The sequence below is a fragment of the Hypomesus transpacificus genome, chromosome 21 (genome assembly GCF_021917145.1).
Source record: "Hypomesus transpacificus isolate Combined female chromosome 21, fHypTra1, whole genome shotgun sequence".
Classification (NCBI taxonomy): Eukaryota; Metazoa; Chordata; class Actinopteri; order Osmeriformes; family Osmeridae; genus Hypomesus; species Hypomesus transpacificus.
The window spans coordinates 3,938,553-3,991,959 of record NC_061080.1 but is presented as its reverse complement, the minus strand read 5'-3'; the positions used below and the strand labels follow the sequence as shown (position 1 = coordinate 3,991,959).

The 53,407-nt window shown below is 48.8% G+C and overlaps 8 protein-coding genes across 12 annotated transcripts in view; 1 reads left to right on the top strand and 7 right to left on the bottom strand.

Moving 5' to 3' along the window:
- Positions 1 to 437: 437 nt before the first annotated feature.
- Positions 438 to 9,475, bottom strand: LOC124483291 (rho GDP-dissociation inhibitor 1-like). Of its 4 annotated transcripts, none has more exons than XM_047043663.1 (7): positions 9,369 to 9,453; positions 5,709 to 5,805; positions 5,200 to 5,388; positions 4,548 to 4,631; positions 3,156 to 3,232; positions 2,930 to 2,993; positions 438 to 2,706 (listed from the first exon to the last, which is right to left on the bottom strand). In XM_047043663.1, exons 3-7 carry the CDS (start codon positions 5,384 to 5,386, stop codon positions 2,507 to 2,509), a joined length of 612 nt encoding a protein of 203 aa, XP_046899619.1. In that variant the 5' UTR covers positions 5,387 to 5,388; positions 5,709 to 5,805; positions 9,369 to 9,453; the 3' UTR covers positions 438 to 2,506. The 4 variants fall into 4 exon arrangements, with proteins under 4 accessions (XP_046899619.1, XP_046899617.1, XP_046899615.1 ...); XM_047043661.1 differs by having other exon boundaries at positions 5,709 to 5,826; positions 9,369 to 9,452; XM_047043659.1 differs by lacking the exon at positions 5,709 to 5,805 and having other exon boundaries at positions 9,369 to 9,475.
- Positions 9,476 to 10,254: 779 nt separating this feature from the next.
- On the bottom strand, positions 10,255 to 13,242 carry LOC124483336 (THO complex subunit 4-like). The gene is made up of 6 exons (XM_047043741.1): positions 12,893 to 13,242; positions 11,403 to 11,570; positions 11,163 to 11,310; positions 11,015 to 11,081; positions 10,692 to 10,881; positions 10,255 to 10,555 (listed from the first exon to the last, which is right to left on the bottom strand). The coding sequence occupies exons 1-6, from the start codon at positions 13,106 to 13,108 to the stop codon at positions 10,541 to 10,543; spliced, it is 804 nt and encodes a 267-aa protein (XP_046899697.1). The 5' UTR covers positions 13,109 to 13,242; the 3' UTR covers positions 10,255 to 10,540.
- A 269-nt stretch (positions 13,243 to 13,511) lies between these two features.
- On the top strand, positions 13,512 to 14,710 carry anapc11 (APC11 anaphase promoting complex subunit 11 homolog (yeast)). The gene is made up of 3 exons (XM_047043735.1): positions 13,512 to 13,614; positions 13,859 to 13,977; positions 14,380 to 14,710. The coding sequence occupies exons 2-3, from the start codon at positions 13,869 to 13,871 to the stop codon at positions 14,523 to 14,525; spliced, it is 255 nt and encodes an 84-aa protein (XP_046899691.1). The 5' UTR covers positions 13,512 to 13,614; positions 13,859 to 13,868; the 3' UTR covers positions 14,526 to 14,710.
- Positions 14,711 to 15,509: 799 nt separating this feature from the next.
- ppp1r27b (protein phosphatase 1, regulatory subunit 27b) lies at positions 15,510 to 17,983 on the bottom strand. Of its 2 annotated transcripts, XM_047043733.1 has the most exons (4): positions 17,596 to 17,983; positions 17,020 to 17,264; positions 16,543 to 16,693; positions 15,510 to 15,901 (listed from the first exon to the last, which is right to left on the bottom strand). In XM_047043733.1, the coding sequence occupies exons 1-4, from the start codon at positions 17,757 to 17,759 to the stop codon at positions 15,778 to 15,780; spliced, it is 684 nt and encodes a 227-aa protein (XP_046899689.1). In that variant the 5' UTR covers positions 17,760 to 17,983; the 3' UTR covers positions 15,510 to 15,777. The 2 variants fall into 2 exon arrangements, with proteins under 2 accessions (XP_046899689.1, XP_046899690.1); XM_047043734.1 differs by lacking the exon at positions 17,596 to 17,983 and having other exon boundaries at positions 17,020 to 17,558.
- Positions 17,984 to 18,087: 104 nt separating this feature from the next.
- Positions 18,088 to 32,535, bottom strand: p4hb (prolyl 4-hydroxylase, beta polypeptide). Its single transcript, XM_047043732.1, has 11 exons — positions 32,228 to 32,535; positions 30,466 to 30,672; positions 27,443 to 27,576; positions 27,146 to 27,283; positions 25,162 to 25,266; positions 24,795 to 24,920; positions 24,456 to 24,656; positions 23,581 to 23,701; positions 22,324 to 22,505; positions 20,994 to 21,107; positions 18,088 to 19,816 (listed from the first exon to the last, which is right to left on the bottom strand). The coding sequence occupies exons 1-11, from the start codon at positions 32,364 to 32,366 to the stop codon at positions 19,742 to 19,744; spliced, it is 1,542 nt and encodes a 513-aa protein (XP_046899688.1). The 5' UTR covers positions 32,367 to 32,535; the 3' UTR covers positions 18,088 to 19,741.
- A 3,568-nt stretch (positions 32,536 to 36,103) lies between these two features.
- pecam1b (platelet and endothelial cell adhesion molecule 1b) lies at positions 36,104 to 47,652 on the bottom strand. Its single transcript, XM_047043736.1, is given in 17 exon segments — positions 36,104 to 36,350; positions 37,277 to 37,299; positions 38,246 to 38,308; positions 39,032 to 39,121; positions 39,478 to 39,531; positions 41,909 to 41,988; positions 42,161 to 42,191; positions 42,317 to 42,418; positions 43,149 to 43,308; positions 43,310 to 43,428; positions 43,718 to 43,999; positions 44,383 to 44,652; positions 44,855 to 45,133; positions 45,271 to 45,564; positions 45,830 to 46,126; positions 47,289 to 47,312; positions 47,474 to 47,652. Coding segments are annotated over 17 exon segments (2,319 nt in total). The 5' UTR covers positions 47,526 to 47,652; the 3' UTR covers positions 36,104 to 36,251.
- Positions 47,653 to 49,625: 1,973 nt separating this feature from the next.
- rptor (regulatory associated protein of MTOR, complex 1) lies at positions 49,626 to 53,401 on the bottom strand. Its single transcript, XM_047044180.1, has 4 exons — positions 52,312 to 53,401; positions 51,940 to 52,056; positions 51,450 to 51,579; positions 49,626 to 51,053 (listed from the first exon to the last, which is right to left on the bottom strand). Exons 1-4 carry the CDS (start codon positions 52,587 to 52,589, stop codon positions 50,985 to 50,987), a joined length of 594 nt encoding a protein of 197 aa, XP_046900136.1. The 5' UTR covers positions 52,590 to 53,401; the 3' UTR covers positions 49,626 to 50,984.
- The window catches only part of LOC124483720 (endonuclease V-like), a 7,122-nt gene continuing 6,328 nt past the window's right edge, over positions 52,614 to 53,407 (bottom strand). Inside the window, exon 7 of the mRNA XM_047044265.1 lies at positions 52,614 to 52,695. Within this exon, the coding sequence (XP_046900221.1) occupies positions 52,614 to 52,695 (82 nt within the window). The remainder of the gene's footprint in view (positions 52,696 to 53,407) is intronic.

Below are 53,407 nucleotides of genomic sequence, written 5' to 3'. Positions count from 1 at the left end.
CCGAACTACCTGTGAAACTAAGTTACTAAAACACAATAATGGTGACAAACTGTCTACTTGCAGTTTATATGACGACACAAACTTCTTAGCAAAAACACTGCGCTCACACAATGTAAGTGCATGTGCATAAATAACCTACAATAAAGTGGATAGGCCTACTGTGTTGTCTTGATCAACGTTATAGTATTTATACTAACAGATACATTTTTTTGATGAATGTATCCATTTTACCTGCCTGTTATATATGAAGATGTGACCATGGCTGACTACATTAACAGACACAACAAACAGTCTACACAACAAACAGTCTGAACAAAAAGTCTTTACCTGTGATAGTAAATATTACTTTACTGCCTGGAGAAGAAGTTGACCCCCTGATTGTCATTGTATAATTTGCACTCTGCCAGAGATCCTAAACAGACCACACCAGACATTACTTTCATTTCAGGCCAAGTTAAGCAAAATCTTTATTGACCAAGAAGAGCAATCACATATGATCAAATACACAACCCCACCAGCATGCCAGCGTTTTCATAGAAACTGTACAATGTGAAGGAATGTATGGAACAGCATCAAGATCATTCACGACATGGGAAACTCACTTTTACATCCATTTGCTCTGTCTGGTACAGTACAGTTTCACTCGTCAGGTCAGTTCCGTTCACACGGTTTCAGAACCCCTCCCCGTTTGCACACAAACATGATCAATCACGGCTTTTCTGGTGAACGACAACTCCAAATTGTGCAAACTTGACCTTTAGCTTTTTAGTTTGTTGGATGCATCGCCATTAAATAGCCATTTCCTTAAGAGGTGTAGTTGGTTGATGGCTGGCCACCGAGGTTTGAGTCCGAACCCCCCCCCCCCCCCCCCCCCCCCCCCCCCCCCCCACTGACAGAATCTTGCCCGACCTCGACTGTAGCTAAACACCATCAATGTCTCCAGCAGCGGACGGTGTGTCATCCACCAGGCCTGTGACTTCTCTGCTATTAGACACCATGACACGTGACCCCCTGTAGCAGGCTGGGGATCACAACCCAATCTGGATGAGTGGGGGAGCATAGGTTTCCTGCCTCAGCAGACACATGTATAGTACGTTAAGGCAACACAAAATAAATGAAAAGAAGCGTTTTTTGTTGTTGTGTTTTTTACACTTTAAATTCTGCGATAAGGCCTCATGGCTAAGGAAAATATAAGTGCCATGGTTTAATCAATACTGACTAGGGTTTGGTGAAGGAAACGAGAACCAGAGGTAAATATCATCAGCAGATGACTCATTCTACCATTGGTGACTCCTTACAGAAAGTGACTAGTTGGTAACTAGAAAGGGAGGGTTATAACAGGAAGCAGCGTTTAAGTAACCTACAGAGGTTAAAGATTTGGGTGTTTACGCTAGTTGAGGGCTAACGAGGTTGACACCACTACTAGTAGTTAGCCCTTGGTTGAGACTACTTAACGGCCAGCCCTGCTTGATATACTCTGCACACAGCTAGGAGGCATGCAAGCTTAATAACTACTCCAGTCAGAACAAGCCAGGAATTCGTTTTTTTTGTTTTTAGTTCTGTATAAGGCAGCAAAGGGGGTACGGGGGTCTCCCCCCCCCATGGTAAACTGTTGTTTTTGTTTCTCTCCCCCCCCCCCCCCCCCCCCGCCCAACTCCCTTGTTCACTTTGGCCCCAGTCCTCCTGGAGGAGGAGAGGGTGAATACATTTACGGGGGGAGAGAGATGGAGAGACTTTAATTTGATCAACTGTACTATCCGCAAGGCAGGTCTCGGTAAAGGATGTACTTTAAAAACAACAGCAGCAGCAGGCTAGTAGGACAACCAAGGAATGCTAAAAGAGAGAGGGGCTGCCATCAGGGATGGTGGGGCAGAAGGACATAATGACCATAAAAACTGATTCATGTCAACAGCAGTGTGAATTATAGCCACGATTACACGACTATTTAGTAGTACACAATCATATATATATATATATATATATATAAAAAAAAGGCTAACAAAAGTCGATTGTACAGTTGCTGTTCCACATGTACTTACTGGAAGGAAGACAATTTTTGAGGGGTGTAAAGGAAAATGTGTGTGTGTGTGGGGGGGGAGACAAGATTAATCTCTTCGAGCAGCACAAACCATGACAGAGGTGGGAAGATGGGACCTGCACAGCGAGTAGGGAGACAGGGTGCACCATGGGATGGCCGGCTGGTGACAGCTGAACCGAGGTGAACCTTCTGCACCTGGTGAGTGGAAGGCGGAGGGGGGGGGGGGGGGGGGGGGGGGGAGATGGAGGGCTGGACGGACAGAGGGGGACTGCGACTGCTTCCGCTGCCGCAGGAACGGAGGAAGAGAGCCGAGACGAGAGTGTCGAGCGGACAAGAGGGGCAGCGAGGGATGGGATGGAAGGAAACCAGAGGGGATGAACAGACGAGACTTGGGGTGAAATGAGTGGGACGAGGGGGGGGATGAGGGGGGGGGGGGCTGGGGGTTCCCAAAGGCCTCTCTGTCTCCCTTTAGTCCTTCCAGTCCTTCTTGATGTTGAGGTTCCACTCCCAGGAGAGGTGGTCGTGCTTGTCGTCGTCGGTGAACTTGGACTTCATGTTGTAGGTGCCGCGGGCCAGCATGCCCTTGGGGGCCTCCTCCAGCGGGGTCAGGAAGTGGTACTCGTCGGGCCGCGGCCCGTAGCTGCCCACCATGTAGTCGGACTTGTCGACTGAGGAAGGAAGAGGGGGGGAGACGTGCAGCTTTTAGATGTGGGCTGAAACCTTGTTGCTAAGAGACGTCGGATCGGTGGCGTCGTGAAGCGGTTGGACTGAGACGCAGAACAGACATGAGCTAGTCCAGCGACACGAGTTCTGCGTGCCAATTCCTGAATGTTTTGGTTTGTGTTTCAAGTTCCTAAGGGGCTAGTTGACTTGTCAGAAGACGTTACTCACTTTTCACTCCTTTCCTGAAGGTCTGCTGAACATACTTGAGCCCCGAGACGATCTCCTTGTTCACCTGAATACACAGAAGAGGCGTGCCGTTTATTTATAGCATTGAAACGTTATTTAAAAAGAAAGATCTTATGTAATAATTCACGTTTCTTGTTTGTTTCGTCTTTTTTCCCGGGAATAGATCGAGGTACCAACAGGAGGAGAAAATGGAGCTGTGCTCCCATACCTTGAAGCTGATCTTTATTCTGTACTCCACCCCTTCCTTCAGGATAAAGGACTGCTTCTTAAAGGCCTCTAGATCCCCTGTTAACACACAGCACAAACAAAAGGAACCATAAGGTTTGTGCAGAGCACAAAAGGGCAGGCAGTTCAGCTCACCCTCTCTCAAAGCCCTTTCTCTGTCTCACAAACAACCCCCGTCTGTCACCCTCACTCTCTCCCCCGCCCACACCCTCCCTCTCCCTCTCTCTCACTCTCTCACTCTCTCACTCTCTCACTCTCTCACTAGAATACAGCAGCAGCCTGCTCATGACCTTAAGTCTGTCCGTGTGCAGTGACAGATCGTGGGGGTCTTCAACAGCCATGGGGACGACGGCGACAAGGGGGCAGGGCTGAGTGACACCACAGTGGGGGTCATTATCATCACCCAACAATGGCAATGCCTCATTAGGAGGCTTAATTAAGGCTGCATCTCCCTCACTGGCACACAGACAACTTGCTTCATCAAAAATCCCCCAAAATACTCTACTCTTCTCCCATCACAAATAGTAACAATGCACCAAATATCTTCAACCTGAACATCGTCTCAATGCAATCAACACATCGACAATGGGTGTTATTCAATGTTAATCCGACGATTTGTGTCGTTTCAGTCTGCTGGGCTGGGCATGAGTCACACTGACACGGGCACACTGACACGGGACCTAGGGGTCCTACTCTCACTCGTCTCCAGGGTTACAGCCTCTCTACCTGCACCTTGGGAAAGCTGCTTGGGGATGTTGGCATTGACTGCCTTGGCCTGGCTCAATACTGGAGAGAGTCTGGCTTTAAATTGGAACTAGAGGGGTCTTGTTCTAGAACTAGAGGGGTCTTATTCTAGAACTGGATGGGTCTTGTTCTAGAACTAGAGGGGTCTTATTCTAGAACTAGAGTGGTCTTATTCTAGAACTAGAGTGGTCTAATTCTAGAACTAGAGTGGTTTACTGGAACTACAGTTGCTCACCAAGGATGAGTCAGAGGGCCATTTCTCTGACAAGGTCTCCTGCTGCTCAACACAGCCCTCAGGAGTGAAGGCGCAGCATTCTGAGGTCAGCAGGCATACGTCACCTCTAATCCATTTGACTATATACTGTTTGTTTGTTTTTTTCACTGGCCAACCCTTTGTCAAAAGACACTTATATTAGGTACAAGATAATTCTTCAGTTTTTTGTCCAAGTATGTCTTTCATCTGTCTCGCATATACTTTTAAAATACCTTACCTTCTGGATTGAGCATATTATCTTTTTTCTGCGTTCTGACATGATTTCCAGAAATTAATTATCTACGAATCGTAATCTAATCTAACATCTTGTCCTTGATATTGAGTGGTCTCCATGGCTGCTTGTGACTGGCTTCTTACCTTGCAGGTCCAGAGTGAGTGGCGCTGGGGCGGTGTCACAGACCAGGGTCAGCCGGGTCACCTGGACGTTGGGGGCACCAGGGTCTGGGACAGGACCAGACACGGTCAGGTTTCACTCTGCACCAAAACACACAGCGCTCCAGTGCTATCCCACACTGCTTATCCCAAATGATCAGTGTGCTGTGGGAGCCAACAGGGGGTAATCCCCTTCTTTAACTGTACTGCAGGGGTCATTCTGAATGAAGAAACCCACCCTCCTCCCTCCTCCTCCGACCGCAAGACAATCCAGTCTTCTCTGCGATTCTTTTCATGACACAAAGAGAGCAGTCGACAGGCTCAACACAAGTGAAGGGAGTGTGTGAGTGTGTGTGTGTGTGTGTGCTGTAAAAAGCAGCTGTCCTCCGTCAGCCCCAGAGACAGCTGAAATCAGGACATCTAACCATTAACTGGGAGGACTTTTGGCATTAATTAAACATGTGATTAGTCCCAGTCCTACAGCAGCAGGCCTTTCTCACTGCGGAGGGGGGGGGGGGGGGGGCTGCAGACTGGCAGGAAGATGCATGCACACAGGAAAGCACACACACACACTCCCTCCCTCCCCCCACACACACGCACAAACTCCCCCCCCCCACACACACGCCCTCTCCCTCACCGGCCACGGCATGCCCCTCTCCGAGCAGAGCCTCCTTGTACTTGCGGAGGCTCTCGTCGTCCTTGTCCAGCTCCTGGATCTCCTGCAGGGTCTTCTGGGCCGGCGGCTTGTAGTTGACCGACTCCCCCACTTCGTTCTCCGCAGCGATGGCCGCCAGCTGCTCCGGGGTCAGGTCGTCCTCAGCCATGTCTGGAGAGGAGGGTCAGGAAAATGGAGACATTTTGTGTACACCTTTCACCATCCCTTTGGAGGGAAGGTGGGCCACTACTCCTTTCTCAGAGCTAGCTGATCTCCTCCTCGCTGCTATAATTCAGTAAAACAGTTTACAGAAGAAGGAAGAAAAACAGCGGATGGAATCCAACGAGACAAGTATGCAGACAAGTTTGCCTGCCCCCCACCTCCCTACGTAGTCCTACACCAGATTGATGCTCCTGTACAACTATATTTCAATAAGCAGAACAGACCGCATGTGCCAAAAACGATCGCCAAATGGATCTTAAGCCAGTTACCTTGAAGTCCTTGCGTCCTCAGGGTGACTGAAGGAGAGGTGTTGTTGGGGAGGGAACAGATTTTCCTATCAGACTGGAGATGACCTACGTCTGGGTCCTAAAATCAGAGCACGGTTCTCTGAAACCACGTCACAGCCAGAGTCAGCTACACAACCGGCAAATGAGGTCATGGTACACAGTCACATGACACAGAGATCTCTCGCTCTCTAGGCTGGCAGGCGCTTGGACACACACACTTCCTCTTAACCCACATGAGCACGCACACACACACACACACCTTCTTAGACACACACAAACTCAGGTCTAGACATTATTGAGGTCAGAAGAGCATGGGCTGTGTATCAGCATTGGGATCACCACCAGCAGAAGCTCATCTGTCTAAAAAAAGATCAATCACAGAGCTAGTCAGACACTCTTTCTTACCCTCCCTACCCTCCCTGCACCCCCTCCTCTCTCTCTACCTACCCTTTGTCCCTAGCTACTCCTTCTCTCTCCCCCGACACTGGTCCACCTTTGCTTGACTACTAAAACGAGTCTGGTTATATTTACATTTAGTCATTTAGCAGACGCTCTTATCCAGAGCGACTTACAGTAAGTACAGGGACATTACATACACTGACGGGCTGGCTGAATTGCTGATGTCCAAGTAGGACCTCTTTCTGTCCTTTGTTTCCTAGGACTGCGCCCATGTTGATGGGAGCATCTGTACACAGTCCATCAGGCTGTGTGTTCCTCTTGTCCAGCCCTGGCAGATGTGACGGATGGCTCTGACCTCATTCTGTAGCACAGCTAGGGGGTGCGAGAACCAAGACTAACACCGAGGTCCGATTTCCTTTCTGTTCAACACAATGGTATCATTTGTATACAATAAGCAAGTAGGGGGAAAAATAAGGCCTGAGATCTCTCTCACAAGGTGACTCAACCTTGGTGAAGTTGACTTTGGGCGTGTCATTCACGTCTAAAGGGTTATTATTGGGGAAAACGCACTTGGCTCGACACATGATAACTAGAGAGGCTATAACAAAAGCAGGAAGTGGTTGTTTATGCCAGATAGACTCGACATTCCCAGTAAGGTCAGCAGTCCTTTAGTGTCCCAGCCTGCAACATGAACTTGCTTTTGAGAAGCGAAGATCGGTGCGGTTCTAAAACTTTTCCAATCGTAACTGAGAATAAAAGAATAAAAAAAAGGATGCCTCCCATTTTCCATATTGATGATCTGTCTTTATGAACAGCAATGAAAAAGCCTACTATTTACTTGGGAGTTGAGTTGAGCACTCAGCTGGAACCATGGAAACAGTCAAGTGTCTAATACATCCAACTGTCAGCTTTTGAGGGGTGGGGGGGGGAGGGGAACTACAGATTTTGCTCCTTCGTTCGGAGGACAGAAAATGGAGCAGAGTGTATTACTGACGCAGTTGTTCTGTTTGTTTGTAGGAGATGTGTTAGTGCCGAGGTCAAGCTAATCCTTCACTTGTTCCAAAGTTGAGACAGGGAGAGCTCTAGGGGAACAGGTGGAAGTAGGAACCGAAGGGTCCCAGTGAACGCTAAACAAGAGCTGGGCTGCATGAGGTGTGACGTTAATGCGTTTTTACAAGCAGCAGCAGTAACCGTCCTAGGAAGGGACTGTTTGATGCAAGATCGGCATACTTTGTGACCTTAACGGAAAGCAGTTAAACTGCCTGCCACACCAACATGATAACTCAGGGAAGAGTCAGGCCTAGTCTGGACTTCTGCCATGTCATCTGGACTGACGTGTGATGGCACTTTCTTCCTAAGCGGCGTTGACAGTTCAAGCTAAAAAATTTGAACTAGAACTGTCATTTGACTTTAATCTCCGACAAGTCCTTCTAGAGAGGTCTTTGAATCAAGAAGAATCTATGATCTAGTCTTCACAGTAACTTAATGAATTACCGTACACACACACTCTAGCAATGGGTTCTACTGGCAAGTGCTGTTGTTACTTTATCGTGGAACAGGGACTTTGGGAAAAAAGAAAAAGGAGTTTGGCTTCCAGCCACCTCAGGCTACTGAGGGGAGGGTGTTGCTAGTGCTAACCAACATATCTCCCCCCCCCAAATTGACCTGCCTAAACTAGCATCTCAGACAGGAATGCTAAAGAGGAGCAGCTCTGCAGACTGGAACCAGCTCAGGCTCATGCCTGTTGCCTCGCCGCCAACACTGAGCCCCCCCATCTTAGAAACCTGGTCAAATACACATTCAGTTCTCAAGGAGGGATTAGCAAAGAGAACTCAAGGGAAAGGGAAATTGAGTGTGCTAATTCCATTTGCTTCCTCTCAACCTTGGTCAAACGATGGGCTAAGAAGATTTGCCATGCAAAAGCTCACTGCATCTCTCCTCATTTCAATTTTTATAATTGTATATGATGTAATGTGTTCTAAATTCAAGTTTGAACTGAAGTTAAAAGTAAGTGTGTTTTAGCAGGTTTGTTTGACAGGGGAACTTGCATAACTGCCGCCACTTAACCCTGCTCTGTCACTCAAGCTAAACATCCTTCATTCCTTTTCCCTTCTCAAAATGACCTCCTCTTTGTATGTCGAGTAGAGGGGTTGTCATCCTGGGTGGAATTTTCCTTGATTGTGAAAACAAATTATTAAGGGACAAAACCCCATCTAGAATTAAATGTCATGCCTAATTATACTGGTCTATGTGGCGTGGAGACCACCCCGCCCCAGAGTGGAAGCCGTGAAGTTTTGCAACAGGTTTGGAGATTGGCAGGAAATTAATGCTTCAAACTCAGATGCCTAATATTTGCAGATGAAACAAACCGCACAAGATACATAACTATGGTGTGTATACCCAAACTGCTTTGGTGACGACCAGCTTCAAGTACATTAGGAATGTCAACCCAAATCCCAGTTGCTGAATGTTCTTTCTACAAAGCTGTCTTTCAGAAAATGTTCCGTTTCTGATTTCTACCTGAAACTGAACCAAGAAATGAATACAGTATGCTTTTAAATACTACTACCGAGCTATATTAAGTCTAACAAAGAAAACGAGTTTTCTCGGTGGCTTGAAACAGCAGCTGTAGCTAACTTTCTTTGTCTCATGAGTCATGCTGCAGTGAGACAAATATGTTCATTAACAAAAAATAAGCTAATCTAACCATTCATAATCAATTCAAACAAGTCATCCATTGTCCTTTAGAGACTAAAAAGCCCCGTTAAAAAATCACACATCAAAAGATCACAACTGCCAACAATAGCTACTGTAACAAGCTCGCCGTTTAGCACAGCCACCGGCTACACACTGGAGCAAGTCATCATTAATCTAGAAGCTACCATCTATGCACGGGGACAGTTCACCACCGACCAGTTTGAATTGCTTTCTAGTTAATTAGATACATTAATCCTCTTGTACAACTATTTTGCCCACAAGCACAAGGAGATGATTCAGGGTTGTGCTAGCCATACCTGCTGGCTGACACAAGCAGTAGTAGCACCATGCCTTTCTGTAGGGTGGGACATGGCTAGCTAGCCATTCAGCATTACTAGAACAACTCAATACAGCCAGCCGGTCTCTGGCTGGCTCAAATTGAAACGACAACCCGAAATACGAAGAAGCTTGTACAATTATAGACGTTTTCATCGTTTACATTTCTGACGCACAAAGAGTGTTTCTGTGAAGGATGGAGGTCCTTACCGCTTTACAGCAGGTTTTTCGGGTGTAGCTCGAATAAGTGCTTCAGTCACTCTGCACTATGCAAGTATGGCGAACAAGGAACGGTGCCGCCCGCTCGCGCTTCACTCTTCCGGGAACTGACGCGCACGCAAGTCATGTGCATGTGGTGGTGGTGGGCACCCTCCGGTAAAGACGGTTTGATTGTGCATACTTACCTTGCTGGCAGGTTTGAAACCATTGCATTGTAATCAATATTCATATGGCTACAACCGGACTTAAATGAATCTCAATTGTGTGTAAATAACTCGTTCAGTTCACATGCAGCACAAATGGTGACTCTTAATATGGACACTTGCTACCTGAGCAAGTGATTTTATTCACGAAGCGGTTTAGACATTGATTCAACATTAACCGATACTAATGCTCAACTGTGTAGGTTCAGAGAAAAGGTGAAACTTAAATTGCCATACAGTGGAGAAAAATGTTTTAATTTGCCACCAATTGTCCTGTCCAATACTGAACTCCTTCCAACAAGGGGTCTTGTTCGCACATGCACTTCTCTTCAGCTCCAAACATATAGCTGTTTACCATGACCCGACCAGCAGATGTCACTATGGTACATACTAGTAGGGGATGCATTACACTTCATAAAGACGACCCTTTGATGCAATCCTTTGCAACGTTGGGCCCACTATGGATTCCACCCTTCTCTATGGTAACTGAGGAGTAATCTATAGCAAGCCTACTGCCTTCTATTTTACTTAAACATTTCAGCATGGACTGTTACAAACCCTGGACTACGCCAACATCCTAATGACACTGCTCTCCTGTTAAAAAGGGCTCGCCTAAATATGTACACTCTGGACAATAGCAATGATTTGTCTGAACTAAGAATTGCAAAGAACAGTTTGGTTGTAGGTTTATTGCAATTAAACAGTACATGGAGAATCAGGGGAGGGAAGAACCAACAAAAAAAACTCCCTTCAATAACCTACAATTTTACCCAAAATAAAATGGTACAAAAAGTGTTCATAATATTAAAATGGGGGGAAACAAGGTCTGTACATTAAAATGGCTTCAAAGAACAGCAAGTGTAAAACATTTGAGACAAACAACAACTAGTTTCAAATCCAATGATGGCAGATAGGTAGGGCAGGGGCTAGATCTTGACAAGTGTGCATCTTGGAAAAAGTTTAACTGGTTTCCATCTGAGAGAAGAGGAAAAAACAAAGTACACGTATTAGGTCGATAAAAACATTTGGATTGAAGATATAAATTCGTCATATAAATGACGAGGAGAATGTCAACATCAGTTGTCAATTTGTCTTCAAATCAGTTTCTGACCTTTGCATTGTAAGCATCCAACTGAGCGTCCAGCTCTTCAGCAGAGAGCGCTGGTTTGCCACCTCCTCCTCGCCCACCTCTACCCCGGCCTCTGGCCCCTCCGCCACCACGCCCGCCCCCGCCTCCCTGTCTCCTCTCAGAGTTGGGACGTCCAATTCGATCTCTGTTGAATCCGCCGCCCCCTCTAGGACTGAAGAGGTCAGAGAAGTTGGGAGGTGAAGAGAAATAAGAAACGTTTCTCCCCGCCCCCCTCGAGATTGAAACAACCCCAACATGGAAACATTTTCTTGGGTGCCATTTTTCCAAACGCAGGATTCCCTTACCTCTGTGTAGATGGCCGTCTTTGTGTGTCAATTTGTGATGTGACATGTTGAATGCTCATGGGCCTGCCTGAAAGGACAAGGAGTTTAGATTACACTTAGACACGGAATTAAAACAATCCACCGAGTAAAGTGATCCTAAATTCCTTACCATCCAAAGGGACGTTGTTATATTGTTTCATGGCTTTAAGTGCATCTGCCCTTCTCTCAAAGTGGACATCAGCAGTTCCTTGACTGCGACCAGAACGATCATAGTGCACAGCTGCTTTCTTCAGTGTGCCAAACTCAGCAAACAACTCCTGGAAGAGGGTAATGAGAATCATGTCATTAGGGCAGCTAGAACATTCACCCATATAAACCAGTAGCATGACAAACGACCATTAATGCGTACCTTGATGTCAGCATCTGAGACCCCAAAGTCGAGGTTTGAGACCAGGAGCTTGCCGCCGGTCTCCACACCACCGGTACCGCCGCCTCCAACTGCTCCGCCTCCGCCGGTGCGGGCACCGACGCCGCCATCAAACATGTCGTGTTGCCATTTGTCCGGCAACTCTCTTGGCTGCAAGAGGACAATAAAACAGATGCGGCTGCTGACTTCCGGTTCCCCTGTTCCTGACGATCAGTGTGAGCATGTGCAAACTGAACCGCTGCCCGGGCAGGAAGGGGAACCTTACTTGACCACCATTTCTCGAAAATGACGAAAAAGTGACTCAATTGTGCTTATACATTATTTACAATAGGCTACACAATAGCCTTCATTAGCCAAGATGATAGGTTCAATTCTGAAGACGAACCGGAAAAACAAGAAACTGAATTTCAAAACTGTTACACATAAACTGCTAAAATAACAGACTAATGTGTGTAATAAACTAACTAAAACTAATTTGTGTTGAGTAAAATGGACTCTGCATGCACTGATGTTTTTTATGGCTGGGTTAAGTTTAGCATTTCGCTGATTTGCCCTTGCAGTCTTCCCGGCTACAAAAACTGACTTGAGCTCGGTGACGAGGGTAGGCCTTGAGGCCTTCTCTTCCAAGCGAGCGAGTCCATCACGATGAAATCCTTGCCTTCCTGCTTGATTTGCCGTCCGTAATTGACTGACCAACTGCAAAGTTCATCAAGTAGTTTGGGTCAGTGTTCTTTGAGAAGTCCGGATTTAACTTAACAAAGCATTCCATGTGGGGACTACAATGGTGGATCCGTTTGAGAAGCATCCATCTTAAGGATCGCCATTTTGTTTCACTTCACGTAGTTTGAGAAGTTGCGTAATCAATTCGAATTCAGGCCGAAATTAGACGATTCTAATCATTCACAAACAGGCTGAGGTTCCTCTGCAGCTCGTGTCAAGAACAAAGACTTGGCTTTGGTGGCCAGGTGGCATCCTTAGCCCTAAACAATGACGTCAACTAGTAGGGAAAATGCTTGACTAGCTTTTTAGCTCTCAAGTCAGCTAGTAGCCTATAGCTAGCTAGACAAAAGCCAGATGGGCGATGAACTTCGGAATCCATACACACGAGGCTGAATAACTTCATCCCCGTTCAACTGCCAGGAACGGAAACGCGGCGATCCGTACTGTGGGGTGCATGCTGCTTGAGAAAATGCGGTTTAGTTGGCTAGCAGCAAATCGTTACACCACGATGTGCAATCTCCTTACAACGCACGTCTTCATACGCCATTACCAAATGGACAAGCAGCATGGCGTTTGAAAGCGACTCTCTTGGATGTGCCCTTTCCCACGGGGATTCCACATCATGCCAAAATGTGGAACAGCTTCATGACTTATGTGACGCACTTTCAAAACCACAATATAGATTTTTGTGACACCCATCCTCGAAGGTGTCGGACCATTTTCATTTTCTGTGAGCTCCCTCTCGTTCCTACCCTGCTGTACGGCGTAGGTCTGCTACTTCTTTCCCGGCTGAAATTCTGTCGACTCCGCTCAGGGCCTCCGCCAGACCGACCGGCGAATCCAGATCGCCCAGATGATCCTCCTCGGCCGCGGCCTCCTCTGTTTCCGCGGCCGCCACCGTTTCCTCCACCACCCTTTTTACTCTGCTTGATAATGTCGTCTAAAGACATATCCATCTTATCAGACATGTTCGCACTAATGCTACAAAAATTTACTAAACACTAATAAATTCTTAGGACGTTGTCTAGTAGCTATCTTGCTGGCCCTTTCCGCTTCTTACTTTTGTTTGTCTCGTCGAGTGAGACGAGGAGGCACTTAAATAATGAAAGGAAATGATGTCATCAGGTGCTTCTACAACTTCCGTTTATTTTAGGAAAATATTCAGCAGTGGTGCCACCTGTTGCTTACACACAGTAAAGCAACCATGTCGGAACGCCCAAGACACATATTTGGCCAGGCAACGTTTTCATTGCTAAAATAAATGTATTTACAGTGTATGCGCAGAAATATTCTGTAAAGATAAACAGCATTCCTAGATTTTCGAGACACCCCCGTACCGCATAAATGTACTGTAGCTAGTTTGATATCAACGTCAGTTCTTCCGCCGACCACTGGAGGTCTCGCTTTGTTTTCACAGTATTGTTCAACTACTACTGGTACTGTACGCGTTATCAAGAAGTAGCTGGATTTAATGGTAAGCGCGAAATGAGGCAGTCTAAATAACGCCCAAATATATGGAAAGTGTTTATAAATAAGACATTTTCCCACTGTCGTGTCGCATAATAAATTTAATGTTTGGCGAAATTCCCCTCGTGATTGTCAGTTTGACTACTGACTTTTGTTGACATCGCTTTCTGCTAGTACCTCTGCAAGTAGTATCTAGCTAGCTTGTTTAGCTATCTAATGTAGCTAATTATTTGTTTCTATTTACTACTAAGGACAGAGAAGATGAAGGTAAAAATCAAGCAATGGAACGGCGTGGCATCCTGGCTTTGGGTGGCCAATGATGAGAACTGTGGGATCTGCCGAATGTCTTTCAACGGCTGCTGTCCGGACTGTAAGTTACTAACGCGTTGCCTGTTACTTGAGTCGAGTTATGAGCCACTGTTAGACCACGCTAAGTTCCTCTGTCTAAACAAAGCCCACCCGACTTGCATAAACATGGTTGGAAGTGGTGATTATGATGTAAAATATATGCACCAAATTTGAGACCATATTCCATTTTCCGGGGTCAGATCGGTTAGGGATTTGATCGGTTAGGGATTTGGGCTATTAATCAGAAGGTTTCCGGTTCGACTCCCGGCCGTGCTAAATGACGTTGTGTCCTTGGGCAAAGCACTTCACCCTACTTGCCTCGGAGAGAATGTCCCTGTACTTACTGTCACTCTGGATAAGAGCAACTGCTTAATGTACATTTTCAAAGTGAATGTCATTGACCTTACATGTCTTGTCTTTCCAGGTAAGGTTCCCGGAGATGACTGTCCATTGGTGTGGGGCCAGTGTTCGCACTGCTTCCACATGCACTGCATCCTCAAATGGCTCAACTCCCAGCAGGTGCAGCAGCAGTGCCCCATGTGCCGACAGGAGTGGAAGTTTAAGGAGTAAAGTGACAACACTCCTGGATTGCCTTTCAGAGACTAATGAATATACCTCTATTTGAGGATTTGTGTATACTTTTGGAATATATGTACATATATTTCTGTTTTTGTACTGTTGGTATGCATCAGTGGTCGACTGGTGAGAATGTGAACATATGTTGAATTGGATTAAAGTTATTATTTTAGGCTGAATTGTCACACTCCAAACACTTGTAGGTAATTCATCAGGTCCTTTGTCAGATTGCCTTAAGGATCTGTCTGCTTTATGTCTGCCAGTACTCTTGGGATCATTCACAAGTGTGATTAAAAACAATTGTGTTCTGAGTAGTTGGGGACTACCAGCAAACAGCAGATATTCTTTCTAGTCTGTAAAGTGAATTTAATTCCAACAGTGCAAAATAATGATAAAAGCTAAAGATTTAGATTGTAGGGGTGGGGGCAGGGGGAGATCATGTTGATCAGGATAAAATAACCAAAACAAACTTTTCTTTAGCCTGGCTGCTTTAATACTTTGCATAAAAAATACCAGCAGTGTACTGTGTGGTCAAGCACTTCCAGCCAGGACCGGTTGTCACATGAGCTCATCTTAGGAAACACTGATCTGTGTTTCACAGGAGGTTTTACGTTATATGTATATTTTTTTACTATTGTCATTTGTAATTTGTTGTTAAAACTGACAGAAAATACCTATGAACAGACATATTATGTGTTTTTGTCCTTACAACAGAGAATTAAGGACAAACTCCATACATTGGTTGTTGACAGTTATAAAATACTTTAATGAAAAATAATGTATAAAAATAGGTACATATTAAGACAAAGCCATATTACTACATACACCCAGGGTGCTTTTACAGAATGGATAATGTATGCAAGCATTCCATTCAACATATCCACAGCAAAAACAAAACCTCATCAATAGTCATTAGGAAAGCTGATTACCATATAACCATATTGCCTATATACTTCATTCAAATGCTCAATTCAGTGCATAGAATGTAGTTCACGATCTCACATCTTTTTCAGCGCTGCAGAAAGCAGAGTCAGCTGACCGTGCCTTGTTAAGAGCCTCTCTCCAATCACAGCTCATCCCACTCTCACTGGCCAGCCAACCAGCATTGACAAGACGTATCCCAGCACCCAGGGAAGACGTCTGACACAGAATTATCTGACCGTCTTCTGTCCATTTTGTCCCGTTGCCGCAGGGCAGCCTGGAGAACCAGGAAGCAGATTGATGCGTTTCAGAAAAGGGGAGGGGCTTAGTCATCTCCCCCGACTCCGAAAAGCTGCAGAAGCTCCTTGTTTTCGGGGTCGATGAGGTCAGACGGCTTCTCCCCACACTCGTTCTCGATCTCGTGGTCGGCGCCCAGAGAGAGCAGGTACCTGGGGAAGGAGAACCAGAACACCACCCCGGTCAGTAAAAGAAGGTGTCGTATGCTACTCCCTGTGTGGAAGGCGTCGCACTGTGCTGCGACGTTAAATGCGAGTTTCAAGTATAGTTCAAGGTCCGGGAGGTCAACATGGTACAAGTACATGGCATATCTTCAGCTTGTATTACCCCTGGGGGGTGGCGTTTGAGGGAGTGCTCAGCCAGCGCGTGTGTGTTGTCTGCTCCCGTGTTTTGCCTTGTATGTACATGACACTGCCATGCAAACAGCATGAGCTGCCACCACATGACACGGGTGGACTGTACTACTCTGAGGAAGATCAACTGAACAGCAGGGGTTCTGCATCACACAATGAACAGTGGCAATACAAGTTGGCCACAAACCACGATCATGAGCTTTGAAGGTGATATGAATAGGACATAGGCTCACATCTTTTTGGATAGCCTTACTTGACTGTGCGTGTGTGTGTGTGAGAAAGTACGGGTAAAGCCAGTAACTGTGTGTGTTTGTGTGTGTGAGAGTGACAGTGTAGCTGAAGACTGCGTGTGTACGAAAGTGGATGTGAAACCCGTGGCTCTGTACGAGCCGAGCCAATGACACGGGTGGACTGCGAGTGTGTGCGGAGCGTTGGCTCACCTGGCGATGTCTGGGAAGCCGTCGCTGCAGGCCATGTGGAGCGGCGTCCAGCCCTCCTCGTCCCTCTGGTGGACGTCTGCTCCGTACTTCACCAGCAGCTGCACACACTCCAGGTTCCCGGACAACACCGCCTCGTGGATGGCTGCCATGCCTGTGGAGACGCCAAAAGGAGATCAGTATCAGAAATGGGCCGGCCGGCGTACTGCGTAAGGAGTGTTTGTGATGAGCTCTTTTTATTTTATTGATCGTTGATCGTTTTTACCATGGGTCTCAGAGACACCACTTATGAATCGTTACTCAAAAGGATTAACTAGAATAGATCAAGGTAAATAGATCATTCCAAGTCACTTGAGCTGAGTAGAACTAAACTTGCAAATGAGCACAGCACCCTTCTACATTTGTCCAATAGAGTAAGATGACATAAGTTACAGATAAATCCTTCTTAAATGCTGTGTTTCTGTAGCCCCGGTGACCTACCAGAGTGGTAGATGGTGTCAAGGCTGACCCTCCTGGCTCGGATGAATCGTCCGATCCTCTCAAGCTCGCCCTGGCGCACGTAATCCTGGAAGACGATGTCGTTGGGGAAGTGCACGCTGCGGATGGGTTTGAGAGAGGCAGACCCTTTGCAGGAGAGGGACCCACATTTGTCGGGAGACAGAACCTTTACTCCCATGGTCTGAGGGACTGGGTACTGGTAATACTTCATCTTCAAGAGACGATGACTTGAGTTTAGAGAGAAAAAAAAGAGTGCAAATCAAGCAAAAGCTTCAATTTGATTTGTTTTCAAAGTTCAGAATAAAGGCCCAGCTACCTTCTGTGATAAAAGGAAAGAATAAATAAAAAAGGTAAAATAAAAAATCTTTAAGTTTTTCCAGAAGTCCAAAGGGCTTTTTAGTGTCTTCTGCAGAGCAGGGTACTGTAGTCACAGTGGAGCAAGTCCTCTGGAAGCCAAGGCCTGCGTTTGGCCCTTTATATACCCGCTGCACAGCTATTTTAGGCTTTGTCACCTCACAGATATGGTGTCTAGAATTGGAAGATGCATGCAGGCCTTACCACCGTGTCACAAGCTCCAGGATCCATCTCATATCTCCAGCCAATACAGCAGTTGACACCAGCTTCTGTTTTAACCACACGAAATACCATTTAGTCAACATCAACCCCCTTTCTGGAAAGTGGTCTCTTCCACTTCCAGATGCATCATGCAAACAAGTGGTCATACAGCTCTGAAAAGGGTGGGGGGGGGACAGAAACTTCTAGTAAACACTAAGGCGGTGTAAAAACAGTTTACTGCCAGGGTATGTCAACTGACCAGGTCAAGTATCATGACAGAGCATCACTGAGGAAAATAACCATGTTGCTGTAAACAGGTCACTTTACAGCATGAGCGATGAAACAGATTGGCAATGAGGTGGTATTCATATGGCCATGACTTATGGGGTGTATTTAACCATCAATAAATATTCATTCAATCCAAGTTTTATAGGTGTTACTGCAATATGTTTGGATCCACAATGACGGAATGTAAATTGTAAAAATAAAAACAAGTAATTTTTACAGATTTTTATTTATTTATTTGGCCACCAGTTTTCATTGTATCGACGTCAAATTGAATGTGATGGAATGCTTGGTCTCTCGAACGTTTCCCCCAACCTACAGCTGCTGGCCCAGTCCTCATCCCTGACAAACTTCACCCTCCCATCCCTGACCATGTCCCCAAACACAGGCGAAAAAACGAATTCACAAGCCAAAACACACAACCATATCCCTGGAAGTGAGAAAAACAAATGAGCTGGAAACCGTCAAGGTAAGTCATTCAAAGTCTCACACGCACACACACACACACACACATTCTGACAAACCACACCCCCCCATGCACACCAGGACAGGAGTCAGGTCGAGTCAGAGGGATAGGGGCGTGGCCCAGTAGGGGTAGTGGGGGCGGGGCTGCTACACTGGTCCTTCCCCTTACGGATAAACGGACACCCGTCTCAGATACCCTCAACATCGTTCCCTTCAAGTTACAACCTCAACCCCTCAGTTACCATGTGGAATCTCTGATTGGCATAAACAGTGCAACCGACAGAAAACTCCCACCTTTCCCCACGACCGAACGAGCCCAGGGTTTGAGAGATTTACGTCCGAGGGCCAACACTGCCCCTGCTTGGAGTCTAGATTTCAACTGGGCATCCTCCTGGTATATAGATTAACAAATGTGAGATTAAAAATAAAAACCTTTATACTGTAAATACAATTAAATTAAAAAGAAAAATGTTCCAAAGTTTACCTTTCTTTTTTTATCTAAAAAAATAATAAGTCAGTAGCCATGCTGTGAGAAAAACAAAAACAAAACAGGGAAATGGAACTGAGGAGAAACCGTATGAGCAGAGGGGAACGAAGGCAGAGAGCGAAGGAAAGAGAAAACAAGTGACCCTCTGATTGCTCTTGGCTACAGATGCTTGTATTGCTTCCAGGGGCCTGTGTGCTACGCGGAACAAGCTTTCATTCATGTATCTGAACTTTACAAAAAAATAAAACAGCTGTAATCGAATGGCCCCGAGTCCCCCGAGAGGTCAGTCTTTATATGCCACCACACACACACACTCCACTAGCCGTCCAACTGCCCATCACAGGATCACTGGCTTCCCTGCCCAAGCCTACCAATACAGGCCCCACCCCAAGAGAACTTACTACCCCCATCCTCACGCTGAACAATGAGGCTTTTCAGGGGGAGAGGGAGGGGAAGGAATTTGCAATACTGAAGGGGGGGGGGGTTCATATTTATAAAATCATTTGTTAAATGGATATGTCAAGTATGTGTTTCAACGCAGTTTTCACAAAACATTTGGTTCATATTACACAAGGCAAACTCTTGTCATCGAATGAGGTGAATTTGATTTCGAAAAGTCAAAAAATAAAAAATAGAAAAAAAGGACACCCCTCTTTCGAGCGGTGGTATGCACCGTTCCATAGTTCGCATGGAGGTGTAGAAGAGTCCCATCTGGAGCAGAAGGTAGGGGCGGAGATTGGAGAGTCGGCCTCAGGGCTGTCAGAGTTCCTGCTGCGCCTGCTGACTGACGGGAGTAGTAGCTTAAGGAGACGTGTTAGTGTTCACAGGACAGAGGCGGTTTGCTGAGGGGTTGTGGGGTGGTGGTCCGTTGGAGGGGTGGGGGATCTTCTCTCCTCTCACCAGCGCCGGCTCTTATAATTCGTCGTGCTTCTCCTCGCCGTCCGAGTCCTCGCTGTCGCCGTCCTGATCTTCCCCGTCTTCCAAATCCTGAGAGGGGGGGGGGGGGGGATCAGAGGAGAGATGCTTCAACACGCCATAAACACAGATTATCCTCCACTTCAAACTTGTCGGGGATTAATTGTCATGCACACAGCCGCCGGGCATATTTCACCCTAGCATCAGTGTCAGACAGGATTAGAAATACTCGACACAAACCCCACAGAGACCAGTGTATCCCCTGTACATCCTCAGCTAACCCAAGCAGCGGGCGTGACGCGTGTGGGCCGTTCCGTGTAAACAATGCCGAGTCGCAACCCAAGAGTAAAGATGACATCTTTCTCTTGGCGAGGCCTGGAGGTCACCTTTGAGGAGGAGGCTGGGATCGGGGGGGAGGCTGTTGACTGGAATGAGCGTGTGGTGAATGTGGACGAGGCGAGGCATGTGTTGACTGAGGATGGTGGGAGAGTGTGTGTGTGGAGGGGGAGCGCTGCAGGGAGGGGGGGGGGGGGGGTTACTAGGGGCTCCATCAGTAAACAGCAGCAGCAACAGCTGTGGTGGGCATTAGATCCAGCAGCCGGACCCCCTAATTAGATTTCTGAGAAGGAGGATGGGGGGGGGGGGGGGGCTGGTTTGCGCTGGGTCTTGGATGCAGGCCCTGGCCCTAACACCCACTGGAGGTGCCAGAGGTGTGAAAATCAGGAGGCCCATCCCCTCTGCCTCCCCCAACCAAAACACCACGCTAGAAGCATTAAGGAAGGTAGATCACCGATCTGACAGACGGGGCCTTGGGATTGACCACGCCCCACTGGCTTCTCAATGAGGGGGGGGGGAAAGATATTGACATACTGCTTGCAAGGCTTGTTTTCTTAAACAACAAGGGGGGGGGGGGGGGGGGGGGGGGGGGGGGGGGTAAGGCGAGACTAGGGAGGAAGGAGCCAGGGGAGGGAGGTTACACTAACAGAACCACAGACTATCAATGGCATTTCAGGCCTGCCCCCTCACCTACACACAGAGACCTGGGATCACTCCGCAAATTGATTCTCTAGTTAAATATTCCCAAGAGCTGATATGGGAGCGTTTTTCCATATCCGCTTAGGACGTCGTCCATCTTGTTACTGATACACCCTCAGTCGGTAACATGAGCCTTTTGAAGTGATGAGAGCAGCATCTGGGCACCTGTAAAGGGCTGGGCTTTAACTGACCCTCTCCAGGGGGGTTTACTCACATCGTCCACCTCCTCGTCCACCTCCGCTCCCTCGGGCGCCCCGCCGTCCAGGCCGCCGCTCTCCAGGAACTTGGTGAAGCCCTCCAGCGTCCTCTCGCCGTTGTAGTCGATCACCTGGGGGACGAGACGCAGCGTTCAACACTCCTCATCAAACACACAGTCATGCAAATACTGAGGAGCGCGAGGCAAGCTCCTTAACAAAAGGATTGCAGAAACTCACAGTCTTTCATTGAATACGACTATGGGCCCAGTAAATGATGATGTACTGGAATAACATCAACAACATCAGACTGGAGATCTGCAGTCAGGGTAAGTTGGGCGGGGGGGGGGGGGGGTTGGGGGGGGGGGGGGGGCGGGTGGACGGACGACACACGACCCGAAAGCTCGATTGTTTACGAACGTGCCTGTTTACAGGGCTGGAGTTATGGGGGGGGGGGGGGGGGGGGGGGGCTTTGCCATGATACTCATAGAGACGTCTACCTCACACACACACACACACACGCCACAGCCGGCACGTCTCAAGTCCATCCAGCCCATAATGAGCTGTCAGAGCCTGAGTCTCTGGTGCAGCTGCCTCCTCTGTCCCAGAGTCCCTTCCCAGCCTGGCTGCTCTCTCGGAGGACCCCGTGGGGGTTAAACCCCTGGTTCTTAGCGAAAGGGAATCCCCTTTTCTATGAAGGCGGCCAACCTCTCCCAGACCGCCTGCTCCATGGAGCCCCAAGGGGAGAGGCTGGAGGGCCATGAGGGGACCTGGGGGGATGAAGGTGTCAGCAGGGGGGTATGAGAGAGAGAGAGAGAGAGAGAGAGAGAGGAGGGTGGTGGTCTCCTGGAGAGGAAGTCATTGATGGGACACCAGGAGAGGCTGCGAGGCAGTAAACACCGTCACAAAGGCAGGCTGGATGAGGAGCGGGGCCAGCAGCTAGGGTGTCAGCACGGCACGGCTAAATCAGGGAAGGCTGCGCACGGCTAAATCAGTGAAGGCTGCGTGTGTCCAAAGGGGGGGGCAACAAATAATAAGCTGAATGATGATACCCACCCCGCGACGCCTGAGGGAAAGTGTGAAATCACCGAGCCGGGTGGATGGATGAAGGGGGGGGGGGGGCGTAAACCAGTTTGGGAAGTGGAGGATGGATGAAATGGCTAGGTGGATGAAGGGTATGGCTGGCTAGCTTCACTGAGCTTCCAAAGCAGATAACTAAGGGGGAACACAAGGCTTCTGCATGCCCAGCCAGAAACGCTTCATCCCTTAGCGGTCGCCGCCGTCTTACCGGCCAGAAAAAAAGAAAAAAAAGGAGCGCAAAAGCTGAACTGGTGGTTTTGAGGGACTCACCTTGCGGTCGTCGCCCGCGGGGAAGAACTTGAGCGTGGGGAAGCTGTGCACTTTGACGGCGTCCACCTCGTTGGCGGTGGAGTCCATCTTGGCCACAATGATGTCTTTGCTGTCCTTGAAATGCTCCCCCAGCTTCTCCCAGATGGGGGTGAGCTGTTTGCAGTGGCCGCACCACGGAGCGTCTGAGCGGGGAGGAGGGAGAGCGGGCAGGGTGAGTTAGGAACACATTTTCAAATCAAGTTTTATTTTAGTCGAACCATTTCCTTTATACATTTTCATATACATTTTCATATTATATATTTGTGTCTTATTTTGAGTGTGAGAACCAACACTGCCGTGACCTTTTATCATGGCTGAAATGAACGCGACCAGTCGTGCAGTTACAGCACGGTTAAAAATACCTCCTCAAATGCACGTCCGCATGCATGGAAAACGGACTAAAAAAGATGCACGTGTAGATGGTCCATTGTGCTTTCAGCAGTTTCAGTAAGACCAAGAGCTTGACTGTAAGCCATTAAACTAAGCCTGTGGCTTTCAGCAGTGCGGGACTGGCAGCTGGGTTTGTGACAGGTGAGCCAGTCCTAGTGTCCTGGGCCTTGGTACCAACCCAGTCAGAGGACTGACGAGCACTGAGCATGGCACGGCCTATGCCCCACCCCCACCAATCCCATGGAGTTGTAGCGTCCCCTATGGAGTGACTGAACGTGAGCAACAACAAAAGCTCCAGCGATGAAACATTTCTCCACCCCCCCCCCCCCCCCCCCCCCCCCCCCCCCCCCCCCCCCAGGTCCCTTAACAGAACAGCCTTAATTTAGGGAGCGAGGGCTATTCAAATCCACACGGACGCTAAACGAGTCCTCGTGTTTTCGTTCTCGGTGTCTGGGGTTGCCTTCATTGATTAGCAGGAGGATGTGATCTGGACCATCTTGTGCACCAGAGGGTTAGCGCTGGAAGAGGCCGGCAGGCAGGGGGGAGGATGAGGGTGCAACTCAGGTTTCAGACTGTCTGCCCATGCACATCACCCCTCCCCCTGCTAGGGGGCGGGGGATTATGGAAAGGAGAGCCCCTTAAAATATGTCCGGGTCACTGGCACACCTCCCCCCCCCCGGGAGATTGAGCACATAGCAGGCATGGTTGTCGTGCAGTCATGCCCCTATGGCGTGGGCTCAGCCCTGGGCATACGGCCAGGCGGCTACAGCCACCCAGGGTACGGGGAGAGGTGGGGATCGAGTGAAAAATAAAATAATAAAGGCTTACAAAACTCGACGAAGACGTTCTTGGTGGGGTTGTAGACGACTTCCTCGAAGAGCTTGCCCACCAGGACCTTGACAGGGTTCTTGTCCCAGTCCTCGGGTACATCCTGGCTCATGAGGTGCGGCTGCAGGGGACATGAGAGGGCATGCACGATGAACGGAAACGTCCCGTCATCTTCAGCGAGGAAAACTGACATTTGTGTCTCGACACGAGCTTGGGCATATGATGCCAAACCCATTGAAAAATACCCACAACAAAATGTACAATTCTAAAATTTGTGATTAACTCCTTTCATGTTGCGCATCTGGGAAAACAGTTCAATTGCTACTGACTGTGGGTTTGCTGCTAGTGAGGGGTTGAGGGCTCAAGGCACCTTGGCTAGCAGTACATGTGGGTAATGGAGCCAGTCCATAGGAGCAGTAGGGCACAGACTGTTCTTTAGGTCAGCCTGCAGCCTGACCTATACTACTGAACTCCTTTTAGGAGAGGGGCCAACATGATCTAGGTTAGAGACCCATGTGACAGTGACAAACGCCTTCAGGGCGCAACCCCACAGCATGCCGCCTTTTCTCACACAGCGCAGTGGTTCTCAATCCTGGTCCTCGGGGACCCCCCCTGCCCTGCATGTTTTAGACGTTTCCTTCCTCAAAACACACCCGATTCAAATGAATGGGTCGTCATCAGGCCCATTTATTGGAATCAGGTGTGTTGGAGCAGGGAAACATCCAAAACATGCAGGACAGGGGGGGGTCCCCGAGGACCAGGATTGAGAACCACTGCTCTAAACGCACCCATTCAAGTTCCGTCGATCACAAAACATGTTTGTCCTACACCTCGCACATGCCCCGGGGGCTCCCCCCCCCCCGACGCGAGCGCACCTTGAGTTTGCCGTCTGTGAAGAGAGTGCAGAAGGCGATGATGTTCTCGGCGGTGATGTCCTCGTTCTCCGGCTTGTACTTGGTCATCTCGTCCTCCAGGGTGATGAGGCGGATGGCCGGGCACTCCTCCTTCTTCAGGCCGAAGAACTCCAGGATGCGCTGGTTGTCATCGATCTTGCTGTCGATGAAGATGAAGAGGATCTGCGGGGCGGAGGGGGAAAAGGACGATGGGAAACGTACATTGCGACCCTGGAGGACGGTTTGGAGCAAACGTTTAAAAGGACTTCCACAATGCCGCATGCATGCAAAGCAGCAGTAACCCATTTCCGAAACACGGACCTTGCCCTTGAAGCCCTCGGCGGCCTTCTTGAACTGGTCCATCTTTTCCTGGAAGTCGGCGGCCGCCTTGGGCACGAACAGGAGAATGTGGGACTTGATTTCCCCTCCGAAGATCTTGGGGGCAGTCTGGAGGAAAAGGAACGTGAACGGAGTGTGAACGGAACGTGAACGCTTACACGTGAAGAGGCATCCCTCGCGACTAGCGAGAGAAACGAAGGTGTGAAGAAACTCAAAATATACAACGCGTCTATATAACTGAGAACTATTGATTCAAGTGTAACAGTAAAAGTGAGGATCGGGAAACTGTAGGTCGCTTCTGCAGATAATGGTTGGCGTTTATGTGGGGCGTGATGGATGGAACAGTTACCTGCTCGGTGAATTCGATGACCAGAGGCAGCTGGTTGGATTTGATGAAGGCCAGCAGGTTCTCCTTGGTGAGCTCCCCATCGAAGGTGTTACGGCCCTCGTCAAACTGTCAACGTTACAGAAAACAGACTTTAGCTGGCGCTCGATAACCTCCCCCGCCCTTCCCTTGCCCAGCTGGGGTCTATATCTAACCGGTTCTGCCTGGGAACTCAGGAAAAGACGTTAAACCTTTAACATTAGACTTACTGGAAATCCCAGGAGGTTGAAAAGACTAACTGGGGGTTTTATTCAGTGTTAAGAATAGCAGCACACGCCTAGTGCCAGGCAGACCCTCGCTGGCACACAATGGAGTGTTGGAAACGGGTGTTCCACCACAGGGCTTACGGACACTGACTGGGAAACACGAGCCCTGTTCCTAACAGGAACTAAAAAGACAAAAACAAAAGTCCTGTAGCTGTTCTTACCCAGAGGACTTGTGTCAGGGGAGTGAGTCAGGAAAAGAGGGGCTTGTTGACGTGACAAGATGAAGCTACCTCATCCATGTCTAGGGAGTCAGGGGGCTGAGCGGTTAGGGAATCAGACTAGTAATCTGAAGGTTGCCAGTTCGATTCCCGGCCGTGCAAAATTACTTTGTGTAAGGGCAAGGCACTTCACCCTACTTGCCTAGGCGGAATGTCCCTGTAACTCGCCCCGGATAAGAGCGTCTGCTAAATGACTAAATGTAAATTTTTCAATAAACCACTCCAAAAAAAAATCAGCCAAGGATCCTATAGAATGACAGAATGCAAAGGCCCGCCCTTGGACTGCAAAAGGCCCCAATCAGCAGTGACCAGATATAGGATTTAAAGAAAAAACCTCATGACATTTGAAGGGAGATGGAATAAATGGCCAGCCTAGCCTGAATTTGTTTATCTTAGACAGTGTTTGCCATCACTCATTGAAAAGTGATATAGAATGCCAAGTGACTAAGAAACCATTTCCCAAAGAAAGTTCCTAAATGAACCATTGCACATCATTTCTGTCCCCAGAGACTCCTTGATGATGAGCAGAAGGATTACTACATACATTTAAAATCTAGAGAAGGGGGATGCAAGAGCAGCACATTACATAACTCTAATGGACTGCCCATGTGGACTCAGTTCACCCTCGTCAGTCTTGGCTGACCTTTGAGCCAAGTCTCACTCAGCAGCCAACAAGCCTCCGATTATGTCGATCGAGTGAAACAAATATGGTTATGTAATGAGGATGGAATACAATATCGATTTCTACACACCCTGGAAGACCACTCGATCATTTGAGTAGGTCGGAATGAACGTCATGGCCTTACATGATCCCAATAACTACGTTTGCTGGATGTGACCCGCTAACTTCGAAACTCAAACTCAAAAAGAACAGCGACAATCTCTCGCGTTTCAACTCGGCCCCTCAGAAGTCATGCTGGCAAGTCATTCCGTCACAAGCCTAGAAAGGTTGGCTGGACGACATTCGTTTGCACCTTCCAGACGCTTCCGAAGCTCGATGACATCATCCTCAGCGTGACCCAGTGCAAACGGCAAAGAGCCCAGAAGCAGGAGGACTGGGAGAAGCTTGCCGCGCTGTCCAAGGGACAGAATTAGCACAGGAGACCAGATAGGCCCACAGATATGGAAGACGGGCTTGTAGCTCGTAAAGCATGGAGCTGTCTGCAGACTATTCAAGTAACCCATTTGGACACAGAACTAGTGCGGGATGCATTGCACTAGTGATATACTGTATACTTAAAAGGGGATGGTCGGCCTGTTAAGCGTATTTATAAATCATTTTGACTTGGTCAACTGTGAGTCCCTAGACAGCTTTGGGGGCACGGCCATGAATGTTGGCCAATGTTAAGAAACCCAAAATGTGGGTTGAAGTACAAAACATATACAGTGCACGGGTGCCGAGCAATGATCCATTTTGGTCGCGCCAGTAACTTTTGACACACCAAAACTGAAAATAAATCCTACCTTCTTGAAGAGGACGACGCCGTCCTTGGACACCTCGTACTTGGCGTACACGGCGTCGTCTGAGGTGATGCCGAACGGCACGTCGTCGACAGCCTCGCCGGACTTCAGGAAGGCCTTTGCGCCCTCTGACTCGACGTCCTGTGGGGAGAGAGGGAAACGCCTGGCTCAGAGGAACCCCGTCTTGCATGTAGTAGGAGGAACGAGAAAGGGCAAGGAAAGCAAATCAAATCCCCCCCCCCCCCCCCCCTTTCGAACTCTGACAAGAGGCGTTTTAACCGGGGGGGGCTACCGTCTCACCTTGAAGAAGCCGATGACGGCGACCTCGTTGTCGGCGATCATGGACTCGGCCTGGGTAACCTCGGTGAGGGTGGTGGCGGCAGGTCCCGTGCGCTTCTTCAGCCAGTTGACGATGTCATCGGCTTGTCTGCCAGCTGCAGCAGACAAAGACAGGCACAGTTACCCCAGGCTGTGTTCCAACACTTCCCCCCAGTTACCCCGGGCTGTTACCCAGGGCCGTGTTCCAACACTTCCCACAGTTACCCCGGGCTGTGTTCCAACACTTCCCCCAGGCTGTATTTACAACACTTCCCCCCAGTTACCCCGTGCTGTTAACCCGGGCCGTGTTCCAAAACTTCCCCCAGGCCGTGTTCCAAGACTAACCAAAGTACCCTTAACGGTCCAGCTTTGTTACCACCGGCACCATTTCATAAGTATAAAGCAGGATAAGAAAGAGAACATCTCCACTATTCCAATTAGGATTTCAATTCAAAACGTCTGTGACTCCTGTTTACAAACGGCAAGGTGAGAAGTAAAGAGGATTGAAAGCAACTGTATTTGGACCCGGCCCAGATCACCAGCCTGGTATCCACACAGTCAAAAGGTACAGCCAGACGCAGATCAAACAACAGTGCAGAGGAACAAGTAGTAAAGTAAATGCCCTCTTATCCGCTTCACCATTTATCTTCCCAACGGTCTACACCCAGCAACCGTATCACCGCGCAGAAAAAAAAGGTGCTCAGGTGAGTGCTCAGGGAGGAGACATGCTTCCCTCTGCCCGGTGATACGTTTAGCGGGTGTAGTTAATTGAGAAAAATAGCTCCTCGATGAGACTGTTCACAACAGGGCATGTGGATTATCTTGAAAAACCAGGTCATGATTTCTGGAAAGAGACACTGCCGTTTTTCCAAATGTTCTTCTTTGGTGCTTTGAGCACCACAAGCCGAGCGACCATTTAGTTCCATTATAGTTTGAGACGGTCGACATTTCAAACTCAGTAACTCCCACCAAAACAATCTAGACGATACGTAGCACTGCAGCCAAGAGAAAAAATATGCATTTAGATATTGGGATGAATTACTCCTTTAACCCGCAGGCTTTTTAATGGAGGAGGGGGGGGGGGGGGGGGGGGGGGGGGGTGTAATGATGGACTACCGCCACTGGGAGGCGCTAGGTAGCACACCACAGACAGACAAGCTTGAGACAGCTGGAGAAGGGATTCTGCCCGTGGTCTTATGACCACACCTCTTGGGAGCCCCAACAAAGAAAGTGTGTGTGAGAAAGAGGGAGAGAAACAGTGAGAGAAAGGGAAGAAAGAGTGGAGGCAGAGTAGGCAGGCTGGGCTGGCCCCCCCCCCCCCTTTAAAACCACATAGCTCTGGCCCTGCCCACCAAAGGGAACGTGAGGAACTGCACATCGCACAGCTGGGCTGCTCGGACTGGGAGTGAGAGAGGGGGGGAGAGAGAGAGAGACAGCTGGAGCGAGAGAGAGAGAGAGACAGCTGGAGCGAGAGAGAGAGAGAGACAGCTGGAGCGAGAGAGAGAGACAGCTGGAGCGAGAGAGAGAGAGAGAGAGAGAGAGAGACAGCTGGAGCGAGAGAGAGAGAGAGAGAGACAGCTGGAGCGAGAGAGAGAGAGAGACAGCTGGAGCGAGAGAGAGAGAGAGACAGCTGGAGCGAGAGAGAGAGAGACAGCTGGAGAGAGAGAGAGAGAGAGAGAGAGAGAGAGACAGCTGGAGCGAGAGAGAGAGAGAGACAGCTGGAGCGAGAGAGAGAGAGACAGCTGGAGCGAGAGCGCGTGTGGGTAGAACGTATGGAGGAGGTGCCCCGACTTTACTCGCAGTCATAAGGGGGCTGAGGGAATGGCTCATTCACCCAACTCATTCTGCTGACTGATGGGAGTCAGGCTAGCGGCACGACTGACGTCATTACCAGCCGCCTGAGACGCCACTCAGAAAATAACCTCCTGAGCCGTCCATGTCTCGGACAATACCCAAGATTGTGTGGCTCAGATCAAAACAATGTCCTGTTCAGTGGGGCACTTTGGCATCGAGTCATTCAAATGTTATAGATAATGACTGAAAGGGTTGAGATAAAAAGTACCGGGTACAGTGTGAGGTGAGTGCATCTGATTTAGAGAGGAGTGGAGGAGCACTTTATTGATCCTCCGGGGGAAATGGCTCTGTTACAGCAGCAGGAATAAGCAACAAATACGACTGAGAAAACAAAATGCACCAGGAAGTACTGACTGATAAGACAAGAGGCAGGTCACTGTACAGTGAGGTGCATTCTGCGCCACCAGACTAATCCCTCATCGCGAGGTGTCATCTCCAGTTACAGTAAAAGCGGTTGGAAACCACAAATCGTACCAACGTGGACTAAACTGGTTTAACAGTGGAAGTCTATGATTGGCGTCGCTGACGTTCAGTGCCGGTGTCAGGCCAAATAGTGTCCTAGAGCCAAATAGTGTCCTACCTGACGTCACAATACCGTTCCGAAGCAAGGACACGTCCGTCACTATGCCAACCTTAAATTCCGGAGATATCTACGCGTGCTAGTGTATAGCTGTCATGGTTGCTATACTGGTTACCAGGTAAGAAGTTTTGTATTTAGGCTTATTTAAACCAGTTTATTCTACTTCCCTATTTAAAGTTTTCACTCGTTCAATAGCTGGTGCTAGCTAGCCGTTTGTCAAAAAAATTACTTATTTAGCATCAATTTTAATAGACCGGGAAGGCAACACGTATAGTATTCTACATGCGAGCGTTGCTGTCTCGGGAATGTCGAACGAGTGAAAACTTTAAAACAGTACAGTAGAATAAACTGGTTTAAATAAGCCTAAATACAAAACTTCCTACCTAGTAACCAGTATAGCAACCATGACAGTTTCCTGCTAGCACGCGTAGATACCTCGGGAATTTACGGTCGGCATAGCGACGGACGCGTCCTCGCTTCGGAACGGCATTGTGACGTCAGGTAGGACACTATTTGGCCCTAGGACACCATTTGGCCTTAGGACACTATTTGGCCTGACACAGCCACTCACCAGAGTATTCTTTGGGCGACTCCTTCTCTCCCCCCTTGAAGAACTTGATGGTGGGGTAGCCTCGGACGCCAAACTCCTGGGCCAGGTCCGCCTCCTCGGTGGCGTCTACCTTCCCCAGGCGGATCTCTGAGCCGTCCTTCTTCAGCATGCCCGCAGCTTTGGCAAACTCTGGGGCCAGAGCCTTGCAGTGACCACACCATGGGGCATCTAGAGTAGGAGAGAGAGTAATAGAGAGAGAGAGAGCCAGAGAGAGAGAGAGGGGAGTAGATTTGGTCATTTTTAGATTAAGTAATATTGGGTTGTACTACTGCTCTGAATGTGTGCATTTTCTACAGTGGCTGGTCAAGATGGTGTAATCATGATGTACAGGCGCCATTAAGTATTGTTGTAAGATCAAAGTCTAAAGGTAATTTCCTTTTACAAATTTAACAGCAATCATTTACCTGGTTGTATTATAATTGTTCACCAGATTTGTTTGTCATACCACCCACTAAAATAGGACTTGCTGGTAATTTTATGGCACCAATTGTGGAAGTTAAACGTGCAATTCTGATAAAAACAGTTTAACATATGAAACAGTTGAACTTTGTGAAGTACACGTCAACCTAGCACCTCATCCAACCCCCAAGGTCCCGCCCTTCTGAGATACGTGGGCAAACAAATGACCCTCCCCCAACGGCGCTCATTGGAAAGTACAACTCGTGGAGCATTCTCACTGGTCTATAGGCGTGTCAAACACCACATTCTGAACAGTTTGACAGTCGTGGAAAGAGATGCGAGTCTAGGGCACAATATATTCATAATAAAAGAATCCCTACCAACGAGTAGTCTATAGTTGTGTAATATATCTGAGTTAACAATCTGAATAAATCTGAACTCTAAAGAGCCTAAATCAGGAAATTGAAACGATTTCAACCAGACCAGAAAACCACATCTCTCAATCGAAACTTGGGCAGGAAATAAAGGCATATCTACACGTCATGCAGGCAAATAAACGTTTACCAGTCCCCACATTAAACCTGTTACTTGACAAATGATGTGCAAGCACAGACAATGTGTAAGCTCTTTAAATGGCAAGACCTACAACAGACCACTTTAGAGACAACAAATATTACAAGCATGATCTAGATGCAGAAACACATCCACGTGTAACGTTTACAAACTTAACTTAAGCCTTAGAAGCAATAATTTGGCACGAAACAATAAAACAAAACTGCCCATGCTTTATGTTCGTCAGCAAGCAGTAATTCATAACTGTACTAGATTAGCCTACCCATCTAGCGAATGCTTTATTTTTTATATTATAGGAGGAATGTGAGCATGTCTGTAGCTTCATTTCGCTGGTTGGTAACTGTATATTAAAAACACTTTAATAGAGCACGTAAAATGTAGCTTTGACGGGCCCTGCCCTATTCACATTATGAGAACGCGAACATTTAGCTAGTTTGAATAAAGCTTCGGCAAAGTAAGGTTGGTAAACATTAGCTTGATTGTTGGTTACGGTTTGCTAGATCTACTAATTAGGCAGAACGCATGAGACGAGCGAGCCAACAAGCATTATGTCACCTCGCATACCTACATGGATTTGTGATAACATGAATCAGATTCAGCTAGCTAGCTGGCTACCTGTCCAAGTTCACACCGGCTGCCTAGCTAATTCCCAATGATCTAAGCTACCTTCAAATTGCAACACATGAATGCAGTTTTTGAAAAGTAGGAAACGTCAACTACAGCATGCGTCTTTAGCGTATTGGCTACTTACAAAACTCAACAAGAATATTTGGGTGAGCTTTCAACGCATCCTCGAAGTTAGTTTTCTTCAGAACCAGGACATCATCTTCCTCGGTGATTTCAGCCCTGCTTGCCACAGCCAGTGTGCAGAGTAGGAAAAACTTCAACATGGTCACGGTCGACTGCGCTTTGTGATAAGTAACTTAACTGTAGCAAACAGACCAAATAATCGGAGGATATCGGTGTTATTTCGAGTAACGATAGCAACTGCAAGCTTGTGTTTTGTGTCTGCCGCTACTAACGTGGCATTGCGCGCAGGAACCAGAAGGGTCAGCCGAGGTGCGCATGCGCATTTATTAAGCAGAAAGCAGTTCGTGTTGAATTTTGACTGGACCACAGCTAACGACACCTGGAAGTGAATGCCGTAATTCGTTGTTGATTGTTTGGAGTCTGACGGTGCTTTTAATGTTGGGAGAGATGTACTTTGAGACTTGTTGACATAAAGGATGAGTTCCAGTGAACTCGTAAATCACATCTAAGCTTAGTCATTTTTAATGTATTTAATGTATTTACATAAAGTATTATGTAAAATAGCCAAATGCCTCCAATAGTATGGAACCTATAGCCAGGAGATTATTTACACAAATCAATGATTAATGGAGGCAGTCAGAATCACCCTCTAGTATCAAACCAAAATTAGCTTGAAATCAAATTGCTGATCATCTGACGAAGGTATGGCTTCTGAATCCAACAACTTTGTTGGGTGACAACGAAGTTCAGTAAATTCGTCTTTGGAAGACGTGTTCACGAGAGAACACGTTGCTTTTTCCTGTCTCAGGGTTCAACAGAGGTAGCGTCCGTCAGTGACTGTGCATGACGAAGCAAAAATAACTTGTTGCCAAGCATATGCAAACGATTTCCTCTACACAATCTTCAGCAACAATGTCTCAATTCAGTTATTAACAGTGACTGATAAAATTGGCTGAGTAGGGCGTAATTGTTTCAGGATAGCCTAAAGGAATGCATAAGCTACTGACAGCCTATTGCTGACCAACTAATATGTTTTCCTTTGTCCCATCAGATAGGCCTTACACATTCATAAACACTAATGACACACTAAAGACAGTGAAAAACGTTGAGAAATTGTTTATTTATTCAAAAAATAGCTGGAAACCTCTCCTTTATTAAGTAACTTAATGTTGGTGGCAGTCAGTATGAAATGTACTTTGATGTAAAACAAAAAGCTGGAAAAACTTGAATTCTCAATTTTCTGCAAATGCAGAAACACTTGTCTAACAGGCCAGAGTGGGTGCCAACTGTCAGCAATGCAATCTACAGAATGTCATCTGATTGGCTTAAACATTCTGCTGTTGTTCCCAGTCATTCTGGGCCACATCATCTCTCCTGCCCTGTGATGTGTCCTTCCTCAACCCCCCCCCCCCCCCCCCCCCCCCCCCCCCCCCCCCCCCCAGTTTACCTTCTAGTTCCTTAACCTTCTAGTTCCTTAAAAAGTAGTGTTGGAAACTTGAAAAGTATACTACTGGGAAGCAAGGCTTTTCTTGTCTTATGCCTCTCCCTGCACCCACTAACTGCTCTGCAAGCAGTGTGAGCTTATGGTTCCTGGTGGCCATTCAACAACAGAACTGGAACTCTGCGGTGCTGAGGGCATCTCAACTGTTCAGTTTAACAGCTTTGTCCGTCTGTGGGTTCACAAACTCAATGGGCTGAGTGCAGAAAGCTTTAAACTGGGCCTTCTCAACTCAACCCCCCCCCCCCCCCCCACACACACACACACACACACACACACTCTCAAGCAGATCCTCATCTTGCACTTTCCATTTCAAGGCAAATGAAAAATTACGTGAGGAAGTGGCCGAATTAACCTAATGCATTCACAAAGGGGAGCCGAGTAACGCGCGCGGCTGCACAAGTCAATCCACACACAGCGCCGGAGGCAAAGTTACGACCAATTCCGTGAGGTCATTCAATTAGCTCTTAATGAGTTTCTTACAGGGACCACGGCAGACAAGAGGCGACGAGGACACAGGACAGGATGTACGACGACGCGTAAGAGCTTTCCGATGAATGGGTTGCCATGCCGACGATACCCTCACTGCCTCGCAGTTCTGTTGACCTTGGGATTGGTGTGCTGCTGGGTATTTTAAACATAGGGATGTGCTGTGGGGAGGATTTCAATGCTTTAAAAAAAAGAATATACATGAACAATGAGGAAAACTATGCTGGACTATCCCACTGGAAGGGAGCACATTTTGAGAGGGCCACTTCAACACAGAACCTTGAACCCTTGTGTTATCTTCGTGTCATTCTGACCCATCAGTCATTGTGACCCATCGTCGTATTGCGACAACGATGGTTCGTTATGAACCTTTGGGTCATGTTACCCGAAGGCAGCACAAGGTTTAAACCACTGTGCAACGGTATTTCAATTAGAATGCTGCTTTTGCGTGTCTCATCTCCTTAAATACACAGCGCAATATTTACATAAAGGCATTTTCCTACCAATCGACTCTGATAAAGTAATTTGCCTATGGTCAAAACGTTTCAACAGTTTTTCCCAAGAGAAGCCTCAGAGTTGTTGACATGGCTGCCACTTCTGTTTAAGTGACACATCATCCTTCCGCCTCCCGTCCAATTTTTGCCTCAACATTGCATCATGTTTACAAGGCTGATCTGATCCCATTGCCAGCCTGCTTTTCTTTCATACAGGAGCTCCTTCTCTTCTCCCACTTCAAGATATGTGTATCAGCACTACACGTTATGTGGTGCTGTGATCATATGCTAATCTTGTACAGAAATACATGCAGTAGCAATCTTTATTATAACCTGAAAGTCAGTAATGGGATTTGACCACATGATGGCACAATTCACAAACTTGACATGCCAATGATAGCCCCCCCAGGCAGAAGCGGTCATGCTGGTCCAGAGCCCTCTAGCGGTGGATAAGGTGTGTTTTGCAGACCATGCAGACAGCATGTGCTGAACTGTACGTTAGACAAGTGGTCTTCAACCCTGGTTCTCAGAGCTCACTGTCCTGTATGTTCTATGTGTATGTTCCCGCTCCAAAACACTTGATTCAAATGAATGGGTTATTAATGAACTCTGCAAAAGCCTACAAACTTGTTTTGGAGCAGGGAAACATCTTAAACATGCAGGACATGGACCTTGAGGACCAAGGTTGAAAACCATTGTGCAGAACACCTGAACTAACACAACCTTTTATCAAACTGCTTTTGTGAATTCAAATAAAGCAATTAAGTACTGAGACATGCCCAGTTCTTAAAATGACCTTCAACATATATGTTATACATTAATATTAGATATAGGCCTATAATAAGAACACTATCATCCAATTATAAGATTTATATGAAGTAACATTGCAATATTAGTGAACCAAAAATGATCTTCCTCCCCAACCTCTGACACATTTGTATTCAGCCTGGCAGGATATGATGTCAGAGACACGATATCCCAACAGGTCATGGCCAGCTGGAGATAGGCAGCTCCTATGTTTTAATTCAACCACTGTTTCCATAGCGACCTGTATGACACATCAGTCTAACAGACGATTGTTATCCGGACTCTGCGGGGTGGTGTGTGTGTATGTATGTGCGTGTGTGTGTGTGGGCTTGATAGTAAGAAGGTTATCGTCCCTTAAAACAGACCTCCATTCAAACGGAAGTGGGGGATTTTCTATGTGCACCAATCAGTCATGCTGTCCATTTAGGGTTTTAAAGAAGATGAAAGGAAGCACATGTAAATATGACTCGACTGTAGGGGCGGAGTGGAGTCCAACCACACTCTGATCCACCATCAGAGGTTACGAAGCATTACACAAGGTAAACAGTCTCTCACCCCCATGGGAAAAGATGAAACTGGCACCCACAAAAAGGATTTTGAACTGTATTTGCCAACTGCACCATTACAATATTTACAATATAACATAAGAATATCTTACTTAACAATTCTGCTAAAGAAAAAGTCGGGATTAGAATGGAGATTTAAAAAAAAAAACTTGAGACAATAATGGACCAGTGTTAGTCCACAGGAACAGGGAGGTCATGGTGGTTGAGCTGTGGTTGGTTGTGGTTAAGCTCTGGTTGTTCAGTGTTGAGGCTGGCGTACTCCACCGAACCCTGCTGACAGAGTTTCATATGAGACCAAAAATCCTCCACAAAAATTGAATTTGAGAAGGCCACAAAGAAAAAAAGGGCTATTTTCATTATCTCAAGATCTAAGATATAGATATGCAAAACTCAGTATCCACCCTAAATCTTTATCACAAAAGTCCATCCCAATTCCACCCCCACCCCCAAAAGTCCACCCCCTCCGCCTGTCTTTAGATCATGAGGTCATGAAGGAAAAACCCACCAGACTGCCTCCAGAACCAAGTAAGGACATAAACAAAGCCGTCATGGGGCAAATCTGGGCCTGTTGTAACCGTTTGATGGGCCTAGTGAGGATAGTGTGTCATCGGGGATGGGCCTGGAGGCCTGGAGACCTGGAGCCCGGCCTGGAGGCCTGGAGACCGGCCTCCTGCACTGATGGGACTGAGTGATAGGGAAGGAAGCACCAGCCCAGCTCCCTTTGTTCTCGGCTGGAAACTTTGACTGCCGTTTCCCTCTCGCGCAGAGTAATGACTATACCTAGTAGTCTGGAGTGGTAGTATGACTGGGGCTGGTTTGTGATAAGAGAGGCAAGGAGAGGGAAGGAGGGACATGAGGGAGGAAGGAAAGGAACACAAGCCTTGGAATAGAGGGAAGGAGAACGAGAGGGGAAGGGAGGGGGGCTTTTCTTCGTCACTCATCACCGATTTTGTCGGTAAAGGTCAGGTTTGATTATTGAGTGTGCTAGCTCTGTGTCGTTGCTTAGGCTGTCACTGTGACACAGAACCACTGCTGTGTCATAAACCACAATCTCATTGACATGAGGAATAGTAGCACACTTGCACGAAATGCAATAAAACGCTAACAATTCACAATTTTTGGTCATAGAACTGTCTCCCGTAACCAGAAACATTGTAAATCAGTTTTAAAGACGATCCATTTAAAAGTTTACTTACATAGTCATGGTGGTCAAGGTCACCTGGGAAAACATGGAAAATGAGTCACTAAGGCAGCTGGTGTGTGTGTGTGTGTCTGCAACACTGGGAGGACATTAATTCATATGACCACAGGTTCCTTTGACAACCCCTTTCAATATTGAGCTGGCATGCATAGAAGATTTTCACGAGCCATTTGACAGTTCCATTGCCATTCTGAGTCACTGTTTCCCACAGTCTATTGTTTTACAAAGCAAGTGTCAAAAGCTTGAAGTGAAAAGACTCTGCCCTATCACCTTTCCTCACCTGTTGAACCCTTCCTGTTCCTCACTCAAAACTTTCTTTAACTCATTATTTGGAAAGGAAAGACAAAGGTGCAGTAGTCTCAGATTTGTTTCTAGAGCTGTATATCTGGGCACAATGTCAGCCTTATGGACATGGCCATTCATTTGATACTACAGCTCCAGAAAAATTAAGAGACCACTACAACTTTTTACTTTCCTTTCCCAAAAGGGTTGTAAGGAGAATTTTGAGTGAGGAACAGAAGGGTTCATTTTTTTATTGCAAATTCTATTAATTTGTCATGTCAATAAGGGTATCATTGCTCTTCAAGAAGACGTCAATCTGCTTTTTAATCACTCTGTAAACTAAGCTTTAGTTAAATTTCACAAAAGATTGAATGTCCCAAGTTGATTAAACGGTAAATATTTAAAGCTATGGTGTGCCTCCCAGAGTTTGCTGGATAGACAACGTCAACAAAGGGTTCAGGCTCTTATAACAGGAAGTTCCTGCTCACAGAAACAGGAAATGGTCACCTTACTGGTCTGGTAGCTGTGGATAAAAACAATGCACATCATGCCCTCGCCACTCTGCTAACCTTATGCTATGAAGTACCAGGCGAAAATCGCTATGAACGGAACGGAATGTAAAACTGCAATCAAAAAAGGGTTTGGTCTGAAGAGTGGAAGCAGAAAATAGTGATAAGCTTACCCAAACCTGTTGGGGAGTTCTGGAGCTCACTGTACACGGTGTCTGTGCCTTTTCTCAGAGGGACTGCACATTACAGAGAAACATCACGAAGGCAGTTAGTCATCACTGACATAACCACTGATCCAACTGACATACTGGCTAATAAATGACGTACTTCAAATAAAAATACGTCGAAACATTTCACTGGAAACGACACATAATGGCTGGCCCAGATTCAGACTTGACAAACACATTTAACAAGTCTCACGCTTGAAAATCATTTTCTTCGATTTAGGAGATACAGTTGCGAGCGGGCCTTTTTGGCGCTATAACTGCCACAGTGCCCAGGGGGCTGACAAACAATGTGAGGGACGACTGGTATCACAAACCAGCTTAGCAATTACGTTCAACCCTTCCTGTTTACAAAGCTGAAAGATGTTTCTGGAAGCCTGGTGATCATGGTTACGGTGACTCGGAGACATCTGAATTACAGGCAATTTAACCACTCCCAGGAAGTGGAAATCTATCTTATCAGTGGCAAGAATGTTGGAGAGGCAAACTCTGATGGTTTTGGCATGTCGAAATGGGCTCAGGGTGGAGGGAAAACTGGAGGAGAGAGGGCTAAGAGAAAGAGAGAGGCAGATAAGGGCACAGGAGAAAGGTGGTAAACAAGGGAAATAGAGGTGGCGGGAATGAAGAAATGCACTTTTGAGCAGTGTTTCATGGTAGCTTGATGTGACACAGATTGAGGCTAGGTCTAGAACTATGTCACAGACACTCTATTGCATGTGTGTGTGTGTGTGTTACCTCTGGCGGGGTCCATGGGCCGTGGGTGAACCACTTCAGTGTACTCCACGTCAGGCTCGCTAGACACAGCGCTGCTCTCCTCATCGCTGCCTGTGTTCACAGTTAGGATTCACATCGCCATCAAACAATTGGATATGTATGTATGTATGAATGTATGTATGTCAACAATACAGCTCCTGAAAATCCCCCAAATAAGGACAGCTCTCAACACGGCAGTCGGAAGAGAGTACACCATCCGTGTAGCAACCCTCCTGTAGGTTCCCTCTCCAACCCCAGTTGTTACAAACAGGCTTCCGCCAGACAAACAGTTCCTTGCAAAATCAGGTGCGCTGGATTCGGATCAGAGTGCGAGCCTACAGGAGGGTAGCTCTCCGGGGGAGTAAGCCCTGCTCGGTGTGTTCCGGGTCTGCCTGTGGAGGTACAGCGTGTGGAGACGCGAGTCTCACCAGGGTGGGCAGATCTCTCACTCCAGACGCTGGTCCCGGCTCCATCCACCCTCACTACGAGATACAGAAACACAGAGACGCATCAAGCACACACTTCCAGAGACGCATCAAGCACACACTTCCAGAGACACATCAAGCACACACTTCCAGAGGCAAGGCCAGGCTTGGTGATGCCTGCAGATAGAACCTCTGGCGTCTCAATGAACCAATCAGTGAAGCATCCGAGCAAAATGACCAATGGGGGCGAGTACTGCTGAGGGATCTGACTACCGATTGAGAGGTCGCAGGTTCGAATCCCCCTATTTTTGCTTTGGATGAAAGTGTCAAATAAAGGTGTTCAATAGGTATTCTGAGGTTTATTTACAGGTAGTTTAGAACTGAGGCCTGGCTCATCATATGGACTTAATGTGATTCCCTTTCTCTGAGCCATGACTACTGGGGGTCGTGACCAAATCCATTTGTTATTAGTTCACACATCCAATCAATTTGAATCTAGCAAAAATTCATAGCTGCTATGAGTCTAAAGTCCATTTTAGGTGAATAAATGTCATGAGTAAAAAGGTTTTGGCAGATTTGAAAGATTTTGGCAGATTTCTTTCTTGGCAGATTTTCCCCAAATTCTTATTGTGCGTTACACACAAAGGGCTCTATTTACGCAACACCAGGCACACAATAACCCGCCAGCGCAACAACTTCCCCACTGCAACTTCCCATTCCTGAATATCATTTCTGATTGTATCCCAACTCTCAGCGCGCGGCTTAATTTCCTCCACCTGCTGCCTCTCGTCAAACACACCCCGGCCTGAGACAAACAGAACTGTTTCTCCATCTAGCTGGATCTGGCCGGCTGAGGAAGTTTCTCACAGACATTGTTTCAGAGCTTCCAGGCTAGCTTCTGTTTGCTCAATTAGGCCTGTTATGTCTGTATGTAGTTTACATGAAGTAGTGGGATAAATGCTAGCATACAAAAAGCCAAATATGGCTTTTCCGTGCAGATAATCCATGTCAAAGACAGTAGATAATGAGATCGGTATATTGAAATGATATTGGGATGCTGTTCTTATAAGAGCAGTTTCTTCAGCAAATAAAAAAAGGGTACTGACACATTGCTAAATAAACTCAACTTATTTTTTATTCTACAAGTGTTTCTTTCAATCAGTCAGTGGATCAACCAAAAATATATACACACATTTCTACGAATGACTGTGAAGTGTACAGTATATACAGTTGTCATCTAGGCTTCTAAACACACAGAAACACATGGACTGGTTACATTATTGAAAGGCATGCAGTCAAACAGGCAATACAAGGAGACAGACACGTTGAAAGTGAAAACAGCAGACACAGACTGCATGTGGATATGACATCACAGTAGACACTGACAGCAGGAGGAGAGGGCCAGAGCAATGGGTCCAGGTTCACTTCAGGAGGGTCTCAGTTGGCGGCCATCTTTTTTCTCACTAATAGTGCCTCCCTTCATGCCTTCTATTGCCCAAACACCCTCTGAAATGTAGCCAACAGCAACATTTACAAAAAAGCCAAATAATCACAGCAAAAAGCCAAATAACCACAATGTGGCTACCTTTCCCACACAAATAGTTTCTCCAATGTGTATTTTAACATGTGCCACTTGTCGAATTGAAGATTTAAAAATCCATTTAGATTCGGTTCTCTACACTGTCTCCGGAATACTGTCGCTGCTCCTGTTGCTGATGTCAGCAGGAAGTGAGGTCACACTATTTCGCATCCCATTGGCCGCTCTCCCCTCCATGCCGTCAAAGTGGGACGCTGCGCCTGGAATAAGATGACATGGATGCCGCTCTCAAAACACACTCAAAACCCCCCCTGACACACCTGCACAGCTGCCCGCTCTTAGCACTGTTAGCCAGCTGTCTGACTGACCGATTCATTCCGGAATCATCTAAACACAACCGCTCGTAAAACGCACTTGCACAGAGACCCTGTACGGGAGGTACTGTAACGCGAGTACACAGGCCTAAATACACACCCAGCCCCCGAAACTTCAAACAAGTCCTCACGCATGCATTCCAGCTTGCTCACGTACAGGATGTCAACAAAACACGTAGTTCCTCTAAGACAATACTTCCCTCTAACAGGAAGGAGTGAATGGGGGGTGGGGGTTAAAAACATCAAAGCATGCTTAGCCGAGCACACTTACCCGCCAAAAGTGACTAAGATCACCAAGGAGTGGCATGCAGGCGGTGCTAATGACATACAGCGTAAATGACACCGACCATGGGGTAGAATGTTACAAACGTGCTATGGCTGACATGAAATGGAACAAACCCACATGGGGATGACGGGGGGAGGGGGGGGAGGGATGGATGGTACAGTACTCGACGATGGACGTGCATGACAACAGTCGGTGAAACGGAGGAGAAGGAGAAGGGGGAGGGGGGGGGGGGGCTACCTGTGGTGGCGTCATACACCTCCGTGTCGTGGGTGAGACTCACTGTTAAAGAGTCATCTGGTTTAGGGCTCGAAGGCTTTCTGAGAAACGGTGGGAAATAAAGTCATCGTTGGCAATGAGAACTGACGGGGACAAGAATCCTCTCGTCTTCTCTCCCGGTAGCGGGATTTCAACCCGTAGGACTTTTCTAATATCACACAAGGCAACCCCACTTCAATCCCAAACACAACAAAACAGGCGAAACCAACTCACACTGAAAGCTCAGCGGCCGTGTCTCTTTTACCTACGGTGAGGAGAGGAGAGGCGAGAGGGGGGGGGGAGGAAGGAGAGAGGAGGAGGAGGGTTTCATACGTTAGTCTGGTCAGACAGAAGAGGCCTCGGTTGCCGGGGGACTGTAGGTGTCTCTACCTCGCTTGGCCCTGAAGCGCAGCACGCAAAGGAGCACCACCAACGCCACCATGAGCAGGCAGGACGCCACGATCAGGCCCTTCTTCCACGTCGCGGTCTTCACTGTGGGGGGGGGGGGGGGGAGAGGTGGGAGGGGGGGGAGGGGGGGACAAAGAGAGATAAAGACAGAGGGGTCAGATTTCAAGTTCCAAAACATAGCACATCTGCTTCCTTCTCTGTGGGATCTGAAGTACCCCCCCCCCCTCTCCCTCTCTCTCTCTCCCATCCCTCCTCCTCCTCCTCTCTCTTCCCTTCTTTCCTCCTCCACTAGCGCCTGCGTGGGAGCAGCACGCTGCGTGTAAACACTCCAGCCAATGAGTGCTAGCCACCGCCCGCTGTGGCGTTGGCCACCTCGGGGAGGGCTGGCTAGTGTCGCTGGAGGGTCCATCCCCCGGTTGACCTGGTGCTGAGGACACGGGAAGCTAAAGAGCTAACGGGGACGTTTAGCTGGTCTTCAGGATATTGAGCACGGCCGGTGCTAATGGATATGGCACCACTGGGGTTCGTTAACAGGGAGGTTGGATAACCTTGATACCTGTGGGTAGTCAGTGGGGGGGGCGGCCGGAGGGTAGAGAATATTAGAGTGTGTGTGTGTGTGTGAGCGTGTGTGTGTGTGAGCGTGTGTGTGTGTGTGGATGCCACTGCTTTTATAATGCTCTTCACCTTCTATGGCTGGATCATGTGTGCTTTTGTGTCCGTGTACGTACATACCTATTTCAGCCACCACCCCGACACATGCACACACACACGCACGTACGTACACACACTCCCAAAACACACAAGTCTTCCTCACCCTCCACGATGACCTTCTGGCTTCGTATGTTGACGTTGTCGTAGTTGACGGCCTCGCAGTAGTAGGCGCCGCTGGCCTGCTTGTCCACGCCGTGGATGACGTGGCTGTCGGTGATGTCGGCGGACGTGCTGCTGTGCAGAGACTTAGCGCTGTCGTCGCGGGTACCACCTGAAGGTGATCGGAGGGGAGCCCTCGGCGCTGCAGATCAGGATGAGGTCGACTCCCTCCAGGATGTCCGACAAGGCCGGGAGCACACTCAGTCTAGGGTCGGAGAGAGGCACTGGGGGTGGGGAGGGGGGAGAAACAGCGGCCGTTAGAGGTGGACTGGGAAGCGAAACAGGGAAGTGTTTGGTGTTTTTGAAAGCTGTTTCACTTGACGCTCCGTGAAAGCTCTGCGTACGCACCAAAAACGACCTCAGCTATCGACAGCGGTGTGTCGTGAACTAGTAAGACTTTAAAGTCAACTACGCTGTCATTTGGCCACATGATTCCTGTGCACTACACATTCGAACAGGAACACTTCGGTACGTATTCCATGTCACGCGTCCCAGAGGGCATGGCGTCCTCACCTACGACAGAGATGTTGAGGTGTTTGCCCACCACCGGCAGCACATGTCTGTTGTTCTGGGAGCTGCAGCTGTAGTCATGGATCTCCCCGGCCCGCTGGATCGTGACGTTGAAGAGTGCCAGCTGGCCGGGCCGCGTGATGGTCACCGTGCCGACCGGCGCCTTGTTCCTCTGGAGGGTGTGGGTGATGGGCAGGCTGCCCCGGGCCGAGTGACAGCGCACCTGGAACGGCCGCCCCACCACCACCCTGCCCACGGCCCAGATCTGTGGCTCACTGGCCAGGGCTGGGGGGGGGGGGGGGGGGGGGGGGGGGGCGGGGAGGTGAGGGGGTGAGTGGAGGGGAGGGAAGGAGGGGGAGAGTGGTGAGGATGGGAGGAGTGGTGATGAGGGGAGAGGAGGGGAGAGGAGGAGGGGGAAAGTGGTGAGGAGGGGAGAAGTGGTGATGAGGGGAGAGGAGGAGGGGAGGAGGGGGAAAGTGGTGAGGAGGGGAGGAGTGGTGAGGAGGGGAGAGGAGGAGGGGGGATTGCACAGCAGCTGGTTGAGAAAGCCTTCAATCTAAATAAGGTGTTAGCTTTATCTTTAGAACTTATTGTTTACTGTAAGCCAGCAAATGGAAGATAACTACTGTTCAGTGAGCCAAATAAACAACAGGTCTCTCTTTACTCACCTTTTATTTGGACAACCAATGCTGGACTGTGCTTCACTATATTCCGTGCTGTCACAGTGCACGTGTAGGTCCTGGACCCTGCTGTGTGGACCAGATCTCTGAAGACTTTTTCCTTGTAACTGGTCTGGCCCTCGATTCTACGAATCTGGTAGTTGACATCTGTGCTGTCAACTCTCTCAGGGGCAAGGACGTCGCTCTGGCATCTCACGTGAAACGTGTCATTTTCAAATACATCGGGGTTCACAGTCAGAGTTGGAGTTGAGATGATTTCTGTGGGAAAGAAAATGTGTCACCAAACGCTATGCAATATGAGGGTGTCAAACTGCTTATTATCAATTTGGGAAATGTTGAAAACAAAAAATGTGGATTCACACATCTAAAGGCTTTTCGTGACTCCAAACTGAAGAAACGGCTTCACAAAATCAAAATCAAAAACAACATAAACAGGTCTTCCCCTTTTTGTTGAGCTCACCTAGGACTTTCACAATGCTGTTTCTTTTCTTAACCACGTTGCCCTTCATTACGCTGCACTCAAACTCCCCGGAATGATTTGAGAACACTGTAAGACTGTGCGACACTTTGGCCTGGGTTTGCGTGACATCAAGCAACTGGTTCCCGTTGCTAAGGGCGACTCTGATCAAGGGATCGATCGCCCCGCGATATTCACAGGAGACGTTGATCCTGTCCCCCTCGAAGATCTTTGTCTTCGTCGGATCGGGAAGGACGGAAAGAACCGGAAGGAAGTCAAACTCTAAGGACAGACGGACAGAAAGGTGGAAACTGGAACAGTCACCAGGAACTTTCATTCATCCGACTTGACGTTTCTCAATGGAAAGCATAGTCAAATTCTTTTGTACGTGTGTGTGTTTGTGTGCGTGGTTCACTAACCTCGCACTCTCACATATTGCGCTTGGCTGTGGTTGGACTTGACCGCGTCTGGCACCATCAACACCATGTAGGCACACTGCATGTCCCGCATGCCCGGCTTGTTGAACAGGAGCTCCACTTCCACCTGGTTGGAGGTGGTCTGCTCCTCGTGGATCTCCTGGCCTTGGTCGTAGAAGTAGAAGATGAAGGTTCCGGTCTCCCCTGGGGCTTGGCATGAGACGGGCACCCGGTCTCCCTCCTGGATGGGAGCTTGCGCTGTGTTGCGCAGTATGAGCAGCACCGGCTGGGAAAGGCCTGGGGGAGGGGGTGAACACACAGGGGAACACGCACACGGTTCACACGCACAAGAACACAGAGGTGCACTCGTCACGTGTGTGAGGAAACGCCGCTTGGACAGCTCCATTATATGACACCCCCCCCCCCCCCCCCCCCCCCCCCCCCCCCCCACACACACACACACACACACACACAGTACAGGGAGGTTTCACAGAGACCCAATGACACCACATAGAAAACCCACGACTCTCCCGTCCCTAGACAAACATCCCCTGAAACCAACCTGTCACTTTCAGCTTCTCAGTGTTGCTGACGGCAGTCTTGTCCCGGATAAACACGCGGCACTTGTACTTGCCGCTGTCGCTGACCCTGGCGTTGGGTATGCTCCACAGCAGGTCATCAGGGCGGCTGGTGTTCCCGTGGTGCACCTCGGCGTTGTCCTTGAGCACGACGTAGCGACGCACCAGAGACGTCCCAGGGCTGCTCTTGACCAGCGGCCGGCAGCGGAGGGTCGGGCTGGCGTCCCTCTCCACGTCGCCGTCCGGCTCGATGGACAGGGTGACGTTTTCCAAGGTGAACACTGATGGGGGGGGGCAGCGAAACGTATTATGTGAAATAAACAACATTCTCCATCCTCACAGGATTCATGTGTGGACTGACTGCGTGTCTTAATAACAGCGTCCAGACACACGAGGAGGGATCTGTGGGGTGGAGATCTCAGTCTAGACAAGCGAGGTGGTCTCGGCCGAGCAGACTGGAGGTCTCCTCCGCCTGCAGGTCGAAGGTTCTGCGATTGTGACGCCGGAGCCATGCTGACGGCTGGTTGTCTTTAAACAATCCACCGGAAGAGGAAGGAAAGGCCCCTTCTGTTTACTAAACAGGACCATGTCTTCCAGGAGACTGGGCTACGGGTGGAAGCCACTTGCCCTGCCAAATGTTGCATAGGGGGAGCTGAACCCCTTGCACGACAACGGACGATTATCTATCGAGAGGCATTCTTAAAACGACCAGGGTTCATGTGTGTATGGAAAACTGTCCAGCTAACAAGGAGGACTAGACGGAGTTCCAATCACACGTGATGGAAACGCTTCAGCTGCGTAGGGAGGACGACAACTGGCAAAGGAACAAGGCCATGAGCCAGGCTGACGAGCCAGCCCCCGTGAGCGGTCACGTGACACGGAGGGATCTGGGGACCAGGAGAAGACATGACCCCCCCCCCCCCCCCAGGCAGCAGCCTGGCTCACAGGCCTCAGCACCTGAGTGCTCCTCCACCCCCCAGCACAGCTGAGGCAGGTGGAGGCGTGTGACACCAACTCCACATGGCTTCCCAAAGCCTCCCGGTCCCAGTCTTTCCCACGGAGTGGCATTCCCAAGAGTGAAAACACTGATAAGAGCCCGCGAGGTGCTTCCAAGCTGTTGTTGGAGCTCCCCCGCACGCATGGTTTGTGTGTGTATCGTATGTGAGTCAACTTAAACTTGCAGCCTAAGACAGAAGTCCTAAAGTAAACACAGATAAAAAAGAACTTTCAGTCCATCTACAATCTACGAAAGATGAAATAAGCGTACCAAACACGAGAAACAAGAAGGAAAACAAAACCATACGCTGAATGAAGCTCTGAAGCTCGAAGGTCTACTTTACCAGCACATTGTCTCAGTTTTCAAGTGTATGAATGCAACGAATGACTCGCACAGCCTTTTATACCAACAGAAGAAGCGTTTTAGAAGCAGGATTTCCTACTTACACGTTAGCCCTTCTGCTTGTTGACCTGGACGACATGAAAACGGGAAAAACAAAACAGAAAAACACCAAAAATCAAAGCCATGTCAATACACAGCCCCGAAATCCAAAAGGGTTCCCCCCTTCCCCCCCCTCCGTTCCCCTTGCCCCCTTCCCCAGAGGTGTGAGACGACCGTCAGACATTCTTACAGGTGGAGCTGCCAAGAACCGAGAAGAAGAAGAGTAGGAGAAGGCTTCCCATGCTGGGTGAGGGGCTGCAGGGGGCTCTCCCTGGGCTCTTGCTGTTCCTGGCTGGCCTGGCGGAGGTGTTCACTGAGTGAGGGCTGGAGCCTGGGGGGCCGGAGGACAGGGCTGGCGCTGGGGGGAGGAAGGGAGGGATGGGTGGAGGACAGGGAGAGAGGGAGGGGGGGTGGGTGGAGGATAGGGAGGTCCCTCTACCTCGGCCAGTGAGCGCTACTCGCTCTCAGCACGGGCTTAATTTGACAGGAAGTGACTGTTGTTTCCTCAGGATGTGCAACGCCGACAGACTCTTGGCGGTTGTGGAATGTTCTCCGCTCGCCCCGGGTGTGTGCGTGTGTGTCCAGTATGTGTGGTTTGTCTCGGTCTACTTAGTCTATTAGTCCGGATGTGAACTCTGACCCTGTGTGTGGGGGCCTGGGCACAGAGAGGGGACAGGCCACAGGGTACCCCTGCGTCTGTGTATCTAGCTCAGTTAGTTTCCTTAAGTTAACATGCCCATTGTGTTGGTTCCCTTTCACTGTCATAAATCTCAGCCTTGCCCAAAGAGACCCTCTGAACTAAACCAACCTTGAACTACAGCAGTGATGGATTGTTTGTATTCCTGATCGTTCATGTTCATGTGTCTGCTGAGATGCACTGGCTCTCTAAACCATCTTATCACGGAGAGATCTTGAAGGCTCACTGTGGACGATTGATCTTATTATGATTTCAATTCAAGTCTCTAATCAACATGATCATTTTCCGTAACAGATCTTTAGTTTGACAAGCTGTCTGCTACAAACATGCAAGTACAGACACACACACACAAATATAGGAGTGACAAGAGAAAGTCTTGTGTATTTGGTTTATTTCATTGATTTCATCTCCTGTCTAATAAACCACATTCCGCCAAGCAGTCTACAGTCACAGAGACACACCTGATTGTTTTCAGTTTTTTTTTTGTTCTACATGGTGAAAGTTTCTCTCGTCTTCATCGCCATTTCTAAAATGTTAAAACTCAAAAAGCAGGTTACTTCAGAGGTGTGGTTCCTAACGTGGACTGACACGCACACAGTGGTTGGCTGTGCCAGTGAAGCCGTGGAGGACGCAGTACATCCTCCGAACCCTCGGAGGGCGCTACTGAGCTTAGTGGAGAGGGGGAGGGGGGCTACGTGGTGACTGCAGGTCACAGTTGCACAGAATAAATGGCATGTGTTACTAGTTTGGTTCAGTCCACAGGCAAATCTGGTTGTCCTTTAGCTGGGGTAGGCCAAGCTTGGGGCACTACGAGGCAATAAGGTGAGGGTGGAGGGGAGGACGCACACAATGTCGTCCAAGACTTTCCCCTCTCTCCACCCCACCAAGGCCTAGACGTACAAAACGCCAGCCAACTGAACAGAATTAAAAACAGATCATTACAAAAAAAAAAAAAAAAAAACGAAGAGAAAAATTAAATAAAAAGCAAAGCGAGTCAAATGAAATCCAATAAACGAAAGGATAAAGTTACCGCAGAGAAGAGGCACGTCGGCGTCAATACTGCTGTTGGGGCAAAAACCAAAAGAACCACTCTCTCCTCAGCATGCGGTTTCAAAGGGGTCAAAAGGCGCGAGAAATAAACGACCCAGCGGAGAGACCAGAGGTCCAGGTCGTTCCCTCAGGAGAGACTGGAGGTCCAGGTCACAGGGTCGTTGCTGAGACCCAGCAGAGGCTGCGCTGCCTGCCGATGGCTCGCGATGTGATACCTGAGCTTGACCCCCCCCGCTACGTCCCGGTGGGCTACTGGGCGTGGCTAGGGGCAACGATGCGTCGAGGCCGCACAGTGTTAAAAGAGTTGATCTGCTGGATCCAGTAGGTGTTGGAGGTCTGGGGCCGCTCCCGAACGGCCATCTTTGATCTATTGTTCACTTCCGCGTCCTGTTAACGGACACCAAACCCCAAAAAAGAAACGTGCTAAAATCAAGACTTAATAAAAGAAAAAAAAGGAGAAAGAGAGGATAGGGAACAGAGCAACCGACCTCCATCGAGTGAAAACGAATAAAGGAAAACTAGCTGTAGTGAGGCAGAGAGCCAGAAGGGACTTGATCGCCCACAATGCCTTGCCCTTTGGCTTCTTCTGTCGCTGCTGTCACTGTGGGGGCGTGGCCCACTTGGGCCTGGAGGGTAGAAGTGGCCCAGTAGAATCATATGAGGCTCAGTCTTGGCCGCTCTCCAAAAGCCTCTAGCGAGGCCTAGCTTTGGTAAGTCCTCCTGAAGCTACTCCTTCACGTCCCCAGCCTTGAGTTCCATCTTACCTGGGGCTGAGCGGCTTCCCACTGGGAAGGCATGGACGAGGCGGAGCGGGACCTGGGGGGGGGGGCTGCAGCGTCCACACCTTCATTTATTGCTATGCAGGTCAGTGATAGAGGGAGCACTAGGTGCCTGTTGGGGGACGGGGGGGGAGATTTCAGTGGCCCAGGTGGCCCTTGTTACCGTTAAGTTAACCGTCCACTGGGCAGAGGGTGTGGGTTAGCCTTCAGGCTTTGGGAGAAGGTGGGCTTCACAACAGCGCGGAGGGTTTCCTGAGTGCACATGCCGAGGCAGGGAAACACTCTGGGGCTGTGCTGGGAAGCTGTAGGGGTAACCATGGCAACGGATTTTGGCACGCTGGGGTGAGGCGGGGGGGGGGTTTCGGATTGAAGGCGAAGGGAAAGGCGGGCGAGGGATGCGGGGAGGGAGAGGGTAGCGTGACAGGGGACGGGGGGGGACGGGGAGGGAGAGGGGAGGTTGAAGGGAGGACAAGTCCTGGCACCGTAGCAAGCATATCTTTTAACGAGCGTCGGTCATGGCCCCACGTCCCTTATCCCGGGGCTTATCCGTGCTCCGTTTCAGCAAAGCGCGTTCCTCCAGCCTGCCTCTTCCTGCCGCCGGGGCGGGGCAGCCCTCCGCGGTGTGGGTCTTCTCCTCAGGAACGTCTGGGGAGAGGCGGGGCAGAACGTCCCGGCTCCGCCTCCGGGAGTCCCAAGTAGAGGGGACGCCTGCGTTTTTGCCCACAGGTGTTTGTGTGTTTAGCAAGTGATTCCGCTCCTCTCCGCGACCCCTGACCCCTGGCGCTAAGGGGTCGTTCCAGAGTTCGACCGGGTACTGACGATCGCCGTTTTTTTGAACACCAACCCCGAAGACGGTACCTACTTTTTAAAATAGACCTACTATCATCTGTATATGCAATTAAATATACAAGCTGCTCAGCACAGCCAAGTCTACAATCAATAGCTTCATAATAAGAATATGAATGAACAATAATAATAATAATATAGTCGTCGTCGTCATCATCACAACATAAATTTGTCAGCAGCCATCACTAGGACATTCAGGGTTGGTAAATTGCATATGTACAGTAGAAGTCATTTACATCCTGGATCCCAGGGGTCGTAAGGGGTCGCAGGGTCAAAGGTCAGGGGTTGAGGGGAGAGGACACTGGGGGGAGGGGGTGAGTGATGGGGTGTTATCTGAGACGCTTCTCTGCTGAGTAGATGGACATGTAGTAATCGTTGCTGCCCACGGCCAAGTGGGGCTGGAGAGGAGGAGAGAAGGAGAGGGAGGAAGAGAGGACAGGAGAGAAAATGTCCATGAATACACACGGCAATCTTATAACGTAACTGAGACTGCGATTTAAAGCGAGTGCATTAAGCTAAATACATGAAGTCAAATGATGCATTATATTGCGACGCTCAATCGAAGCAGTATTGTGATGAATAAAGACTCTAGGTTACTGAGGTACACACAGTGAGGTACCGAGCAGAGTTTGGGCTAACTGTGTGATACTGTAGGGATGATGGTACCCCGACTCCAGAGTGACTAGGCTAACAGACCTAACCCTATCCCAGTAAGGATGACAGTATCTCTAGGCTAACAGACCTAACCCTATCCCAGTAAGGATGACAGTATCTCTAGGCTAACAGACAGATACCCAGTAAGGATGGAAGGCCAGGCAGCTGATAGCTCCGATCCTCTGGCCCATGAAGCCGTCGTAGTATTTGATGTTGCTGATGATGTCCCCGTTGGCGTTGTAGACCGCTATGAACTGGTTCATGGACCCACTGGGAGACAGAGAGAGAGACAGAGACACAGAGAGAGACAGAGAGAGAGACAGAGACACAGAGACACAGAGAGAGACAGAGACACAGAGAGAGACAGAGAGAGAGAGAGACAGAGACAGAGACACAGAGAGAGACAGAGAGAGACAGAGATAGAGACAGAGACAGACATAGAGACAGAGAGAGACAGAGAGAGCCAGAGAGAGTAAAGAAAAAGACAAAAAAGATATCTTAAAACATGGAAGGGCAAAAACGTCTTGAGAGTTCGAACTGGCCCTGGCGTCTTGAGAGAACAGAACCAGCCAGTGGCTCCTGAGGAGGCCGCCTTACAACGGACGAGCCAGGCTGGGAGAGGCAGCTCACCAGGCGAACAGGTTAGCCTGCGGGTGGATGTCCAGCGCCGTCAGCCCCTTCACCGTCTGCAGCACGTTCACAGAGTCGGGCGCCCGCGGCTCGAAGAAGCGCACGTCTCCGTTCACGCTGCAGAGACCAGGACATACACACACACACACACCGTTAACGCTTAACACACCCTGGTCTGTTACACACCTACCTAGATCATACACTGAGAAAAGGGAAAGAGAGAGAGATTAAGAGAGGGAGAGTGAGAGAGAGAGGGAGAGAGAGAGAGGGGGAAAGAGGAAGGGGGAGAAAAGGAGAGAGGAGGAGATGGGAGGAAGAGAAAGAGAGACAAAGGGAGAGAAAGAGTGTGCGGGAGAGAGAGAGGTAGATTACCTGACGCTGATAATGTGTCCCTCCTTCTCCTTCTGCAGGTGGGCTTTGACCACCCAGGCTCCATGTTCCCTGTACGTCATCACACGACTGGGGGGGGAGGGAGGGGGGAGGGAGGGGGGAGGCACACGTCCAAAAGGGTTAACATCACGACTGGCAACTACAGCAACGTCCTCGGCTGAAGATTCATGACCAGAGTCAGAACACGACCGGGAAACGACAAAAAGAACCTGACCGCCACAGCGTGACAAAGAAACCTTTGCCATTAAGCATGGCATCATTTATGTGTCGTGTCGCAGCTGCCGCTAGCGACCACCGGGGGGCGCCCTAAGCCCGTGACGCTGCGAGGACAGCCTGTCATGTAACAGGGTGACAAGGGGCGCAGAGCTGCAGAGAACCGAGGAGCCGATTCACAACGCTTCATGGGAACCAGACCTCAGTGTTTACGATCCAGCTTCATCCAAAATGGACGGCATTTCACCTGCCAGAGGGTCGGGGAGGGAGAACAGGAAATGGAGCTAAATAAACCCTGGACATACGATTAAAAAAGAGCTCTCGACAAGGATCCCTGTTCATTGGTGTTGGGGTGAGACGCCCCACTGAATCCAGTGGAACAAACCATCTTCAGACGCCCCGTGGCTATAAGTAGCTCGAGTGATTGATTGGAGTGACTCAAGAAACAACAGCTAAACAGGCGGCGCCCTGTCCCTGTATACGTGCGCGTCGCTGTGTGTGTGTGTGTGTAAACTTTAGGGGCGAAGCAGAGACTCGACCATCTCTCTGCCTGGAGGGGAACTCCTAAATTAGCATGAGATCAAAGATTCATGGGGCACTTTGCGGCATCATTGCGCTTAGTTCTCTCTGTGGGGGGGTGGGGTCCAAAGTAACGCTTTGCCAAAGGGAGGAAAGTGTTTGATGATGCGCTCGCGTGTGCAAACAGGACAGGTCAAAGGTCGGGAGACTCCACAGGTGTGAACCGAACGACTGTTTGATCGAGTGCGTGGGCGCGAATATGCAAATATATTGAAACAACCGAGCTTATGTATGTTTTGCCGGTGGCCGTGTGGATCGAGCGCGCCGCCGTGCGATGGTTTGGGTC

Excerpts from the sequence above, each read along its gene's own strand:
- anapc11 (XM_047043735.1), top strand. The coding sequence starts at position 13,869 with ATGAAGGTAAAAATCAAGCAATGGAACGGCGTGGCATCCTGGCTTTGG. Across the intron at positions 13,978-14,379 it reads CAACGGCTGCTGTCCGGACT|GTAAGGTTCCCGGAGATGAC; the intron begins GTAAGTTACTAA and ends TTGTCTTTCCAG.
- rptor (XM_047044180.1), bottom strand. The coding sequence starts at position 52,589 with ATGATGCCATGCTTAATGGCAAAGGTTTCTTTGTCACGCTGTGGCGGT. Across the intron at positions 52,057-52,311 it reads GGACACATTATCAGCGTCAG|CGTGAACGGAGACGTGCGCT; the intron begins GTAATCTACCTC and ends TGGTCTCTGCAG. Across the intron at positions 51,054-51,449 it reads TGGCCTTCCATCCTTACTGG|CCCCACTTGGCCGTGGGCAG; the intron begins GTATCTGTCTGT and ends CCTCCTCTCCAG.
- LOC124483336 (XM_047043741.1), bottom strand. The coding sequence starts at position 13,108 with ATGTCTGATAAGATGGATATGTCTTTAGACGACATTATCAAGCAGAGT. Across the intron at positions 11,571-12,892 it reads GACCTACGCCGTACAGCAGG|CCAAGAGAGTTGCCGGACAA; the intron begins GTAGGAACGAGA and ends GTCCTCTTGCAG. Across the intron at positions 11,082-11,162 it reads TAACAACGTCCCTTTGGATG|GCAGGCCCATGAGCATTCAA; the intron begins GTAAGGAATTTA and ends TTGTCCTTTCAG.
- p4hb (XM_047043732.1), bottom strand. The coding sequence starts at position 32,366 with ATGTTGAAGTTTTTCCTACTCTGCACACTGGCTGTGGCAAGCAGGGCT. Across the intron at positions 25,267-27,145 it reads GCGTCGTCCTCTTCAAGAAG|TTTGACGAGGGCCGTAACAC; the intron begins GTAGGATTTATT and ends TAACGTTGACAG. Across the intron at positions 24,921-25,161 it reads TCATCGAATTCACCGAGCAG|ACTGCCCCCAAGATCTTCGG; the intron begins GTAACTGTTCCA and ends CTTTTCCTCCAG.
- LOC124483291 (XM_047043659.1), bottom strand. The coding sequence starts at position 5,386 with ATGGCTGAGGACGACCTGACCCCGGAGCAGCTGGCGGCCATCGCTGCG. Across the intron at positions 3,233-4,547 it reads ACTCACTCTGGACCTGCAAG|GGGATCTAGAGGCCTTTAAG; the intron begins GTAAGAAGCCAG and ends GTGTGTTAACAG. Across the intron at positions 2,707-2,929 it reads CTTCAGGAAAGGAGTGAAAA|TCGACAAGTCCGACTACATG; the intron begins GTGAGTAACGTC and ends TTCCTTCCTCAG.
- ppp1r27b (XM_047043733.1), bottom strand. The coding sequence starts at position 17,759 with ATGACCACTTGTTTGCATGATGCATCTGGAAGTGGAAGAGACCACTTT. Across the intron at positions 17,265-17,595 it reads CTGGAGCTTGTGACACGGTG|TCATCGTCTCTTGAAGATGA; the intron begins GTAAGGCCTGCA and ends TCTAAACTCAAG. Across the intron at positions 16,694-17,019 it reads TGACACCATCTACCACTCTG|GCATGGCAGCCATCCACGAG; the intron begins GTAGGTCACCGG and ends GCGTCTCCACAG.